This window comes from Nycticebus coucang, chromosome 21, assembly GCF_027406575.1.
Source record: "Nycticebus coucang isolate mNycCou1 chromosome 21, mNycCou1.pri, whole genome shotgun sequence".
Taxonomy (NCBI): Eukaryota; Metazoa; Chordata; class Mammalia; order Primates; family Lorisidae; genus Nycticebus; species Nycticebus coucang.
Window position 1 is genome coordinate 52058595 of NC_069800.1, and position 57655 is coordinate 52116249.

At 43.3% G+C, this 57655-nt stretch overlaps 4 protein-coding genes, 1 non-coding gene and 1 pseudogene across 10 annotated transcripts; 3 read left to right on the forward strand and 3 right to left on the reverse strand.

Moving 5' to 3' along the window:
• The first annotated feature begins 7926 nt into the window (after positions 1-7926).
• Positions 7927-9728, forward strand: WFDC11 (WAP four-disulfide core domain 11). The gene is made up of 3 exons (XM_053573764.1): positions 7927-8056; positions 9036-9178; positions 9699-9728. Exons 1-3 carry the CDS (start codon positions 7960-7962, stop codon positions 9726-9728), a joined length of 270 nt encoding a protein of 89 aa, XP_053429739.1. The 5' UTR covers positions 7927-7959.
• A 3233-nt stretch (positions 9729-12961) lies between these two features.
• Positions 12962-24470, reverse strand: LOC128573656 (protein WFDC10B-like). 3 transcript variants are annotated; one of them, XM_053574000.1, is made up of 4 exons: positions 24259-24470; positions 20660-20752; positions 13895-14054; positions 12962-13246 (listed from the first exon to the last, which is right to left on the reverse strand). In XM_053574000.1, exons 1-4 carry the CDS (start codon positions 24355-24357, stop codon positions 13116-13118), a joined length of 483 nt encoding a protein of 160 aa, XP_053429975.1. In that variant the 5' UTR covers positions 24358-24470; the 3' UTR covers positions 12962-13115. The 3 variants fall into 3 exon arrangements, with proteins under 3 accessions (XP_053429975.1, XP_053429976.1, XP_053429977.1); XM_053574001.1 differs by lacking the exon at positions 20660-20752; XM_053574002.1 differs by lacking the exons at positions 20660-20752; positions 24259-24470 and adding an exon at positions 19613-19781.
• On the forward strand, positions 23345-28228 carry WFDC13 (WAP four-disulfide core domain 13). 4 transcript variants are annotated; one of them, XM_053574006.1, is made up of 4 exons: positions 23345-23464; positions 24791-24941; positions 26861-26925; positions 27026-28228. In XM_053574006.1, exons 1-3 carry the CDS (start codon positions 23386-23388, stop codon positions 26901-26903), a joined length of 273 nt encoding a protein of 90 aa, XP_053429981.1. In that variant the 5' UTR covers positions 23345-23385; the 3' UTR covers positions 26904-26925; positions 27026-28228. The 4 variants fall into 4 exon arrangements, with proteins under 4 accessions (XP_053429981.1, XP_053429982.1, XP_053429980.1 ...); XM_053574007.1 differs by having other exon boundaries at positions 27307-28228; XM_053574005.1 differs by having other exon boundaries at positions 26861-28228.
• Positions 28229-29409: 1181 nt separating this feature from the next.
• On the reverse strand, positions 29410-29516 carry LOC128574304 (U6 spliceosomal RNA). Its single transcript, XR_008376681.1, has one exon. It is a non-coding gene; the product is annotated as a U6 spliceosomal RNA (small nuclear RNA).
• A 10165-nt stretch (positions 29517-39681) lies between these two features.
• On the forward strand, positions 39682-41306 carry SPINT4 (serine peptidase inhibitor, Kunitz type 4). Its single transcript, XM_053573765.1, has 2 exons — positions 39682-39796; positions 41125-41306. The coding sequence occupies exons 1-2, from the start codon at positions 39682-39684 to the stop codon at positions 41304-41306; spliced, it is 297 nt and encodes a 98-aa protein (XP_053429740.1).
• A 15566-nt stretch (positions 41307-56872) lies between these two features.
• Positions 56873-57338, reverse strand: LOC128573537 (non-histone chromosomal protein HMG-14-like; annotated as a pseudogene).
• Positions 57339-57655: the final 317 nt, after the last annotated feature.

Below are 57655 nucleotides of genomic sequence, written 5' to 3' on the forward strand. Positions count from 1 at the left end.
AGGGTGACAAGATTAACAGTGATTTTTAATTTAGTTGTCATTTTCATACATTTATAAGATTTATGCACTAAGCATGGATTGCTCTTTTATTAGTGCAAAAGAAAAAATAAGATTTTGGAAAGAAACCACTTTTTTCCCACAGAGAGAAGTAAATGAGATGCAGTGACGAGGGACCTCACGTAAAGGTCAAGGTCAAGGATATATTACAAGATGGGAAGAAGCAAGGAAACAGAGCTAGAAAAGAGAACAATAGGGCAGTCCATAGGCTTTGCTTCTCTTCCCCTCTCCGTCTTTCTCATTCCAGCCAAGCAACTCTGGGAATACTCCCAGCCCCAGTCAAGACTGACCCAGAGTCATGCACATTCAGTTTGGCCCCTGACTTCTCTCTTTGGCTAGTATCATAAAGAGACTTGGGAGAGAGTGGCCTTGGTGATGGGAAGGGCCTCATCGTCTGGCATCCCTGCTCTGGACTCACTTCCTTTCAAATCTTGTAGATTCAAGGGACATGGCTGTGTGGCCTCAGGCGAATTGCTTAACTCCTCACTTTCTGCTTCTGTAAAATAATTACAGCAGCACGAAACTTACAGGGTATTGTGAGTATTAGTGAATACATGTTAAACATTTGACACATAGAGAATTTTGTGTTAAACTGCGTGATTCTGGATACTTCAGTGAGGATTTCATTGGTTTATTTAACAAGCCTTCCATAGCATAGCCTATATGCCAGACCTTGACTCTCAGTTCTTGACACATAATAACTCATGGAATTCACACAACAGCTCTACTAAGAGAGTGTTATTATTAATCCTATTTTACAATTGAGGGAATTTTACAAGTCATAGAGAGGATTAGTGACTTGCCCAAAGTAAATGGGAAGTAGGATTCAAATTGAGCTTATGTTTTATTTTTATTTATTTATTTATTTATTTTAGAGTTTTAACAGACTTTTAATTTTAACTCTATAGTGTTATTGAGCTTTAAATCTTCATGTGATATGACTTCCTTCTCTTGGAAGAGATCTTATTTTCATTACAAAAGCCACAAGGGATTGGTGATGAGGTAGTGTTAGGCTGAAGCTAGCAATAGCGAAATTAATAAATGGATAAATTATAAATAATATAAGTAGTAATAAATTAGTTGATAGGGCTTTGCAAAGGTCCTCATGTAATGTTAGAAAAAAAATAGATGCATAGATCATCTCTCCACTTCTATAATCACCCAGACTTCTCTGTGTGCGTGTGTCTTGGAGGAGGGAAGGCTTTTGCAGGTCCACAGTGTTCTATCTCTGCCTCTGTTGCCTGCAGCAAAAAGAAAAAGAAAGCAATAAAATAAGGAATTCCGGGGAAATGTTCTGTGTGTACCCAACTTTGGAACAGTACTCACAGATCTGCTATCACCAGAAGCATAATTAAAATCAGAGTCATTGAAATTGTTTCCACCCACCATTTACCCACTGTGTAGGGGCTTCACAGTTCTAGAGGGGAGGAAGAAAAGTCACCAGCCAAACAGTTATCAGCATTTCCACACAGGAATCTTCAGAGGTAGGTAGAGTTCAGGACCCTGGGACTGGGGTTGCTTAGATGGGTTCCCTGTCCAAATCATGCCCCCAAGATCATGCTAGCCCTGTCCTTCTATAGAATAAATGTTTATCCTTGTTCAAATGGAGAAACTGAGGCAGAGAACACTAATATGGATGGGCATTGTGTGCTTCTGTATGTGATATCCTAAGAAGGGCACAACATCACCTGCATAGTATTTCCATGGAGAATGGATAACTTGAATCTAATCATGAAGGAATCTCATATCCAAATGAGGTATGTTCAATTAAAAGAAAACGTTGGATGTATTCTTCAAATAGTTTAATGCAATAAAAGGCCGAGGATGTTACTGGGTGAATGCTATGAAATACTCAGAGTAGAATAGCTAAAGCATATTTTATCAAGGTTAATTTTAAGGAAGTTGATAATGAAGTAGTATGATCTTGTAAGATAATTTCCCAATTAAGAAATTCTCGAGGGAAGGAGGGAGGGGGGCGGGGCCTTGGTGCGTGCCACACCTTCTCTGGGCAAGACATGATTGCAAGAGGGACTTTACCTAACAAATGCAATCAGTGTAACCTGGCTTATTGTACCCTCAATGAATCCCCAACAATAAAAAAAAAAAACAGAAAAGAAATTCTCACTGAAATATTTAGAAGTGAGGGCCAGGATAAATAACTCTCAAATTGTTTAAAACATTGGGAGGCGGGGGAAGAGAGAAAAGTATGAGGGAATTAGGAGAGATTTTTAAAACAAGTAAACCTGGATAAATGGTATACAGATGATCTTTACATTCTTCTTCCTCCGGTGACTTAGAAAGTATTTCCAAATAATGTATACATATATATATATTTTTTTTTTTTTTTTGAGACAGTCTCACTCTCTCACCCTGGGTAGAGTGCCATGGTGTCATAGCTCAGAAATAGAAATTCTAATTCTTGGGCGGCGCCTGTAGCTCAGTGAGTAGGGTGCTGACCCCGTATTCCGAGGATGGCAAGTTTGAACCCGGCCCCGGCCAAACTACAACAACAACAAAATAGCCGGGCATTGAGGCAGGCACCTATAGTCCCAGCTACTCCGGAGGCTGAGGCAAGAGAATTGCCTAAGCCCAAGAGCTGGAGGTTGCTGTGAGCTGTGATGTCACAGCACTCTATAGAGAGCAACAAAGTGAGACTCTGTCTCTAAAATAAAAAAAAAAATTCCAATTTCTTAAAACTCCTGGGCTTAAGCAATCTTCTTTCCTCCGCCTCCCAAGTAAGTGGAACTACAGGTGCCCGCCACCATACCCAGATAGTTTTTCTATTTTTAGAAGAGATGGGTGGGGTCTTGATCTTGCTCAGGCTGGTCTTGAACTCCTGAGCTCAAGCAATCCATCTTCCTTGTCCTCCCAGAGTGCTAGGATTATAGGCATGAGCCACCAACCACCCCCTGCCTCAAATAATATTTTAAAATGAATTAACACAGCTATGATTTAATAAATAAAAAAAAAGTAAGTTAAAGGCAGCCCATCTTATTAGTCTGTGTGCCTAAACCTTTATTGTTCTATTTTATAGTTTTTCAAATATTCCAAGGGGAGAATAAGTTTAATCCTTCTCGAAAGTTTTATATCTTTTAAAATGTAGATATTATTCATGCTTTTGAGCATATGAAGGAATTTCAAACAGCACATGTAGGTTTTCTTCTGCTTGGTGAAAAATACAGAAGCAAAAATAAGGACTTTCAGGAAAAACTGGTTACTCACAGGGAAACGGACCTTAATTCTACAATGACTATGTAATTTGTAGTATCCAGACTTCTCCTTTGTATTTGCTTTTTAATTAATCAATGAACTTATTTATTTTGCTATTTCTTGTCACATTAACCCTTTTTTTTAAAATTTCAGGTTAATGTGAGGGTACAAACAACCAAATCACAATATTTGAATTTGTCAGGTAGAGTCCCTCTTGTAGCTATGTCCTGTACCCAAAAGGTGGGCCATACACCCCTACATTGTGACCATTTGTTTTTGCTTTTTTCTGTTGAGATTCAGGAGCTTGAAGGAGCAGGCTTGGAGTGAGTGTGGAAAGGACCGGTAACATTTTCTGAACAGTATTTAGCCTCCTCTTTCCACGTCCCACCTCCTACACACCAGTGCGCTGTGTAACCAACAGCGAGCACCTATTTTACATTCCTTTTGTTCCAGGTCTAAACCCTTTCTTCATTAACCTTATTCACCTTTACACCATCTCCATATAACATATTATGTATTTCTATTATATAGCTTATTCATTGCCTGTCCCCTCTACAAGACTCTGAGCTTTATGGAGGCAGGGATTTTTGTTATCTTTTCTCACTACTTTATTCTCAGTGCTTATAATAATGCCTGGGTTCTAGCTGTTACTTACTACAAATATTTGTGGGGTGAATGAATTTTGAACAGATGAATGAAGGCTAGAACGTCATCCAATCACCAGAATTAATTCCAAGTAGGTTAAATAGTTGAAATTTTTAGAAAGATCACAATCCAGCCAATTAAGTAACTTTCACCCTTCCAGAGGAGGTAACAGAGTTCGATGATGATGATGATGATGATAGCCAACATTTATTTTATATATTGTGTGCCAGGCCCTATGCTGAGTGCTTCATATATTCAGCATTTGCAATGTGGATACTAATATAATTCTCATACTATTGGTGGGGAAACCAAGGCTCTAAAAAGTTACGGATTGTCTGAACTTATAAGTTATATTAAGCTAAATGTGTTAGAATTGGGATCCATTCAAGCCCAGCTCTCTCTGGTGCTGGAGTTGGTGTTTTGTTTTCTGTCCAATACTACATCACTAATCCTCAGTGCTGATAAATGGAGATGAGCTGTGTATCCTGTTGGTAGAATAAGCCAATGCTAATGGAAAAAAAAGTAGAAACAACTATTTATGGCATAAAATAGACAGTATCTTTCAATCAGGATCTATAAATTTCTAGAACGACAGATTTGTCCTCTTAAGCTAATAATAGATTTAACAGAATTTTAGCCACAAGAATTTTATCAATGACATGTTTTTCTAAGGAGGAGAAATTACAAATATTCAGATGTCTTATGATGAATGGGAAAATATTAATGACACGTATGACTAGTATGTTAGAAAATGCTCATGGAAAGTGTTTTGGAAATATGTTCAAAGGCTTCTCGTTTGGCCCTTTAAAATTTATTCAGAGAGGCTAGATCTTTGCTCTGTATGAGTGCTTTGGGTATAGAATTGGACTTTCTAATCATTCACAAGACTCTACTAAATTTAGACTATATAAAGTCTAAGCTCATGTAACAGTCAAAATGCTATGCTTAAATTGAAATTGTGGCCTCTCCCATAGCTAGAAACTTGCCAATGGGGGAGAGAGAGGTCAGTTTTCTCTCTCTTTTCTGCCACAGCTCCTCCCATAGCCAGTTAAGTGCCATTTTGGAGGTTGAGGAGGAAGAAAAGAGAAAGGGTTCAGGGCAGTTCTTTTTGACAAGTATTCATGTACATTTGGGTTTCTGGGCTTAGCAATGCTTAAAGTGGACACTGTCACGGATGCTTTCATGGGTTCTTTGAGTCTCTCCCTATCCCAATTGGTGGAAATTTCTTACCCATAATTCTCTTGATATGGCTGAATCCATCTCCTTTCTGGCTGGTCTATTGTGACTCCTTCTCTAGATTCTTGCCACCTCACCACCTACTTTTTGCTTCCTTCTGCCGAGATCCCAGGACCTTTCCAGGTCATCTGTGTAGATTAAATCTAGTACAAACCCACACTTGCTTTCTTGAATCCCTTGTCCTATCGAATTCCATAGTGCAAGCTGCATCCTCTTCCTTGTTTTCATAGGTCATCTCAGCCAGTCCCCCGATCTTTTGCCTGATACAGACCCTTGTTATTGTGTCTCCACAAATCCTGAGAGCACATGTACAGATCTGTGAAAAGTATAATTAAAGCCTCTCTAGTCATTTGGGCTTAAGAGAGTTGGAATTAAGAGAGCATAGCTCTCTTCAAAGAAACTACGCTAAAAACGCCTCCAAAAAATACCATGTTTGTGATCATTTTCTACTTTAAAAATGAGTGTTGTGAGAGACCCTTAACCACATTTTCTAACATCAGGAACTCTTATATACTGTTATGGGTACATAAATTGGCGTGACCACTATGGAAAATAGTATGGAGGTTTCTCAAAAAATTAAAAATAGACCTACCTTGTATGATCTGGCAATCCCACTTCTCATTATATCCAAAGAAACTGAAATCAGGATCTTGAAGAAATATCTATACCCCCATGTGCAATGCAGCAGTATTCACAAAGCTAAGACATGGAAACGAGCTAAATGTCCATTCATGGATGAATAGATAAAGACAACATAGTATGCACATACAACAGAATTATTCAGCTTTCAAAAAGGAGGAAATCTGGGCAGCACCTGGGCTCAAGGAGTAGGGCACCACCTCGTATACCGGAGGTGGCAGGCCAAAAAAAAAAAAAAAAAAAGGACGAAATCTTGCTGTTTGCAACCACATGGATTAACCTGGAGGACATTATGCCTAGTGAAATAAGCCAGATGCAGAAAGACAAATACCACATGATCTTATTTAAATGTGGACTCTATACTAAAATATGCAAATGCAGGCTCAGTGCCTATAGTTTGTTGGCTTGGGCGCCAGCCACATACACCAGAAGTGGTGGGTTCGAATCCAGCCCGGCCCCACCAAAGAACAATGACAACTACAACCAAAAAATAGCCGGGTGTTGTAGCGGGCACCTGTAGTCCCAGCTACTTGGGAGACTGAGGCAAGAACATGGCTTAAGCCCAAGAGTTTGAGGTTGCTGTGAGCTGTGACACCACAGTACTCTACCCAGGGCCACGTAGTGAGACTCTGTCTCAAAATAAATAAATAAATAAATAAATAAATAAATAAATAAAATAAAATATTCAAATGCATTGATGCAGAGACTAGAATGCTACCAGCATCTTGGGAAGGATAATATGGGAAGGCATTAGTCAAAAGGTATAAAGTGTTATTATACTTTATTATTATTAATACATTATTATTATTAATTGTTATTTATTGTTATTGTTATTATGATTGCTGTTAATTGTTATAATTATTATTATTTATTATTATTGTTATTATTAATACATAATTATTGTTATTATTAATACATCTGAGAGATCTGTTTCATAGCATAGTGCCCATAGCTAGCAATAGTGTATTTGCTAAGAGGGTATATCTTGTATCATACATTACGTGGGGTTTTTTTGTTTGTTTGTTTGTTTGTTTTGAAACAGAGCCTCAAGCTGTCGCCCTGGGTAGAGTACTGTGGCATCACAGCTCACAACAACCTCCAACTCCTGGGCTTAAGCAATGTTCTTGCCTCTGCCTCCCAAGTAGCTGGGACTACAGGCGCCCGCCACAACACCCAGCTATTTTTTTGGTTGCAGCTGTCATTGTTGTTTGGCGGACCTGGGCTGGATTCAAACCCGCCAGCTCAGGTATATGTGGCTGGCGCCTTAGCCACTTGAGCCACAGGTGCCGAGCCGCATTAAGTGTTTTTTATCCCACACTCCCCAAATAATAACTAAAGAGGGCTGGTGGAAACTTTTGGAGGTGATAAATATCTTTATGGCCAAGACTATGATGATGGCTACATGACTATACACTTCTCTTCAAAGTCGTATTGTATACATTAAATATGTATAGCTTTTTGTATGTCTATTATATCTTAATAAAACAGTTTTGTTGTTGTTGTTGCAGTTTTTGGCCGGGGCTGGGTTTGAACCCACCACCTCCAGTATATGGGGCCGGTGCCCTACTCCTTGAGCCACAGGCGCTGCCCAATAAAACAGTTTTTTGATGAAAGTCTTTGTATAACAACAGGCCTGCTATGATTTCAGTTTTATAAAAACAATTCTTTTTCATATCCATGTACACATGAGAGAGAGACTAGCATGCTCCAATATAGTGGAATTACTAGAAATATTTCATTTTCTTCCTTGTGCCTTTTTGTGTTTTAAGAATTTTACACGCTGAGGGCGGCGCCTGTGGCTCAAGGAGTAGGGCGCAGGTCCCATATGCCAGAGGTGGCGGGTTCAAACCTAGCCCCAGCCAAAAACCAAGAATTTTACACACTGAATTTGAATTATCCTTTAATCAAGGGAAGGCAACACATTTAAATATTTTTTCAGCGAGAGGAAAACTTGACGTGGGAGATGGAGAGACACTTTTTGACAGAGTCAATGCTCAGCTTAGGTGTGTGTCTGTTGTTGGCTGGGCAGTGGGCCACAGCCAGGAGATAAATGATGAAGAAATTCCATAAGCACTTCCTCTTGCTACACACCTTCATTTCATTTTACGTCTCTTGACCTCTACCAGAAACTAGGAAGGAAAAAAATCTCCCTGACAACAGATACTCTGAGAGATGGTCAACATCATGAAGCTATGGATACCTCTGCTCATGACATTCTTCTGTGTGGTGCCACTGTTCGTGCTGGGAGGCGTGAAGAGACACTATAAATGTAGGTGGTGATGTTGGAGTAGGGCCCAAGGGAGAGGGGCTGTGTTTTTTCCTGGACATGGAAGGCCGTATCATGTATCCCAGAGATGACTCAGACTCACCTTCCCAGGCAGGATCACCCACTGGAGAGTCAGCCAACTTTGTATGCACAGAGATCCAAGAAATTCTCATGCTGAGGTTCTTTCATGCTTCTTCGTCTTCTACCCTGAAAATAGCAATAAGTATCTGCCAACATTCATATATATTTTATAAACTGTGAAGGTGGGATGTCAATATGGAGCTATCCTACTTTTCCATCCTTCCAGAAATTCTGTTCTCTAGCTGTGCTTTCTTTGATGAACACCAAATGGGTATTTCTTAATACATGTAGATGCTTAGTTTTAGTGGCAGGATCTTTCAGAATGTGAGATGATAGAAAAGAGGCATGAAATGGGTTCTTGGTAGGGCAAAGATGGAGGTCATGTGGTCAGAAAATAGAATCAATGGATGGGCTAAGAGAGCTAAGTGAGAGAGTTAAGAATTTGGAGAGAGGATGAGTTATTAAAGACAGGGTCAGCAGATAGGGGGAGAAAGGGTAGAGGATCTGCTCCTTACTTTCCCTGGCCTAGCTTCCCACACTATGAAATAGGCTTTGTAATGAGGCTGGAGGCTATCTCGGGCTCTAAGAGCTCCTGTTATACAAGTGTAGATTTTGTAGGAGGGCACATGAACGCCGGCAGTAGACTGAGTCTTAACTTTGGAATGTTTAGAAAGGGCCCAGAGACCTTCGACACTACTAAAACCTGTGGGAGCCAAGAAGGCAATGACAACAGTCAAGGTGCAATAGGATCAATGTCATGAAGGAGGCCCAGAAAGGGAATTTTCTTATAAGGCAAATAGATACCTTTGTGGGGCCTAAAGGCTTGAATTCTTCATTAAACTTAGGAAGAGCTTCTCTTCCCATGTGTGTCCTCCTTCCTCCCATATCATCTCAATTTCAGGGGGTGAACTACTAATTGAAGAGTGCTGGGGACAGCCAAAGGTGGAGGAATGTACCAAGAAGTGTTCTAGAACCTTTAAGTGCAAAGAACAAAATCACACGTGCTGTTGGACCTACTGTGGAAACATTTGCTGGGAAAATGAAGTGAGTTTGGTGGCATCTGCTTAGACGTGTATCTTCACTGATCCTCATTCTCTTCTCAGAGGTTGTTTGTCCCAAACAGAAGACTGAGGTACTTCAAATCCTAGGCATGAAAATAGCTAAAGACAATGTCCCCCATGGCTGGATAACAATCCACTGGCAAATAAGCCAAGACACCAAATTGGACCCCATTTCTTCTGTCATGATATAACCAATATCTTTGCCATCCTCTTTATCTTACTCAATGGTTTGCTAGTTTCCTAAGTCCAGATTTTTGACCACTGCTTCCCTAATCAGACCTTTCCATGGGCTATTTGGGTCAGCCAAGTCCAAAGCCTCTACCTTTCTCTGTTCAATGGACCAACAACCTGCCTACTTGGAAGTGGGCAACTCCTGTTGTTACATTAAAATATTTTACTCCCATTGTCTGGTGCATATGAGTATTATTAAGCTTCGGGATGAATGCTTGTTTTTCAGAGCATTTTTCCTAGCCTCTCAACATCTAACCTTTTTTCTCTTACAGATAACCTTAGAAAGACAGCTTACACCCTAACTCCCCACTGGCCCCAACACCTGTGCAGGCTGGAAGACATTTAAAAGGCCTTGGAAACGTCCTGTGTAGCTACTTTTAGAAAAGCCCAAAGGAGCAAACCTTTGCCAAATAAACTCACTGACCAAGAGGTCTTAGCTTTTCCTTTTTTTGCCCCTCTCTATCCCACTTGCCTTGATTACCTTTATGACAACCCCCAATATTGTTCTCATTCTGCAATGGACACAAGCTTCTGACTTTTGCTGTCCTGCGTGGTAACCTTAAACCTGATAGACAGATCTCATGGGCTTCACAGAACAGAAAGTTTTTCTCACTTGTCTTATTAATGTGGGGAATTGGAAAGCAGCCCTTTCATTCAGTTGTGCAGACAGCTGTTTCCTAGTAGATTTGTTTCTCACAGAGGTATGGGCAAACCATTCTAAAATTAGTTTTCATATATATTATATGAGATTAAACAAATAAGTGAATAACTGGTAGATGATTGGAATCGGGTTTCTAATAGACAGAAAAAAGAAAGTACAAATAAGCTGATGTCCCCAGATCCGGGTGCCAGGCCTGCCTTCAGTCTGCTCCAGCGTTGAGACAACTCCAGAGACCCCAGGTTCTAAACAGGCCCCTGTACCAGACAAGCCCCAATATCCCTGGGTGCCAGCATCCCCGGTTTCAGGCTCATGCCAGGCCAGCCCCAAGGCCCCCACAGAATCAGGATCTAGACCCATCCCAGGGCTGGGCCAGCATCAAGGGCCTGAGCTCTGGACTTTCCCTGGCACCAGGCTGGCCTTGATGGACTCAGGCTTACTTTAATTATATTTAGGCTGATAGACTTTGAGTGGTAGATATTACACTCAGCATCTAAACCCAACCCTTGCATTTCAGATAACTTCCTGTAGTTCACGAACTAGGCATCCCAGGTTTGTTGTGATGAATAGAGGTTGGGATGGGACGCATGTTGCTGGTGCAAGTATCAGTATGGATCCACCTGTGAGCGTCAGATGTGCCCAAAGTATGGAAATGAGACAGGCATACAAGGAGGGAAGTGTGTCTCAACCAGGGACTTTCAACTGGTGTGCCATCAAAATTTTTAAAGATCATTAATTAAATTCTTTTTTAAAGCAGTTTGAAGCACAGCAAGTATGATATATTTTTCTTTTTTTTATTATTTTTAAAATTCTCCCAAAATGCATTCTCAGGCAAATTCTTATTTAAAACTCTTTTTCTTGATCAACATAATTGAAGTGCTCGTGGAAGTTGAACTAGTGGTTCAAGTGTGCTGTGAGATAAAAAAAAAAAAAAAGGTTGAAAAACACTGGTCCCAACTAAAGCCTTCCCATCTATATTCCCACCAAAGAGCAGGTCTGCACCATAGGAAGAGAAGAAATCTCCGAAAGCAGAGACAACCATTAGGCTATGCATTCGGTCCTAAACAGATGAGACCTGCCCTGATTCTCTGCAAGCTAGGACTTGAGATTTGGGAGATCTTGGGAGAATTTGCATTTGCTTCATGCTCTAACAGAAGATTCAAGATCTCCTAAGGGTCCCCCTTCCCTGCTCTACATAATATGGAGGCCACACAGATGTCAGTTTCCATAGAAAGCAGAGCACAGAGTCATAACCAAATGGGCACTTGTTCCAGCCACAGTATTCTGGGTCCAGCCTCTGAGTTTCCTGGGGAAGGGTGGGGGTGTCCAGAGAGCTCTCTGGAACAGGGGTCAGCGTAGTAGTTATTAGGAAAGAGCAGAGCAACTGTTTCCAGTAAAATTCATGGTCCATGGCACTTGTGCCATTTAGAAGGATGAGGTCCACCTGGCCCGCCATGGTGTGTCCATGTGGTAGAGAGTACTGGACACGGACATGGGAGGTTATTTTCAATGTGGCCCCTGGCAGGGAAATTTCCTCTCTCTTAATAACAGCTACTAGGAGTTCTTAGGCATAGCCTGGGAAGATGCTTGGCAAATGAGGCCATCTGAGGAAGTACCAAATTAGATTTCTCTGAGACCATGCCCTTACCACCCACCTACCTCTGATGAAGTCTGTGTTGGTGGTTGATCATGACCTCTCTTTTCTAAAGCCCCCTTGTCCAAGGGCAGCTCTTGGAAGAGGTGGAGATGACCCTGAGATACCCAGAGCTTCTAAGGTAGAGGCTCTGGTCTGATGAAGGACCTTTCCTCCTCTGATGTCTCCTTCCCTAAATGGTCCAGCAAGAAGCACTAGACCACAGCATAACACCACTCGCTTGCCTCTGGGCATGGCCTGCCTGCCTGAACCCTCTTCCCATTTGACTCCCTGTCCCAATTGGCCACATGTGACCCAACCTGGATTTATCCCAGGATCATTTCAGAGGAGTTGTGATTTCACAGAGGAGGAGTCTGTACCCTGGTAATTAATTTCTACCAATTCACAACAGGACTGGGAACAAGACCCAAAGCCACCCTCTGCCAACTCATCCCTAGCAACACCAGCATAAACCCCTATTTCCCCATCCCTTGTCATTCCCTAGATCTAAATGAAAGAGAATGAGTCCATAAAGAAGAGTGTTTGGGGGAAAGGGAGGGATCATTCAGTTCATGGAAGGTGCTGGCATCAATTCAGGTCCCATCTCAGGAGTGGTCATCTTACTGGGTAGTGGACAGGAGGAGGTTGGGGGGTCAATACCTCTGGTCTCAGGTAAATGGAGAGAAGTGAGAAAAAACAAAGTTGAAAGGAAACACCCTCTTCTAGCCACATCAGATCCTCTCACTTTCTTGTGGCCTGGGGCATGTCACCTGACTTCCCTGGGGCTCATTCTCCTCAGTGTAGAGACTTAGTAATGTGAACCTCACAAAGAGATTGGGGGTCACGGCATGAGGGTGCACCAAGCCTAAGGAGAGGACAGCAGTGTCTCCCTTGGGGGCGACCCACTCTGCACCCCAGGTTCCAACCTCCACCTCACTCCTGCGGAACAAGTCCTCCTGGCTCCAGGGTGAGCAGTGCTCTCCTTAGCACTGGGAAATGCTGCGCTTGGCCAGTTTCTCCCTGGGGCCCCTGGTTCAGAGAGTGGAGGAACAAGGGGGCTGGGCCTCTGGAGGCTGCAGGGCTGTGTGGGCCAAAGAGAGACAGAGGAGAGAAGCAAAACCAGGGAGAGAGATCAGGGGCCAGCGCCCGAGAAGGATGGGGCATCTGTGGGGGCTGCACTGGGTTCTGCGTGATCACAAGCAGTGGCAATAAAGGAGCCAGAGCCCCTGGGCATTTGTTCTGGTTTATTTGACAGGGACAAGGAATTCAAACTGTGGGGAGGCGGCGTTCCTGTGGATGTCTTTGTGCCTGTGATTTGAGGTCCTCCTGCTTGAGACGTGGGCACAGTCTCTAACGGAGGGGTGTGGGGCAGGAGGCACCGCCCAGCTGCTCCTCCATTCACAGAACGCTCATGCAAATGTTCCCACAGAAAGTGGAGCAGCATGTGTTATTTGCTTGACACTTTTGGAAATATGAACAGTGGTGGTTGCATTGATCTATACTGGGCCACTGGTCGCAGATCCTCGTTCCTGAAAAGGTACAGAAGAAGAGTTAATGGGACCATCCACCCTTCTCCAGCTTAGAGCTCCTCCCAGATCCCAGGGCAAAAGCCCCCCTCATGACACTCTGGACTTTTCAGAGCACCACCTCCTGTCCATCTCCAAATCCTAGTATCTTAAATCCTGTTTCCCCATGCCCTCTCCTTATCAACACCACGCTCCTGGTCCTTCTCCTGATAACTTTAACTTTTCCTCTACGCCCCAAATTTTGCCTGCTCTGTGTGCCATTTCTACACCTCCACACACCCCATACCCATCTCTGGGCGTCACTCCTCACAAATGAGCATCCATTAAAGAACAATTGTCTTGTTTTCCCATCACGTTCTCAGCCCTGATGCACCTTTCACTAGGGTGTGTACCCTGGGTCTCTGGATGTTTCAAGTGGCCAACAAAAGATGTAGGTGTCCCCTTCACTCCCATTACTATTCCCAGAGCTGGGTAAAGGGGCGTGAGGTCCCGAGACATCCTCGAGTCTTCACAGTGCAGTGGGCAGCGCTGGATGTGCAGACAGGTACCAACTCCCGGGTCTTGCTCAAAGTGGGCACAAGCCTCTCCTTTGCCCCTTCCTAGGTCCTCTTCCCCAGCCCTTCATCCCCACCCTGCAAGCCTGTCACATACCAGGCACAGTCTGCATCCTCTTCCGGGTACGATGTCCTCCCTGGGCCTGCAGCAGCAGCACACAGAGAAACAGGATGGGCAGCAGAGCCTGGGGTGACATGACGGTGACCAGAGCATGAGCCCTAACTCTGGCCAGGACACCACAGACTTCCCTGCAGAGCTGTGATGGAAAGAGCAGGAAGGAAAGAGCATGATCCTCAGCTCCTCACTGCCTCCACTGGCCAAGCCGGGGCAGTGCAAGACAGTCCTTGCTTCCTCCCCTTGACCTGTCCCCTACCTGTCCTCCCTTAGGTGGGTTAAGGCTTCTGCAAGAATAAACTGTGGTATATGTACACCATGGAATATTATGCAGCCTTAAAGAAAGATGGAGACTTTACCTCTTTCATGTTTACATGGATGGAGCTGGAACATATTCTTCTTAGTAAAGTATCTCAAGAATGAAAGAAAAAGTACCCAATGTACTCAGCCCTACTATGAAACTAATTTATGGCTTTTGTATGAAAGCTATAACCCAGTTACAGCCTAAGAATATGGGGAAAGGGGAGAGGGAAGGGAGGGAGGAGGGAGGATGGGCAGAGGGAGGGTGATTGGTGGGATTACACCTGCAGTGCATCTTACAAGGGTACATGTGAAACTTAGTAAATGTAGAATATAAATGTCTTAACACAATAACTAAGAAAATGCCAGGAAGGCTTTGTCAACCAGTGTGATGAAAATGTGTCAAACTGTGTATAAAACCAGTGTATGGTGCCCCACGATCGCATTAATGTACACAGCTATGATTTAATGATAAAAAAAAAAGAATGACACTTCCTTTCACGTAACTAGCCCTCTCTTCTTGCTGACAGCCTTTTTCTTCTCTGAAAGATATCGCTTATTTCTGGTTTCTACAATGTTTTATAGAAAAGAGAAAAGAAAAAATATGAGTTTTTGAAAAAAGAAGTGCTTAGAATGAACCTGTTTCATTATATTATCTTTTAGTTTCTCCGTATATGTAATATAAACAATCCTTTGTTTTCTTACATTTTGAATCATCCGTCTTTCATTATGTATCCTCTGGTGCTCTTATTTCATCATGTAAATACATATATTGTCATTATTTCTCAAAAAGAAACCACGTTATTTATCATAATTATGCAGCTCCCCCGTGACCTCTTGTTAACTGTTTGGGATGAACCAATTATTGATATCCTAACCAGGGGTCCTCAAACTGCAGCCCTTCAGGCTGCAGGAGGCGGTGTAATTGTATTTGTTCCCGTTTTGTTTTTTTACTTCAAAATAAGGTATGTGCAGTGTGCATAGGAATTTGTTCATAGTTCTTTTTTTTAAACTATAGTCCAGCCCTCCAACGGTCTGAGGGACAGTGAACTGGCCCCCTGTTTAAAAAGTTTGAGGACCCCTGTTGATAAACAATGCTATTTTTGGCCAGGTGAACTGGCTCACGCCTATAACCTCAGCACTCTGGGAGGCTGAGGCAGGTGGACTGCTTGAGCTCAGGAGCTTGAGATCAGCCTGAGCAAAAGCAAGACCCCATCTCTAAAAAGAGCCAGGCATTGTTACAGGTGCCTGTAATCCCAGCTACTTGGAAGGCTGAGGCAAGAGGATCGCCTGAGCCCAAGAGTTTGAGCTACCACAGCACTCTACCAAGGGTGACAAAGTGAGACTCTGTCTCAAAAAGAAAACAAAGGAAACAAAGAAAAGAAAATGAAATAAGACTAGTGTTACTTTAAAAAAAAAACGCTATTTTGAATATTTTTGCTCATAATCCTTCTGGGCTTCAGTAGCAGAAGTTGAATTAGTGGATCAAAGAATAATCCTGTATACATTGTATATGGAGAGAGGGAAAAAAAAGAAACTCAGAGAAAACCAATTAATTTTTTTTTTTTTGAGATAGAGTCACTTTGTCACCCTCAGTAGAATGCCGTGGCATCATAGCTCACAGCAACCTCAAACTCTTGGGCAATCCTCTTGTCTCAGTCTCCCAAATAGCTAGCACTACAGGCATCCACCACAACGCCCAGCTAGTTTTAGAAATGGGAAGTCACTCTGGCTCAGGCTGGTCTCGAACTCCTGAGGTCAAGCAATCCCCCTGCCTCAGCCTCCCAGTGTTAGGATTACAGGCATGAGCCATCACACGTGGTTCTAGAATCAATTAATTTTTTGAACCAAATAAACTACTTGGTTTTGTGTTTGTGTGTGCGTTTTTTTGTTTGTTTGAGATAGAGTCCCACTTTGTCACCCTTGGTAAAGTGCCATGGCGTCATAGCCCACAGAAACCTCAAACTCCTGGGCTAGAGCAATCTTCTTGCCTCAGCCTCCCAAGTAGCTGGGCCTATAGGCACCTGCCACAGCGCCCAGTTATTTTTTTTTTAGAGGCTGGGTCTCACTCTGACTCAGGCTGGCAAATGAACTATTTGATTGAACAGAAGATGAGTGTCTATTTCCTCAAATCCTGTAAGACACCATAATGCAAATGAGGATCTACTGGGAAGGAATTAGCCCCTATTGTCTCATTTGAATAGCAGAAAAGTGTTCACAGGTTTAGTCCTCAGACAGACATGGAATTAAATCCTGACTCCAATGTTCACCAGTTTGGTAACACTGGGAAAGTCTTGTCATCTCTACAGACTCAGTTTGCCCATATATATATATTTTGTGTGTGTGTGTGTGTGTGTGTATGCCTCAACCGTGAGAACGAGACAGATGACATGCTCCCACCTTCACGTCACTGGTGTGAAGGGGCTCAGTGTAATACATGTGTCTTCTCCTCAACCTTGTCTCCCACGCATAAGCCCCAGCCTTCAGGACAGCTCTTTTATCTTCTGGTGTATTACAGCAAGTCCTTAAGACCCAGCCAGAGGGGTCAGGAGACTTCTCTGCTTATCCCAGTGAATCCCCAGGCTCTGTATGAATTAGGTGCAGTTCGGGGAGTAGAAATCAGAACCCAAAACAGCCAGTTCAAACATGGGGGGCAACTAGCTCTACTCTCTGAAAGGACAGAAAACCTTGTTTCAGGTTTATAGGGTGAGGAAGTGAGTTCTTCTCCCATTTTATAAGGTTGAGCGTCAATTATTGAGCATCAACTACTCTAACTCATCCTTCCGTTGAGATTATTTCTTCCGGTCAACAGGCTCTCCAACCTACTCACTGTGTGACCCTTCCTTTCTTACCTGCCTCCTGCTATCTTCACCGTCCATCCCCCTGACGCTGCTAAGACCTCTACATGCTGTATTCTATGCCCATGTGAACAATGTTACCCGAAGACATAGGATCCTCACTAGAATAAAAGAGGTAAGTGTAGAGGCTGCCTATCTAAATAGTCTCCCTCAGTGATTCCTGAGTTTCCATCATTGTTCACTCTTCCTTTAAAGAATAAATCCATTTATAAATGCAATAGCGGTAGAATAAGTCACTAGGACTCACGGAGACTTCAGGAAAGGAGACTATGAATGCAGACGTTGAAACGTAAATTTAGGCTCTGTGCCCGTAGCTCAGTGAGTAGGGTGCCGGCCACATATACTGAGGCTGGTGGGTTCGAGCACAGCCCGGGTCTGTTAAACAACAATGACGGCTGCAACCAAAAAATAGCTGGGCATTGTGGCGGGTGCCTGTAGTCCTAACAACTTGGGAGACTGAAGCAAGAGAATCGCTTAAGCCTAAGAGTTTGAGGTTGCTGTGAGCTGTGACACCATGGTGCTCTACCTAGGGTGACATAGTGAGACTGTGTCTCAAAAAAAAAAAAAAAAAAGAAAAGACACATTTACAGCCTTACAAGAAAGATCATGGCCTCTTTGTGGAATTTTTAAAATGTTAAGATAGATATAAATGTGTGTGTTAGATATAATTTATACACTAGAGAAGGGCATGGGAAGAAAGGGCTAAGAGGAGTGCATGATCAATGTCTCAGAGCTCAGATAAACGGGAAGGGACGATCAGCCAAGGGCTGAGGACAGAAGTAGACCTGGAACATTACAGAAGAAATGAACACTCAGAAGTGAAGACGTTAATCTACCCTCACAGGAGAAAGAGGGGGGACACAAGAGTGCTGGACTCTCAATAAGCAGAGAAGCTGGAAAGAAGATGGTGGTCAAGAGTTGAGCCTCATCTGATATCCTGAACTCCTAATAATGTCTCCTTCAGGTGTCATTTATGTTCAAAATCTCTGATACTCATACCTATAGTTTATAGAGTGTTTCTGTACCTTTCCCAAATCTGGTCTTTTAGTCACTTGTAAAAGATAACAACACGTGACCCTATTGAAGAAGGGCTATGAATGGGAAACAGAAGCTCAACCAAGAGCTCCATTTTCCTGTCCAATTCCCTCTGAAGCTAGTGTAGCAATGTAAATATTTGGACTAATAGATTGAAGGCAAAAGTTAATTGTCATTCTGGCTCAAGCCCTTAAGAAAATAGCAAGTCTACTTCACACTCTCTTTCCTCTCCACCGGCTCAGTCTTAATGACCAGAAGGCTCTAGAGCAGTGGTTCCCAACCTTCCTAATGCCACCACCCTTTAATACAGTGCCTCATGTTGTGGTAACCCCCAACCATAAAATTAGTTTCGCTGCTACTTCATAACTGTAATTTTGCTACTGTTATGAATCGTAATGTAAATATCTGATATGCAGGATGTATTTAGGCAACCCCTGTGAAAGGGTCGTTCGACCCCCCAAAGGGGTCGGGACCCACAGGTTGAGAGCCGTTGCTCTAGAGCATGGTGACACCACCAAATAGAAGGAGCCTGGGTCCTCGACTCATCATATGGAAGAAGGGTCGCCCATTGTTATACAATACCCACTCTGAATTATTATGTGAACAAGAAGTAAAAACTTCATCACATTTTAGGATCATATGATGGAGGCTTTCTGTTTAAGCAGTTTAGTCTATCCTAGCTAATAACACACATTTTAGGCAGAACCACACTTCTCCTTGGCAACACCCCTGTGTTGAATCCACTGATCCATTATGCTGAAGACCCAGTTCAGGAAGTTCCTGTTCCTTGCCTAGCCATTATCACTTGCCTCCGAGTCTGAATTTATGGGACCTTTATTGATGCAATCTAGTAGGAACTGCTTCATCTCTCTAATGAATTGCCGTTTCATCTCTCTAATGAACTTCTGTGGCCTTAGGCATGTGCTGTTTCTGTGTGATTCACAAGAGGAATGGAAGGCTTGAATGAGAACTTTCCTTGAATTACTGTGTTTGGATTCCTGTGTGCAGGACAGCACACTCACTGCTAGGTGCTGTAGCATAAGTCAGACACTGTTCCTGCGTCTATGGGATTCAGAATCTGGCAGGCAAAACAGAAAATTGAGTAAGTACAACGCAATGTGACAAGGGCTACAGAGGGAGAGGATAAAGTACTATAGAAGCCCAGCAAATGATCTACTGACTCCAACTAGTAAGAGTAAATGAAGGCTTCTCAGAAGAATGGTCCTTTAAAATAAAGCCTTTTTTTCTTTTTCTTTTTCATTTGTAGTTATTATAGGTACACAACAGTTGTGTATCATTATAGGGTACACGTCATGTTTTGATACAGGTATACAATGTGAATTAATCAAATCAGGTAAGGGGGGTACCCATCACCTCTGGCATTTATCACTTTTTTTGTGTGTTAGAAACATTCCAATTCCACCCTTTTAGTTATTTTAAAGTATCCCCTAAGTTATTTCTTGTGGCTCTATGATACTCCGTTGTATCTGAATATATGTAAACCTACCACGATTTCTTTATCCATTCATCCACTGATGGACACTCACGTCGATTCCAATAAATACGGTAATGCAGATATCTTTTCAATATACTGAATTCCCTCCTTTGGATATATACCCAGGAGTGAGATTGCTGGGTCAGTTGGTAGTTCTATTTTCAGTTTTCTGAGGACCCTCCGTCCTATTTCCCCAGTGGCTGTGTTAATTCCCACCAACAGTGTCCAGGGCTCCTCTTTCTCCATAGCCTCACCAGCAATCATCATAACCTGTCTTTTTGACAAAAAGCATTTTAACCAGGGTGAGAGGACATCTCATTGCAGTTTTGATTCACATTTCTCTGATGACTAATGGTGGTGAGCCTTTTTCCGTGTGACTGTTGGCCCCTTGTCTGTCATCTTTTGCAAAATGCCCATTCAGATCCTTTGCCCATTTTGAAATCGGATTTTTTTTCCTATTGAGCCGGTGGAGCTCCTTATATTTTCTAGTTATGGTCCCTTGTCAGGTCGTTTGCAAATATGTTCTCCCATTTCGTGGGTTAGCTCTTCTTTTGTTGATTGTTTCCTTTACTGTACAGAAACTTTTTAGCTTCATATGATCTCCTGTTCCCACTTTTGCTAATATGAGATCTTTTTTTTTTTTTGTGGTTTTTGGCCGGGGCTGGGTTTGACCCCGCCACCTCCGGCATATGGGACCAGCGCCCTACTCCTTGAGCTACAGGCGCCGCCCCTAATATGAGATCTTAAAGGGGGATAGAAGTTAACCTTCGCCTATCAGCTAATTGTGGAAATGAAGTGAATGTCCAACACACATTAATTATTTTATCATTAATCTTGGCAAAGCCAAAAGAAAACTAGACATCATTAATAAAGTAGATGGCTGGGCCCAGTGGTTCTTGCCTATGATCCTAGCACTTGGGAGGCTAAGGTGGGAGAATTGCTTCAGGCCAGGAATTCAAGACCAACCTGGGTAACATAGTGAGACACCCAGCTCTATAAGAAACTGAAATGCGTGAGTCCAGACCCAAGGAACTATGTAAGTGGCCATACGTCCATTACCGCCAGGAATTCATGCTTCCAATCCTGTAACATTCTCTGCTTCAGTGTGCTCTGGTTCTGAAGAGGATGCTTTCTCTTTGCTAGAAAGCAGCTCTGACAAAGAGAAAATCACTCGAGTCATTTTCAGAGTATACTGGTAAATGAAAACAACAAAAGAGCACATTTGTTCAAGAAAAACAGAGTTAAGAATCCAAGTAACTAGTTATCTTTTTTATTATTTGTTTTAATTAATTTTTTTTTTTAGAGACAAGAGTCTCACCTTGTCACCCTTGGTAGGGTGCCGTGGCATCACAGCTGACAGCAACCTCCAATCCTGGGCTTAGGCCATTCTCCCGAGTGGCTGGGACTACAGGCACCTGCCACAAGGCCTGGCTATTTTTTTGTTGCAGTTTGGCCAGGGGTTAGGTTCCAACTCACCGCCCCTAGTATATGGGGCTGGCGCCCTACTCACTGAGCCACAGGTGCTGCCCATAACTACTTATCTTTATCTTACACAAAACTTTCCAGAGATTTGACAAAGAAGGACCATTGCTTTGCACATTCTTTTAAGTCAGTATAAACTTAGCACAAAGCTAGACGAAGACAACATGAGAAAGCAAAGTCACAGGCCCAGTTGATTTATACAAATCAATGTAAAATACCTTAAAAGAGTAAACTGAACCAAACAATATGAAAATGATAATGCAGGCTTGGTGCCTTTAGCCTAGCGGCTAGGGCACTGGCCACATACACCCAGAGGTGGCAGGTTCGAACCCAGCCCAGGCCTACCAAACAACAACGACAATTACAACCAAAAAAAAAAATAGCTGGGCATTGTGGAGGGCACCTGCAGTCCCCGCTACTTGGGAGGCTGAGGCAAGAGAATTGCTTAAGCCCAAGAGTTAGAGGTTACTGTGAGCTGTGATGCCACGGAACTCTACTGAGGGTGACAGTGAGACTCTTGTCTCAAAAAAAAAAAGAAAAACAATGACAATGCACCATGATCACTTTAGATTAACATAAAAAAACAAGACTGGCTTAATAGTAGAAAATCTGAAGTGTAATTCACTACATTAACAGGGTAAAGCATTAAAGGAGAAAATAATGTTATCAACTCGATATACATAGAAAAAAAGCAATAGATATAATCTGAACTAAATTAAGGAAAAATATCTTGTTATATTAGGAATGAAAGAGAACTTTCTAAACCTGAGAAGGGATGCATGGCATAGGAGAAACCTAAAACAAAGACTATCCTGAAAGGAGACATTTAAGAAGTTTTTGTTTTATTTTATTTTGTTTCATGTTATTTTTTGAGACAGAGTCTCACTTTATCACCCTTGGTAGAGTACCATGGCGTCCTAGCTCACAGCAACCTCAAACTCTGGGCTGACCCCATCCTCTTGCCTCAGCCTCCTGAGTAGTTAGGACTACAGGCACCCACCACAATGCCTGATGAGATCTCCCTCTTGCTCAGGCTGGTATCAACCTCCTGAGCTCAAGCCAGCCACCTGCCTTGGCCTCCCAGAGTTCTAGGATTACAGGCATGAGCCACACACCTGGCCTAAGAATCTTTCATTTTAAATCGGGTAGCAAACAAGAAGACGCACCATCATCACTTCTATACAATGTACTCAAGGGCCTGACCAGCACAATGAGGCATTCAAAATGGCATAAAGTTTGAAGAAGCAAAGTACACCCGCAGATGTACAGACGGGCAGATGATCAATATTGATAAGAATACACCAAGAGGCTCAGCGCCTATGGCTCAAGCGGCTAAGGCGCCAACCACATACACCTGAGCTGGAAGGTTCGAATCCAGCCTGGCCCGCCAAACAACAATGACAGCTGCAACCAAAAAATAGTCGGGCGTTGTGGCAGACACCTGCAGTCCCAGCTACTTGGGAGGCAGAGGCAAGAGAATTGCTTGAGCCCAGGAGTTGGAGGTTGCTGTGAGCTGTGATGCCATAGCACTTACCCAGGGTGACAGCTTGAGGCTCTGTTTCAAAAAAAAAGAGAATACACCAAGAAATTGTGATTAAAAAAAATGAGAGAAATTAGCAAACTAACTAGATATAGACCAATATACAAAAGCTATTTTTCCACATTAGCACAAACCAAAAGGGATTACCCAAAAAGTTACAATATGCACAATTTCATTTTTTAAATTCCAGCCTCTGGGAATAAATAAAACAAAGATATGCAAGATCTCCACAGAGAAAGATTATGATCTAGGTAGATGAAAGACATAACAAAAAATTAGGGGGAATGGGCGGCACCTGTGGCTCAGTGTGTAGGGCGCCGGCCCCATATACCGAGGGTGGCGGGTTCAAACCCAGCCCCGGCCAAAACAACAAAAAATAGCCAGGCATTGTGGGGGGTGCCTGTAGTCCCAGCTGCTCGGGAGACTGAGGCAAGAGAATCACCTAAGCCCAGTAGTTGGAGGTTCTGGGAGATGTGTGATGCCACAGCACTCTACCAAGGGCAGTAAAGTAAGACTCTGTCTCTACTAAAAAAAATAAAAAAATTAGGAGGAGTAAGGAGTGCAGCTATGAAAACACTACCTGGCCCTGCAGTGGGCTGGGAGGTGCTTGGATTTGGGCCAGGCCCTCCCTGATTGGAACACACAGTGAAAGGCCAGTGGCGGGTGCCTCCACTGTGGTTTTGTCCTCTGTCCCTCTCTTTTCACAGCAGAGCCTGGTCCAACCCAGCAGGCTTCGGCCTCAGCTGCCCATCCTGCTGGCACCATGAAGCCTGTGCAGTTGCTGCTGGTGGTGAGCCTAGTACTGCAGTTGGTGCCTGGGAGTCCCAAGCCTCGCTTTCTGAGTAGGTGCTAGGTCTGGGCCCAGGAGGGAAGCAAAATCTATGGAGAAGTGAGGAGTGATTTAAGGGCTAACAGTCTGGCACACCTTGTAGAAAAATTGTGTCATGTGCAAGAGTCCAAGCTTTATTGGCTGGAATTCCTGCTCTGCAGCTTACTGTGTCACCTTGGGCAAAGCATTCGGGCCTCAGATTTTGTCCTTACAAAGCATATGACATCAGGATAGCTGGGAGGAGAAGCAGATGCTGTGTGTAGACTCAGAGCACTCTTACTAGACCATGGTAAAGGCTCAATGGATATTAACTGCTGCAGATATTACAGTCCCCCCTCATTCCTCACTCCTTCCTTTCAAATCATCATCATAATCTACAGGCTCCCTTCTAGATGCAAATTAATAAACCAAAAGGTGGGAAATAGAATGCCCCACCTTTGACTTTTACCCCCTAAAAGGGCAAGTTACAAGGCAGAAAATTGGAGCCTGGCAGGACTTGAGGAAAGAGGTTAACAGGCCTGTCCCTAGAGCTCAAGAACAGAGAAGAGACTTTGGGTTGGGGCCTTAAGACATCTTAGCTTTCAACTGAAATACTTGGGGGAAGGATACTTGGGGTGTCATCATGAAGATGCTTATTCTTTTCTAATAGTAGAGAGTGGGGGCATTCTGGAGCTCTCTCCTTCTCCTTACCAAGGACGATTTTTATAACAGTCCTTGGCGAGACACCAAGGAAGGAGAAGCTGCATCTTAGAGTCCCATTCTGAAATCCCCGCCCTTCTCAGGAAAGAATTCATTTCCAGAACTTACCTGGAACTGGGTCTTCACTTTCTGATCCAGTACCTTTGGTTTAACTGTGTCTTCATCCTTTACCAAAACTTGCCTTCCACACATTCTTCCCACCCACATACAGCCTCTTTAGGCTGGTCCTAGGGTAAACCACATAGTTAGTGAGGGGCTGCACAGCTTGCTCAAGACCCCACAGTGAGTCAGTGCAGAGAATGCGCAAACCTCTTTCTTGCTCACCACATATACCACTCATATCCCTGAAACAGATCCAACACAGTGAGTCAGCACACAGAGAATGCGCTGGCCTGCAAGGTAAATGACCCGTGGGGTGCAGGGTTCTGCCGAACTCCGTCCTTGGTCAAACATCCAAGCCCTGGTTCCCTGCTCAGAACTCAGAAGAAGTCAGCAGCTAAGGACAAAGCCTGATTCCACCTCTCTGGGACCATGCAAGGGAGATGAGAGTGGCAGGTCTCCCAGCAGCTCCCCAGACTGAGTTCCAGATGGTACTCCAGGCTGGTGTTCAGGCCCTTCTCTTACCCATTCTGTGTTCCAGAGTATATCTTGGAACCTCCACCCTGCAGATCGGACCCTGAAAACTGCACCCAGTTTTGTACCCTGCAGGAAGATTGCCAGAAAGGACTTCAGTGCTGTTCTGCCTTCTGCGGGATAATCTGTTCAACGAATCAAATGCCAAAGCGCCACAAGTAAGGGGTTTCTCAGGCCCAGTCCTGATCCTAGAGGTAGTGATAGAAGCCCCGGAGAAAAGTCTCTGACCAGCACTATGGTAGATCAATATCTCTCTCTCTCTCCACGTTGACAATACTCTTCTTTTCCTTACCAAGACAATTTTTGTAACAGTCCTAATTATAAGCACGCTCCTCCAATTCTAAACTAGACAGCCTTTGTCTCCCCATCACCACATCCATGAATCTCTGACTGACACTGCCTCTCTGAAAAGACCCACAAATGCCTCCATCAACAGACCTTCCCCTGTCCCAGAATCCACCTTTATCCCAGGGCCTGGGACACTATATCTGGGGCTGCAAGTGTAACCTAAATTCCAAAGCAAAATATGCTCTGTTTTTGCCTCCTTTCACCAGATGCCATCCTTGGCCCCCAGTGTTCTTGGGCTCTGGAGATGGGGCCCAAGAGAAGCTTTAGTTAACTGCCCAGGCATTAGCACTGAGCCCCATCTGCTGAATGGAGAGCACTCCCACCATAAAGAGGGGGTACGAAGATGCTGATGACTCCGGGAGGCCGAGGCGGGCGGATTGCCTGAGCTCACAGGTTCGAGACCAGCCCAAGCAAGAGTGAGACCCCACCTCTAAAAGTAGCCGGGCATGGGGTGGCACCTGTGGCTCAAAGAGTAAGGCGCCGGCCCCATATACCGGAGGTAGTGGGTTCAAACCCAGCCCCGACCAAAAACTGAAAAAAAAAAAAAAATAGCTGGGCATTGTGGTGGGTGCCTTAGTCCCAGCTACTCAGAAGGCTGAGGCAAGAGAATTGCTTGAACCCAAGAGTTTGAGGTTGCTGTGAGCTGTGACGCCAAGGCCCTCTACCGAAGGTGACAAGTGAAACTCTGTCTCAAAAAGAAAAAAAAAAAAGATGCTGATGAGACACATGGTTTTTCATTGCCTTTTCCAACTATGTCTTTCTATGACCTTGAGTAAAACAATTCCCCTCTTTTTTACTTTCTTTTTCTCATGAGTAATACAGGGACTCTTTTATCCTGCTTTATAAGTCCCAAATAAAGTCTCAAAAGCAGGAGACTCAACCCATGGGCTTCTTGGCGGAAGCCTGGCAGTCTTGTTCCCTGCTGTATTCCCTAATTTGAGACTACCCAACATCTGAGATAAGGGGTTGAGTGGTTAAGTATGGGCCCAGAACCAAATACCTGGGTTCAAATCCTGGTTCTACCACTTCTTAGCTGACTGACCTCGGACAAGTTAATTCACCTCTCTCTGAGTATCAGCTTTCTCATTTTTAAGACTACAGCAAAAGGCCAGGTGTGGTGGTTCACACCTATAATTCTAGCACTCTGGAAGGCCAAGGCAGGTGGATCAGATGAGCTCAGGAGTTAGAGACCAGCCTGAGCAAGATCAAGACCCCATCTCTACTAAAAATGGAAAAATTAGCCGGGTGTTGTGGGGGGTGCCTGTAGTCCCAGCTACTTGGGAGGCTGAGGCAAGAGGATTGTTCTAACCCAGGAGTTTGAGGTTGAGCTATGATGCCACAGCCCTCTACCCAGGGTGACAGAGTAAGATTCTGTCTCAAAAAAAAAAAAAAAACTAGAGCGATAATCATGAGATTTAATCAAACAATCCACGTAAGCTTTAAAACACTGCTTGCCATATCATAACAGTTTGGTAAATTTCAGGATTTAGACAGCCAGTTCTTGCTCAAGAGACTGCTCCTGACAATTAAATTCTGCCTCTTTCAAAGCTCAATGTTGAAATGCAGAAACATCAATATGACTTTTTGTTGTCATTGAGTTTTTTGACAGGGCAGGAGAACTCAGCTTCAGGGTCTAGTTTTAGCAGTGGGATTGATGGAAAGTAAAAATTATATCTCTTTAAAAAAAAAACTTCACTGGATAGTATTTGAAAATATTTTTCTTCTGCAGGAAGAAACAGAAACACTTGGAAATCACCACACGTAACAACTGAGACATGTTCCCCAGAGCATTTTGTAAGTGTGGGGGTTTGGCCTCCCAGTGCGCTATCTCCAGCCCCCCCCTCCCGTCCAACATCCCCACAAGGTCAGACAGAATAACTTTCTTGTCGTCCAGATGCCACCTCCTCCTCCATCAATCTCCAAGGGCTTTCTTTGCACTCCGTGGGGCCGGTGCAGTCCAGCTTGAGTTCAGGAACACGGAGCAGCCTGAAGAGGCAGAGCTGTGGCCCAAGGGGGACTCGCAGCACTCCGATCTGAGGCTTTGCCAGGAATAGGCTCTTCCAGCCTTCACGTTGGCAGTGCTCTGGGAGGGGATTCAAGCTAAGCCCTTCCGGCTCTGTGTGACTTGATCAGGTCACTGTACCTCTCTGAGACGATCAACTCCCTCATGTGAAGGAAGAAGACTACACCTATGTCCTGGAATATCGTAAGGATAACACGAGGCCATGTGGGAGGAAGACCAGGGTCACAGCAAAGACTCTGCAAAAGTTAGATGCTTCCAGCCACTCATTTACAATGGCACTCTTTCTGGGTTCCAGGGTTTTTTTTTCTCTCTTAAAAAAAAGTGGGAGGAAAAAAAAAAAAAAAGTGGGAGGGACTGTCTTTGTCATCTTGTTGATGTTACAAGAATGGTGAGCAAAATGGAGTCCCCTGTAACTTCATCACCAAAACAAAAGATAGTATTCATCATGTGCTGGATTTTTGTCCAGAGTGTTTGGAAAAGAAAAAAAATTAGGAGCTTAGAGTTTTGTAACAGTCCTTTTGACATTACCAGAGTTTCCAAATTAAAGTGGTGGTATTTCAGTTCAGAGTCCTTTTATTACCCCCAGATAAAGGAGTGTGATAGGTGGCGGCAGGTGGATGCTGGTGGAGCACATTAGGTGCATGAGGCCAGTCCCAGCCTTGCTCAGGCCCTGGAGAGCCCACCAGGATCCCTCCTGCAGCACCTTGGATATAACCGATTGCTCCTGACACATACCAGCTGTCAATGGAGGCATCAGCACTGTTAGACGATCTGGGGCCTGTGCATCAGAAAGACACTGAGAACATGGTAAGAACCCTAGCATTAGAGCCTGCTTGAAGCTAATTAAAAGCAGCTGATACAACTATATTTTTATTGCAGTGTCAGGATTAATCGATCTTCCTAACCCTCACCCCAGTGTTTTGCCCAGACAGTCAGGACTTCACCCTGGACAGGCAAAAAAACACTGTCCTACACCATTGAAGTATCTTCTGGGGGAAAGCCTTTCTTCTGGTAGGCTTGATAGAGACCGCACCATCCATGGAGCACAGTAACTGTGATGTCTGTCAGATCCACGTGCCAGAGTGTTTGTTCCCTCAGAGCACCCCGTCCTCTGCAGACTGGCTCCCCTGAACTGACCCCTAGTGTTGGCTGGGAGGGTCAGGTGAGGTAGGAGATGGACCTGCTGGGGAGGGCCTGAGAAAATGCTGAACTTATTCCTAGGAAATCCAGCACTGAACTCGCCGTGACCTCCTGGAGAACAGAATGGGCCAGGCAGGCCTTGTCGATCTTTCATCTAAATCCTGGGCCCTGCAGGGTGTGGTCAAGTGTGGGGGTTTGGTGCAGTGATTTCCAAACTTTTTAATGAGAACTAACATTTTTCGGTTCTGACAAACGTCGTCTTGTTTAATCTTCGCAGCAACTATAATACCAGTTCACAGACAAGGAACCTGAGGGTCAGGGAATTGAGAAATAGGCTCAATACAGCCAGTTGATAAGTGATGGAGCTGGAATCCAACCCAAGCCTTGGCTGCCTGAGAGGTTTTCTTCTTCCCGAGGGAACCTCCACTTGGGCACCTCCACTTACTTCTCCTGAATGGGGTTTCACCCTTCCCTGTTTCCACAGAATTTTTCCACTGATGCACTGCCCCCTGCTTACAACTCAGGCTTCATAGCTCCTCATCCCCTCTCATACTTAGAAACCAGCCCTACTAAACTGGGTCTCTCTTCAAGGCCCCGCACACCCTCTCCCCTCTACACTTGAACCCTTCTCTTCTTTCTGTCCTCAGTGACTTTCCCCACATTTCTTTCTTTTTATTGTTGTTTCAGGTTCATTTGAGGGTACAAAGAATTAGGTTACAATGTTTGCATTTGTTAGGTAGAGTCCCTCTTATAATTGTGTCCTCCCCCAAGAGACATGCCATACACCCTAACATTGTGCCCATTAAGTTGGGAACAAACCCATTCCCCTCCCACCTCCCCTCTCTCCACTCCCTGTTCCCCATCTGGAATTGCTTGGAGTTTTTCTTTTATGTGGGCGTGTATTAGATCATCTACTGGCTTCATATTAGTATTGAGTACACTGGATTCTTGCTTCTCCATTCGTGTGATACTTTACTAAAGAAGAATGTGTTTCAACTCCATCCAGGTTGATATGAAAGATGTAAAGTCTCCATCTTTTTTAATGGCTGATTAGTAGTCCATGCTTTAAATATACCATAGCTTGTAATCCATTCTTGGATTGGTGGGCATTTAGGAAAAATAAGGACTACTTCACAAATTCGCGTGTCATCCTTGTGCAGGGGCTGTGCTAATCTTCTTCGTATTGTTGGAATTGTAATATATGTGCTGCCGAAGTGAGCACTTTCCCCACATTGCTGATGTGCTCCTGCCCATGCTTCCGGGTTCCTCTTAAATGACAAACCATTTCACTCCAGATAGAACTGGTCACTCTCTTTGTCTACCCATGGTGCCCTCCCTTCCCCTGCCGTAACCCTCACAACTCCGTCCTGTTATGTTCAAGTTTGTACTTTCCCTGCCTAGAGTATGACTCCCATAAAAGCAGGAGCTGTGTCTGGTTTCTTTGCTGGAAAACACTAGCACCTACTGGCAGGCTGTAAGGACACAACTTTTCAGACTTCTCAAACAGACAAGAAGAGGCTGGCAAGGAGTTGATTAATCTAACATTTGATGAGTTGTTTCACAAAGAAAAGAAAATCTTCACTGAACAGTTCAGGGTCACTCATACGTCAGCTGTCTATTTCACTTTTACTGGCTGGAGTCGGCTTCATTTTAAAAATTTTTTAAAAACTAGTTTGCTTATGAAAATGTACAATGGATCGAGAAACAAACCACAAAAGGGAGCTTTATGGTATGTGTTTGTGTGGGGTATTAGCACTGAGGAAGGCTAAGGTCCTGGGTACTCAGAACTCAGTCCAGCTCTACCCCTCTGGCCCAGTGGTGCTGGGCATCTCCTAAGTCCCCAGAGTCCATCTGTCCCTCTGTAAAACAGAGATGAAGAACATCTAATCCTCAGGTGTGTCGTGGAGACAAAATGAGATAACACAGGCAAAGCACAGACAAGGTTGCCGGCAGAAAGTCTAAGAAGGATATTATTATTGGTTCAGCACCTGTCGCACAGTGGTTATGTCAGCTACATGCACCGAAGCTGGAGGGTTCGAACCTGGCCCAGGCCAGCTAAACAACACAATGACAACTGCAACAACACAAAAGAAAATAGCTGGGTGTTGTGGCAGGCGCCTGTAGTCCCAGCTACTTGGGAGGCTGAGACAAGAGAATCCCTTAAGCCCAAGAGTTTGAGGTTGCCGTGAGCTGTGACGCCATGGCACTCCACCGAGGGTGACATGGTAAGACTGTGTCTCAAAAAAAAAAAAAGAAGGATATTATTATTATCCATGGGTTTTGCCAATCCTTTCCTTATTCAAAATCCCTGTCTTATAAAGGGACCACAGTATATATTCTATCTTAACCTCTGGTCGGCTGCTTGGTGGGTGGGTGAGTGGGCAGGTTTCATATAAATTAACTCAAGTTACTTGAGACAAGCACAGTGTTTTGTGATCTTTAAAATCTCTTCTTGGGCGGTGCCTGTGGCTCAGTCGGTAAGGCGCCAGCCCCATATACTAAGGGTGGCGGGTTCAAACCCGGCCCCGGCTGAACTGCAATCAAAAAAATAGCCGGGCGTTGTGGTGGGCGCCTGTAGTCCCAGCTACTCGGGAGGCTGAGGCAAGAGAATTGCTTCAGCCCAGGAGTTGGAGGTTGCTGTGAGCTGTGTGAGGCCACGGCACTCTACCAAGGGCCATAAAGTGAGACTCTGTCTCTACAAAAAAATAAATAAATAAAAAAATAAAATCTCTTCTTAAGAGGCAACAAGGCATTGTTATGAAAAGTACTATATCCAGGTGGCGCCTGTGGCTCAGTGAGTAGGGCACTAGCCCCATATGCCGAGGGTGGCGGATTCAAACCCAGCCCCGGCCAAACTGCAACAAAAAAATAGCCGGGCGTTGTGGTGGGCGCCTGTAGTCCCAGCTGCTCTGGAGGCTGAGGCAGGAGAATTGCCTAAGCCCAGGAGTTGGAAGTTGCTGTGAGCCGTGTGACGCCACGGCACTCTACCTGAGGGCGGTACAGTGAGACTCTGTCTCTACAAAAAAAAAAAAAAAAAAAAACAAAGAAGACATAAGAAAGTGACTTAGAGACTTGGGCGGCACCTGTGGCTCAAGGAGTAGGGCGCTGGTCCCATATGCCGGAGGTGGTGGGTTCAAACCCAGCCCCGGACCAAAAAAAAAAAAAATAATAAAAATAAAAGTACTATATCCTTGAGAAGTAGCATATTCCTCAACTAACTGGCCTTCAGCTTCCTTGTCTATGAATCTCATCCTTGACTAAACATCATGATGAGGGATCAGTTAACAGAGATCTCAGTTTAACAGAGATCTCAGTTCCTCTACAAAACCTCTAGCAAGTATGGAAGGCTTTGCCTCCCTCTGCAAATCCCATGTGAATGTGACCAACTTGGAAATTTGTGGCAACCTAGTCCCACAAGTCTACTTTTCTCCCAATTGCACCCCCACTAAATGAACCTCCCCCATGATGGATTTGTCACAAGTCCGTATCTTGTGCCTCTTTTCTGTAACGCTTTTCTAACTGGGCAGACTCCCTGATAACCGCTGACCCAGAGCAGGAAGTACAGTTCAGAAAAATCTGCAGGCTCCTTTTCCACCAGAAACTGATCAGATGTGGCTCGAGCTGATCGGAATGAAGCAGATCTCTCACATACGGGTTGGTCCATTCAAACTCCAGCTATGTATCAGCATTTTTATAATCTGAGTATGATCTGCCCAGTACTGAAGGTACTGGTCACAAGAGGCTATTTAACTGTAACTGGATATTAATTATAATAAGATAAAATATTCAATCAGTTATTTGATCTTATTAGGCATTTCAAGTGTTTGATAAACTCATGTGGCTAGTAGATACCATATTATACCCCGTAGACATAGAACATTTCCATCATCATGGAAAGTTCGATTAGCAGACACTGCTTTCATCTATATAAAGCTTTTGTCTAATGACTGATGGCTAATTAAAGATCATGATGACAGAGAACACCTTCTGTGACAACTTCATGTTAGACTCCAGGAAGAGTTTCATGGGGCCATTTCTTTAAAGGGTCACTAGACAGAGGCTGCCAGCACACAGTTCAGTGGCAGTGGTTCTCTGGATCCAACATGACGTAATCCATGGATATGTTTAAAGAATCCAGAGGAAGAAATAGACTCATTATCCACATACACCGAGGCTGGCAGGTTCAAACCCGGGCTGACCAAAAAAAAACAATGACAACTGAAACAAAAAACATGGCCAGGTGTTGTGGCGGGCACCTGTGATCTCAGCTACTTGGGAGGCTGAGGCAAAAAAATCGCTTAAACCCAAGAGTTTGAGGTTGCTGCGAGCTGTGACATCACGACACTCTACCGGGGGAAACAGCTTGAGACTCTGTCTCAAAAATAAATATATAAAATATATGCATATTTTTTTCTTTAGAAAGGTAATGAAAGCAAGAAATTTGAGACCACTGTCTCCAAGATCTGACTTGCAGTTTTTGAGCTTGGCTGCAAAGGACAATTTACCATGAAATTCGTGAAGCTTAACCTTCAGGCCATCACTTACGAGAGCCCCTTCCAAAGCTCAGCACCGGATGAAGAGAGGAAGCAGCAATCCCATCTGGGCATAGAGGCAGGCGGTGCTGTCCCAGCCTGGGGATGCAGGCCCTGATGGTGGTCTTTAAGATCTACTATATTCACATCTGGGCAACCCCCACTTATTACCTGTCCTTGGTTGCACTCATCTGGCAAATTGAACGCATATGATCTCAAGAAAATATGTCAACCAGATGCTGCACTGCAACCTGCTTCATGGCCATATTATGAACCCAGGACAGGCACAGTGGGGGTGGTAAGGTAGAGCTACCGGGTTGCAATAAGGTGCCAGGAGATCAACGTCAAAGAGCTAGAACTCTCCAAGGTCTTGCCCCCGCGTGCAGCACCACCTGAGCTAGAAGTGACGAAGTTACAGAAGTGGCATTATCGATAAGTTAAGAAACTAGAAATATCTTTCATAAGCTACCACTAATACATGTAAATTTGTTGTTGTTGTTGTTGTTTTAGTTGTCATTGTTGTTTAGCAGGCCCAGGCTGGGTTCGATCCTGCCAGCCCCTGTGTATGTGGCCAGCGCCCTAACCACTGAACTACGGGTGCCTAACCAATACATTTAAATTTGTGATCAGCCATGCTAGAGCAAAGATTGAATTATTGATATCTTTCTGTTTTCTCTTAGAAATAAGATACAAAAATCATTGTCATAAGAAGACCAGTGAAAGAATAATCAACCACCAAATTTGGAGGGAAAGCATTATAAATGTGTTTAAAATTATAATAACAAAATGTATTATTTTTCTGGTATTCATGATATTTCATGTATTTGTAAGCATTTGTAAGTTTGTAATTTGTTGCAATTCTCGTCTTACTCCAAATAAATATTCACTTAAGTACCTAATTTTATACTGATAGTTTTGCATTCTTTTCCTAAAATAAAGTTCCTAAAATTACGTGAGCTGCAAGCCCCACAAAACCTAAGCCTTTCTCTGCTTAGCTCCATCACTTCCAGCCCTGTCCCTGTGAGTCTTGTGTTCCTTTTCAGGAAAATGCCTCGGCAATCCTGTTCTTCACCTTCATGGGATTATGCCAAAAGAAAGATCAAATAAAAAATACATTGTACACTCCCAACTGGGGCAGAAATATGAGTTTTATGATTAGCATTATTATTAACATTTTACGGGTTTACTGAAAAGGTTGGTATATAAGGAATAAGGAACGGCATTAAGGATGAAGGAAGAAAAATACAGGCTGGTTCAATGGCTCAGGCCTGTAACCCTAACACTCTGGGGGCTGAGGCAGCTGCATCGCCTGAGCTCAAGAGTTCAAGACCAGCAGGAGCAAAGCGAGAGTCTGTACTAAAGATGGATAAACTATCCTGGTGTTATGGCAAGCACCTGTAGTCCCAGTGACTCAGGAGGCTGACAAGAGGATTACTTGGGCCCAAGAGTTTGAGGTTGCTGTGAGCTATGATGCCACAGCACTCAACCCCAGGGCAACTGAGTGAGACCCTGTCTCAAAAAGAAAAATGGATTATCACCTGTTGCTCAGTGAATATACTTTATACACCATGACTTTTTACTTAACCATAGTTGTGCTACTTAGGCATGCCACCATCTAAATTCTTCAAATTATAAATTCAATTTTTCCTTATATAGTATTGGTGGTGCCTGTGGCTCAGTGAGCAGGGCGCCGGCCCCATATACCAATGGTGGTGGGTTCAAACCCAGCCCCAGGCAAACTGCAACAAAAAAAAATAGCCGGGCATTGTGGCAGGCGCCTGTAGTCCCAGCTACTGGGGAGGCTGAAGCAAGAGAATCGCCTAAACCCAGGAGTTGGAGGTTGCTGTGAGCTGTGATGTCATGGCACTCTACCAAGGGTGATAAAGTGAGACTCTGTCTCTAAAAAAAAAAAAAAGGAAAAAATAAATAAATAAATAAATTCAATGTTTCCTATTTGAAATAGAAATAACACCACTTCCCTTACATAACCTATGATAACAAGTTCTTATATAGAATCTAGGGCAGGTGTCCTCAAACTTTTTAAACAGGGGGCCAATTCACTGTCCCTCAGAGTGTTGGAGGGCTGGACTATAGTTTTTAAAAAAAAAAAAAACTGTGGACAAATTCCTATGCACACTGCACATATCTTATTTTGAAGTAAAAAAACAAAACGGGAACAAATACAATCACACCGCCTCATGTGGCCAGTGGGCCGCAGTTTGAGGACCCCTGGTCTAGGGGTTTAGAGGTTTGGTTGAGGAACCAGTAACCCAGCAGTAACAACTTGCTTTGAAAGGTGCATGGCTGGACTGGAAAGCACCTGGCCTGTGTACCATTCTGGACAGACCGACCCTCCAGATGGAATCTTGAAGAGACACTTCCCCAAGCCTGAGCTTATTTAGTTCATTAAGTCATAATTGTCAGGCATGGGGAATCCTGGAGAAGGTGCTCTAATAGGTAGGCTTAACTCTACCCCAAGGGAGGTAATAAACGTTGGAAGCCTGGAGAATAAGGATGTGCAACGATGATGGCCAGAATAAAACTGGCCAAGAAAGACAACATTGCTTTTGGATGTCTTACAGATTATTGCTGGGAATCTTCTTCCCAGTCCTTCCCAGCAGAGTAGTGAGAGAGCAACAGACCTTCAGTTCAGTGGGGGCTGTACCAAGTCAAAAAAGAGACTTATGAGACAGAATGAAAGAAGGGTCATTTTTTCTTGCTGTCACCCAGAAAGGGAAGATGAATATGAATATGAATAATATGAAGACTATGACTCTCTGGAGAGCAGTCTTGTCACGCTGTCATGGTCTTTCCTATAAGTCAGTGATTCTCAACCTTCCTAATGCTGCAACCCTTTAATACAGTTCCTGGGGGTTGCTACCCACAGGTTGAGAACCACTGTTGTAAGTGCTCCATCACCAGTGGAATATACTTTCAGGTGTGCCAGGAAACATGGGGTTGGCTATACTAGAATGAAATTCATAAATTTGAAAGAGAGTTTTTTTGTTCATGTTCAGAGCCATGACTCATATGCAAGTCTTAAGAGGATAAATTTATTTAATTCATCTCTGTACACCCCATGCTGAGAATAGTTACTGATATATGGTAGGAGCTCAGTAAATGGGTGTCTTTGAACAAAGGGAGAAAGGATAAAAATTCTGAAATATCGTCTAAGAAAGGTTATATAATTTTTAGAAGGGATGGTACCCTTGATGGAAAGTGAGAGAGATTTTTTGTAAGTTGTCAGAGATACAAGAAGTACAAAATTAGTGTAATTAAACACTAAAATTTTACAGCAGGGGTTGATAAACTTTTTCTGTAAAAGGCCACATAGTATATATTTTAGTATTATGGGCCATGTGGTCTTTGTCATAACTCTTCAACTCTGCCATCATAGTACAAAAGCAGCCATAGGTAGTGCATATATGAATGAGTGTAACTGTTATTGTAAATAAAGTTCCAATAAAACTTTATTTATAATATCCAGTGACAGGCAGGTTTAGCCTGCCAGTCATCATTTTTCAAGACCTGCCTCGGAAGTATTTGCCTATCAAGAAAAGAGAAGCTAAAAGTGGAGAGATTAAGCAATACTTTTGACTGACTCTTAAGAATAAGAAGACAAGTACAACCTTTCTGGAAGGAAGTATGGAGAAACCTCAGAGCACTCAACCTAGACCTCCCATTCGATCCTGCAATCCCATTACTGGGCATCTACCCAGAAGGAAAGAAATCCTTTTATCATAAGGACACTTGTACTAGACTGTTTATTGCAGCTCAATTTACAATCGCCAAAATGTGGAAACAGCCTAAATGCCCACCAACCCAGGAATGGATTAACAAGCTGTGGTATATGTATACCATGGAATACTATTCAGCCATTAAAAAAAACGGAGACTTTACATCCTTCATATTAACCTGGATGGAAGTGGAAGACATTATTCTTAGTAAAGCATCACAAGAATGGAGAAGCATGAATCCTATGTACTCAATCTTGATATGAGGACAATTAATGACAATTAAGGTTATGGGGGGGGAAGCAGAAAGAGGGATGGAGGGAGGGGGGTGGGGCCTTAGTGTGTGTCACACTTTATGGGGGCAAGACATGATTGCAAGAGGGACTTTACCTAACAATTGTAATCAGTGTAACTGGCTTATTGTACCCTCAATGAATCCCCAACAATAAAAAAAAAAAGAATAAGAAGACAAAACTGAAGTTCAGGGTTTGCCAGGAGGTGGGGGAGGATTAAACGAATACCAGTGTGTTCAGAATGGTGAAGCAGAAACAGATGATCTTATACAAAGAATGTAAGCCAAGTTTGAGCTATCACTATCACTCACAGATGAAGTGCGTCTAACCTGGTGGTTTTCAATCAGGGATACTTTTCCTTATGGAGAACATTTGACAATGTCTAGAGAAATTTCTAGTTGTCACAATTATGGAGGGTGACTCCTACTAAAAGTAGTAGCCAGAGATGATAATAAACACCTATGATGCATAAATAAGCCTTCAACGAAACATTACCCAGCCCAAAACACAAACAGCACCAGGGCTGAGATACCCTATTCTAGTCTACTACTGGCCAGGGCAATGTAAATCAAAAGCCCCAAACTACCTCTATAGTCTTTCATAAAACATGCTCCATATGTGATTTTTAAATTACCACGTATTCGAAAGACAAGGACACATGACCAAAAACAGAACAAGAAACAGGCTATAGAAACAGACTCACAAGTGATCTGATAATGGAGTTTTCAGATATAGACATAACAGAACTATGCTACGCATATCAAAGAAGATAGAAACTTATGGAAGTTCTAGAATTCATAGTACTGTAATTAAAATTCAGTGCTAAATGTTTAAGAGCAAATTAGATAAATAAGGAGAAAATTGGTTAAGCAAAAATCAGATCAGAATAAGACATTCAGAACAAAGCACAGAGAGAAAAATATGGATAGAAATTGAGAAAATAATATTAGAAACAAGGAAAGTAGAGTGAAATAGTCTAATGTAGGTATAATTGGAGCCTTACCAAAAAAAATAGAAAATAGAGCAGAAGACAAATTTTGAAAAGATAATGGATGAGAATTTTCCAACAATAGTAAAAAATTAAACCATCAAAAATTAAATTTGGGGCCAGGTATGGTGGCTCATGCCTGTAATTCTACCACTCTGGGAGGCCAAAGTGGGTGGATTGCTTGAGCTCACAAGTTCGAGACCAGCCTGAGCAAGAGACCCCTGTCTCCAACAAACTAGCAGGGCATTGTGGTGGGTGCCTGTAATCCCAGCTACTCAGGAGGCTGAGGCAATAGGATCACTTGAGCCCAGGAGTTTGAGGTTGCTGTGAGCTAAGCCACCAAAGCACTCTACTGAGGACAACAAAGTAAGACTGTCTCAAAAAAAAGATGAAACATTATTAAGAGCAACAATAAAGTCTATCCATGAGATGAAAATTCAATTGTAAATCTCCCCCAAATAAAGGTGACAATTCAATGTAATCCATCATAATTAAGCAGTATTTTTGTTTAAAAAATGGCCTGATAATTCTAAAATATATTTAGAAAATCAAGAGGGTCAAGAATGTCCAAGATAGTCTTAAAAAAGAACAACCTAACTACCAAATAGCAAGATTCATCATAAAGCTACAGTTAACTAAGAGGCTTTGAGAGACAAAGTGTCCCCATGGTCATAGATAATATAATATAGTGTAAGAACATAAACTCTAGGGCGGCACCTGTGGCTCAGTCGGTAAGGCGCCGGCCCCATATACCGAGGGTGGTGGGTTCAAACCCAGCCCCGGCGGAACTGCAACAAAAAAATAGCCGGGCATCGTGGCGGGCGCCTGTAGTCCCAGCTACTCGGGAGGCTGAGGCAAGAGAATCGCTTAAGCCCAGGAGTTGGAGGTTGCTGTGAGCTGTGTGATGCCATGGCACTCTACCCAAGGGCATAAAGTGAAACTTTGTCTCTATAAAAAAAAAAAAAAAGAACATAAACTCTGAAGTCAAGTTCACATTTTGTCTCTACCACATAATAAATGAGTGACCTTAAACATAAAACTTAACCTCCAGGGCGGCGCCTGTGGCTCAGTGAGTAGGGCGCCAGCCCCATATGCCGAGGGTGGCAGGTTCAAACCCAGCCCCGGCCAAACTGCAACCAAAAAATAGCGGGGCGTTGTGGCAGGCGCCTGTAGTCCCAGCTGCTCGGGAGGCTGAGGCAAGAGAATCGCGTAAGCCCAAGAGTTAAGAGGTTGCTGTGAGCCGTGTGACGCCACGGCACTCTACCTGAGGGCGGTACAGTGAGACTCTGTCTCTACAAAAAAAAAAAAAACAAAAACTTAACCTCCGCCTCAGTTTCTTCATCTGTGAATGAAGATGATAGTTGTACCTCCTTCATAAAGTGCATGTGATCATTAAATGATTTATCATATTCAAATTACTTACAATTGAACCTGGAATGAAATGAGCAAGGGTTTAACTAACCCTGTTACTATTATAATTGTGCTTATTACATTCTTTCTAGTGTGCCAAGATCAGTTCTTCTCTGCTGTCAAAGGTCAAAGAGGAAAAGGAGGGTATCCTTTTTTAATTCTTTGCTCTGATGGTTCTACCCTCCATGGTTAAACACATGCTGAAGCTCTGATCCTTGAGTTTCTATGGTTTCTAAATGAACATGGGACTCACTATCAGGGGTCTAATCAGTTTGGGGCCTTCAGTTTCATGGCTGGGCACTCAAGCACTTACTGTTCAACGCAACATCTTGTAATGCCCAGTCCTGGCCCTTGGGGTAGGTGGGCTCAGTCTTCTCAAGTATCAAGCACAGAATATACTAAGGCCATCCTGCTTGCTACTTCCTGCACCATGAAGACACCTGAGCTGGGCTTTCTTCTAGCACTCTTCATCTTCTGCTCGCTGACAACCCCATTATTGGGTGGTGTTAAGAAAGTTGCTGAGATGATATGCGGAGATACCAAAGGTATGAAGTTAAGACAGAAAATAAATCCAATGATCAATTTTGAATGAGGGAGAAGATGTTAGAAAATAACATGCTATCTAGGTGGGCCAGGAAAGTTCTCCTTTGTCCCTTGACTCAGGGCATTGCTTAAACCAAGGGCCCTGTGGATATTTGATAAAAAAAAAAACAGGATACAAATATGTCCTTTCTAGATGGAGATCTCTATTGTAGGAGGTCCAAAACACTGGAAGCATTCTCAATTTGGGGTTTTGTGACAAATTTCAAAGATCCAAGACTATTCAAAAGTATGTATTGAGATGAGTGTGAAAGGGGGTTGGAGACTGAGCAAACTGAAGTATCTTTAATACCTGGGCTCTGGCACATAGTGAACACTTGGACACGTGATTCCTGTGTGGAGGAGCTCACACGTAAATGTGAAAGGCAGAGAGATGTTCTTCCATAGATAGTGTGTAGAGGTGCAGCACCCAGAAAATGAGAAAGTGATACAGTGGACACCAGGAGCCAGATACTCCAGATTCTAGCCTGTTGTTTAGCAGATGTGTGCCCTTGGACAGCCACTCATCATTTGCTTAGTCTCAGTTTCTTCAAGTGTCAAATGAAGGTCAGAAAAGTACCTGCTACTAAGGGCGTTTGTGAATATGAAATGTTAAGACTATACATGTCACTTTGCCTACATAGTTTTTACCGGAAAGTCAATACCAGACTGGCTGCTTGAGAAAGGTGGGTGAGAACTGCTGGGTTGCCAATGAAATCATCACCGTAACTTTCCACCACTTACTACCCAGCTCTTGGTGATAATAACAGAGGGGGCTGCCACTGGGAAGGCAAGAGGGGAAAAGAGGATAGGACATGAGGATGAACTAGCATTACTCCCGTCATGGTGAGTTGGTGTGCTTCCTGTTTTGAGAACAACAGTTACCTGAATTTTGAAGTGTAAATAGTATAGTGGTTGTATGAAAACGAGGGCATGAGCATTTTGAATCGGAAATCCTAAGTGGGCAACTAAAAGGAAAGGAAGAAGGGGGTGTGAAGAAGCTGTGAAATGTAGGAAACTCACCCTGTGGTCACCGAACCACCCTTTTCACTGCTCACTGCTTCCCCGAGACACTGCTTGGGCCCACAACCCGGAGCTGCAATCAGTTTGCTTTGTCCAAGGGCAACCTTGCCAAGTGGCTCTGATTTCAAGAGAAAACCAGATGTGTTTCAGTGACCTTGACTATGGGAATGATTCCAGGCTAAAGTGAGGAATTTTGAACACTCCATAGAGATAAGCCCTCTTGATGACTCCTAATCAAGTTCTCCTAACTCAATGGGAAACTCTCACACAGATCCCTGCCTTATGGACATGGATTCTGGCAGCTGCTTTGAAATTCACTTCAGATTTTTCTACAACAAAACCTCCAAAAAGTGTGAAAGTTTTTACTACAGTGGCTGCGATGGCAATCTTAACAACTACAAACTTCAAATAGAATGTGAAGTAAACTGTGTTAAAGAATTCAAAGAACGGTAAGGAATCTATTCCTGTCCTTGGTCCTTTGGGGGAGGAAAAGAAGAGGCTCTGGGAGGCTCAAGGAGTAGGGCACCGGCCCCATATGCCAGAGGTGGCAGGTTCAAACCCATCCCCAGCCAAAAACCCAGCCCCAGCAAAAAAAAAAAAAAGAAGAGGCTCTGAGATCCCAGGATAGAGAAAATTGATTAGGGGCTAACTCTAGTTGGGGTGGGAAGAGGGGGCATTGTCCTGATTAAATGTTTTAACAGTTGGCTTGGCTCTCAGGCGTGGCTCTCATTCACTCATTTTGCATTTAGGAAATCAGAAGTCCAGGAAGAAAATAATAACCACCATCTATTGAACAATTACCAAATACCAAGCACTGCACTAAGCAATTAACAAATATTGATATCATTTTAAATTAAAATCACCCCAAGGTAGATGTGTGTCAATATTTTCATGGGGTAGATGAGGAAAACAAGCACAGCAGAGGTCACTAGCCACCCTGAGGTCACGTTATTAAAGGGCATAGCAAGGTTTCCAACCGGATCTGACAGTCACCCAGGTCTTGACCAGCTTATATGCACATGATCACCTAAACCAAATCCTCGCACTCCTAGGCCTTCAAACTCTCCATAGCAATGTGCTGTTGTATACTACTAAGCACCCATCCCACACTGGGCCATTTCCCAGTTATTGAAACTAGAAGGTCGTTGGAGCCTAACGATATTGTGGTTTGGCCAATGCCCACAAGAGTGAGATGGAGAATGGCCTGGGGAGTAACTCAAAAGCAGAACTTTTGTTTTGCTGATTTTAGATTCCCAGTGAATCTCTGCAGTGCCTGGCATGTACAAGGTGATGACTAAGTTTTAGGTAAATGAAGGAGTGAGAGATTGATTGATGGAACAGGGGAAATATTGAAAAAGAAGGCATCCTCTAGGCTTTCCCTGAGATAAGTAGGAATGAGCAAACAAACCCAGGTACTCGCTATGAACTTGGAACTAAGTGATGATCACACGTGCGCACAGAGGGAAGTAAAACTCACCAGAAAGCCAAAGAGGGTGACGGGGAAGGAGAAAATGGGCAAAACCCTACCTACCAAGTCCAACCAACACCATTTGGATAATGGGTACACGCATAGTCCTGACTCAAGCATTACACAAAAGTGATCCATGTAACCAAAACCCTTTGTACCCAAGTAAAAATATTTTGAAATAATAATAAAAAAAAAATCACTTGGTAGACTCAAAAAAAACTTACATTCATCCAGAGAGATTTTCCAAAACTTGTAACTTTTTTTTCTTTTCTTCCAGGCAAAACACATGAGAGGATGTACACTCAAGGAACTGCTTGATGAATTTTTTGAAATAAAGATATAAAAATTCAGAGCAATTTTTTTATGATCAATTAATTTTCTTTTTTTTAATTTCAGATTAATATGAGGGTACAAACAAGTAGGTTCCACGTTGTATCCCCATCCAGGATATGCGCCATGTGCCCTTACATCGTGCCCGTGAGGGGAGAGCACACCAATCAATTCGACCAATTTTGAGGACTTTGTGATTATTTCCATATTTATGCCGGGGCCGGGTTTGAACCCACCACCTCCGGTATATGGGGCCAGCACCCTACTCCTTTGAGCCACAGGTGCCGCCCTTTCCATAATGTTTTTTTTCTCAGAGTCTTGCTTTGTTGCCTGTTGTGGTAGAATGCCATGGCATCATAGCTCACAGCAACCTCAAACTCTAGGGCTCACATGTTCCTGTTGCCTCAGCCTCCCAAGTAGCTGGGACTACAGGCGCCCACCACATGCCCAGCTATTTTTTAGAGAGGGGAGGGAGTCTTGTCTTGCTTAGGCTGGTCTTGAACTCCTGAGCTCAGGCGATCCACCCTCCTCAGCCTCCCAGAGTGCTAGGATTATAGGCATGAGCTACCACACTTGAACTTGCTTTTATTATTTTCATGGGGAATAAAGATTGAAAACAGGCCAGGCACGGTGGCTCACACCTGTAATCCCAGCACTTCAGGAGACTGGGTAGGAGGATCGCTGTGGCCAGGAATGGGAGACCTGCCTAAGCACTTCTGCACTCCAACCTTGGCAACAGAGAGAGACCAGGTCAAGGAAGAAAGGAAAGAAGGAAAGAAGGGAGGGAGGTTAACAGTAAGGGAGAATAATGATGAAGACAGAAAGTTAACAGTAGGATTTTTTTAATGAAAAGAAAATACGGCCGATCAAACTAAAAGCTCATATTTTGAAAAGCTTAACGAAAAGATAAACCATTGGTAACCCAATGAAGACAAAAGAGAAATGTCCATTAAGAGGAGAAAAAATTAATTATGTATATCCACCAAAAAAAACGATGATGTCGTAAACCAGAACTGCACACAGAAAGACAGATAATTTTTAGAAACATGATGGTGAGGGCAAAACAGCAGGTATCCAGAAATAGGTTTCAGCAAACTGATCTATGAAAGGCAAGATAGTAACTATTTTAGACTTTGTGGACCAGGAGGCAAAATCAAGGATATTATATAGGTACTTATATAAGAAGATACAAAGCAAATTTCCACAACGTTTTTATTCGCAAGCCCTGAATATATAACAACGACAGAAAATAAATTGTTATAAAACAGGTATAATCGAGAGTAGACTGGAACTCAGGGTTTTCGTGAGGGAGTAACATTTTGCTTTATTAAGGTTCAAAGTTAGGGTTCATCAAAATGGACTTCAAATGTTCATCTGTGAATGCTGATCTAAAATGAGATTTTATGTATCTTTTCTTTGAAAGGGTCTTTTCACAAAGATGGTTACCACCAAGTATTGATTTCAACCACAAGCATATTCATCACTTTAAAGGCATTTATAGAATTCAATTAGATTCTTTTTTTTTCACATGCACCAGTAGTCCCTTTACATCTATGAGATTCTTGATGCTTGCCTTTATAAAGTCATACTATAGTAGATTAATCACTTCTAATCAAAGGTTAGATGGAGCAAATATCTTGCTTCTGGCAACATACACATTAACTTCTTTCTCACTAACAAAACTTTGTCCTGGGATCTGACGTCATGGAAACACATACAACCTACTGAAACGTGGTATCATGTAAACCAAACTTGAATTCAATCTCCCTCTTGAAAAGACATTCAGAACTATAAAGATTCTAGTTCAGCAAAGTCCTTTTAACAAAGTACTATCTGGAGACAGACTCAGAGACAAAGATTACACAAAGTCCATTCTAGCCGAGGCTCTCAGATTCCTCCTGGGATCCTGAGCTGGTGCTCAAATTTCTTTCTCATTCAATTCTAAGTTGCCACTGAGAAAAAGGCACATGTACGCCCTCTGTGGTACTGAAGGAAATTTTTCATACATGTTCCTAAAGCTTGTAAAAAAGCACAGACCATTGAACACATACAGGTCTTAAAACAGAAACACATACACACCTTAATACAGAACATATATCTACATGAAACCCCAAAAGATTTCACATTAAATTCAGGTAAGTCTTTTGGAGGAATCAGCTACTCACAGAAGGGACACTCAGATGACAACCTAAAACGAGGCTAGCGATTCAGCCATAAAAAAAGACGGAGACTTTACCTGGGTAAAGTTCGGGAATATTCTCTTTAGTGAAGTATCACAAGAATGGGAAAGCAAGTGTTCTATATACTCAATACTAATATGAAGCCAGTAGATGAATTAATACCCGCCCACACAAGAAAAAAACTCAATGTAATTCAAGCTGGGAGAGAGGGGAAGGGAGGAGGATTGGTGTGCTCCCACTTAAAGGGCACATGGAAGAGCATATGGCACACCTCCTGGGTGGGGGACACAACTCCGACAGGGACCTTACCTAACACATGCGAACCTAATCGTTTGCACCCTCATATTAATCTGAAATTTTTTAAACAGGCTAGCCATAAAACAAAGCCATATGAAAACAGCTGAGAGCAGATGTCAAAAAGAGAATGGACAAAGAAACAGATGGTGGTTTAAGAACTATTATGTTTCCCAGCAGAGCTCCTGATAAAAAGGATAAATAGGGTCAGGGTCACAGAACATTGCTGGTGTCACTCAAGAGAGACAGCACCTCTGCTTGGCTTTGTTCTTTACACAGGTGCTAACCAGACCTTTGTTCCAAAGATACGCATATTCCTGGGGGACGACTTGGGCCTTATCATCTTTTAGGGTGTCATGATCTTTAGCTTCCAGCAACATTTCTCATTTTTAACTGGTTTTATTTTATTAGAAATGACTAGGGCGGCGCCTGTGGCTCAAGGAGTAGGGCACCAGTCCCATATGCCAGAGGTGACGGGTTCAAACCCAGCCCAAGCCAAAAAAAAAAAAAAAAGAAATGACTACTTATGAGCCAGTATCCAGCTTTTTCATCCTTACTCTGCTGGTCACTGGGAACTCCCAGTGAGGACGTAAGTGTGGGTTGCAGGACCTGAGACAGGATGACAAAGGCATAACCTGCTCGCTAATTGGGACACTTAGAATCATTTTCACCTGATCTGCTAGAAACTCCTTCCTTGTTATGATAGGCTGTTGCAAGGTTCATCGAGTTACCAACCTCCTTTCCTTTGTAATTGTTTTTTATTTCAAAACATTAATGTGATGGCTCACACCTATAATCCTAGCACTTCAGGAGGCCAAGGCAGGAGGACTACTTGAGGCCAGGAGTTTGAGATCAACTTGAGCAGGAACGAAGCCCCTGCCTCTACAAAACATGGAAAAATTAGCTGGGCAAGGTGGTATGCATCTGTAGTCCCAGTTACTTGGGAGGCTGAGACAGGAGGATTGCGTGAGCCCAGGAATTTGAGGTTGCAGTGAGCTATGATAGCACTGCACTCTAGTCCATGACAGAGTGAAACCCTGTCCAAAAAATAAAATAAATTAAGAAGGTCCAAATGTTTTTGTTACATGGATATCTTGTATAAGGCTTAAGTCTAGGCTGTTGGTGTGCCCATCACCAGAATAGTGTTCACTGTACCCAAAGGATAAGTTTTTACCCCTGCCTTCCTCTCCCTTTCCAAAGTCCTATACATCTCCTGGTGCCCATGTGTGTCCATCATTTAGCTCCCAATTATTTTTTTTTTTTTTTAAACAGAGCCTCAAGCTGTCACCCTGGGTAGAGTGCCGTGACATCACAGCTCATAGCAACCTCCAACTCCTGGGCTTAAGCGATTCTCTTGCCTCAGCCTCCCAAGTAGCTGGGACTACAGGCACCCACCACAATGCCTGGCTATTTTTTGGTTGTAGTTGTCATTGTTGTTTGTCAAGCCCAGGCTGGATTCGAACTCACCAGCTCTGGTGTATGTGGCTGGCGCCTTAGCCGCTTGAGCCACAGGTGCTGAGCCGTAGCTCCCAATGATTAAAAAGTATATATGGTGTTTCTTTTTTCCATTCTTGAGATACTTTGCTGCAGATAATGGTCTCCAATTCCATCCAAGTTACTGCAAAAGACATTATTTCATTCCTTTTTATAGCTGAATAGTACTCCATGGTGTGTGTGTGTGTGTGTATGTGTGTGTGTGTGTGCGTGTGCATGCCACATTTTCTTTATCCGCTCATGAACTGATGGGCACTTAGCTTGATTCCACACCTTTGCAATTATAAATTGTGCTACAATAAACATTCGAGTGCAGGAGTCTTTGAGAAAATGACTTCTTTTCCTTTGGGTAGATACCAGACTGCTGAGTGGAATGGTCACTAACCTGCAGTCCCACCAACAGTGTATAAGCCTTCCTACCTCTCTGAAGCCACATAAGCATCTACTGTGTTTTGACTTTTTAATAATGGCCATTCTGACAGAGATAAAGTGGTACGGCATTGTGGTTTTAATTTGCATTTCCCTGATGATTAGTGCTGTTGAGCCACTGCAGAAGGCCGCAGAACTGACATAGGGAACTATCTGGAGACTGTGCAGAGACATTGATCCAGATAGAGGGCACAGTGGTGACCTACCAGCCAACAAACCCTGGTCACTGAGGCTAGCACCATTTTAAAACACTAGACCCAGGGGGCGGCGCCTGTGGCTCAGTGAGTAGGGCACCGGCCATATATACCGAGGGTGGCAAGTTCAAACTCAGCCCCGGCCAAACTGCAATTAAAACACACACACACAAACACACACACAATAGACCCAGAGTGCTACCTCTACCCACAGGTCAGACCTGTTACTGCTCTCTCCATCGCCCCTGCTTGTCCCAGGAAAGGGTTGGGAAAGAGGAGGCCAGGCACACTCATGTATCCTGTGGGCAGGTGCTGCCGCTTCCACTGCAACTAGGGTACCTTGGAGGACTACCGTCGAGCCGCCTGTCCACAAGGGTGGGGCTTGGCTCAAACCTCACTGGCCAACAAACACTGCAGCCAGAGAATCCCAGCCTACTTTCTGAAGCATCTCCCTTTAAGAGTTCTCTCTCATGGGCAGCACCTGTGGCTCAGTGGGTAGGGTCCCAGCCCCATATTCCAAGGGTGGCAAGTTCGAAACCAGCCCCAGCCAAACTGCAACAACAAAAAAAAATAGCCAGGTGTTGTGGCAGGCACCTGTAGTCCCAGCTACTTGGGAGGCTGAGGCAAGAGCATTGCTTAAGCCCAAGGTTGGAGGTTGCTGTGAGGGCAATAACAGTAAGACTCTATTTCAAAAAAAAAAAAAAGAGTTCTCTCCCAGGCCAAGCACAGTGGCTCACGCCTGCAATCCTAGCACTCTGGGAGGCCAAGGTGGGAGGATGACTTGAGGTCAAGAGTTTGAGACCAGCCTAAGCAAGAGTGAGACCCCCTCAGGAGTTGGAGACCAGCCTGAGCAAAAACGAGACCCCATCTCTACTAAAAGTAGAAAAACTATCTCTACTGAAAATAGAAAAACTAGCTGGGCGTTGTGGTAGGCACCTGTAATCCCAGCTACTTAGGAGGCTGAGGTAAGAGGATCTCTTGAGCCTACGAGCTTGAGTTTGCTGTGAGCTGTGATGCCATAGCACTCTACCCAGGGTGACAGAGTGAGACTCTGCCTCAAAACAAACAAAAAGAATTCTCTTCCAAAGTAAAGAGAACCTCCCCCAAAACTGCATTAACTGAAGTGAAGATGTTAGAGGCACTAAGTGACTCTGTATTATAAGCAGCTAAGAGATGAGGCGGGGCGAATGAATAAAATAGGCTGAATTTGGGACAACTGAGAATTGAGAGTGGGAGCAACAAATCCGAGGACAGCTGCCACGCTAATGATCCTCTCTGTTTTCCACTTCACATACCTTTCATCCTAAGTCTCACAGCTCACATATGCCCTGAAATGGAACATCATACCTTCTCTTGTGCACACAAAGATCAGAACATTTGCTCCCTTATTTTCACATGACCAAGGAACCACTAAAGAAACGAAAGATTAAAATTCATGTCCTTAGTGTAGAACAAAAGCCCTGGTAAATTATTTATCCAAACCCTCTCAGCCTGCCCCTTCTTCCACCCAGTCTTGTCATTGGGACCTTAGTGGCAACACAGGGATGTTAGCTCTTTGGGGGCCAAAGGCTTCCACACTTTCTCAAATTCTGACCCTGACATTCTAGCCCCCAGTGTGGAATACAAATGCCTTTACTCTATGGAAAACAAGGCCTAGTATTTATATACATATTCTATACCTAGTCTCAATTTTTCTTACAATCTCTGTTTTCGCACTAAAGCAAATAGTCTGAATGAAAAATGTTTCAGACAAATTCAAAGATCTGCATTACTGCTTAAACGTATTTACTTTTGCATTAAGTATTCTCTCAGAGTTTGGGCCTCTTCCATTACTTTTTTTTTTTTCCTGCCCCTCATTTTGGTGTAAGCATTACTTTTTTTTTTTTTAGAGACAGAGTCTCACTTTATCACCCTCGGTAGAGTACTGTAGCATCACAGCTCACAGCAACCTCCAACTCTTGGGCTTAGGCAATTCTCTTGCCTCAGTCTCCCGAATAGCTGGGACTACAGGTGCCCGCCACAACACCCGGCTATTTTTGTTGCAGTTTGGCCGGGGCTGGGTTTGAACCCGCCACCCTCGGTATATAGGGCCAGTGCCCTACCCACTGAGCCACAGGCACCACCCAAGCATTACTTGTTTTAACTTTGTAAATTTTGTTAAGCATTGCCTTGAATCCGTAGATCACTTTGGTTAGTAAAGAAATTGTAGGGCATCGCCCGTAGCTCAGTGGGTAGGGCACAGTCACAGCTCAGTGAGTGGGGTGCCAGCCACATTCACCGAGGCTGGCGGGTTCAAACCCGGCCGGGGCCTGCTAAACAATAACAACTACAACAAAAAAATAGCCGAGAGTTGTGAGTGCCTGTGGTCCCAGCTACTTGGGAGGCTGAGGCAAGAGAATCACTTAAGCTCACAAGTTTGAGGTTGCTGTGAGCTGTAACGCCACAGCTCTCTACCCAGGGCGACAGCTTGAGACTCTGTCTCAAAAAAAAAAAAAAAAAGAAAAGAAATTGTAATGATATCAATTCATCCAATCCATGTACATGGATATTATTCCATTTACTTATATCTTCTTTAAATTCATTCATTAACATTTTATCGTGTTTGGCATACAGGTTGTTCACCTCCCTGATTAAATTTATTCTGAAATATTTTATTCTTTTGTACCTATTATAAATAGGGTTATTCTCTTGAATTCTTTTTCTGATAGTTTGTTGCTAGTATATAAAAATGCTACTGATTGGGCGGCGCCTATGGCTCAGTCGGTAAGGCGCCGGCCCCATATACCGAGGGTGGCGGGTTCAAACCCAGCCCCGGCCAAACTGCAACCAAAAAATAGCCGGGCGTTGTGGCGGGCGCCTGTAGTCCCAGCTACTCGGGAGGCTGAGGCAGGAGAATCACTTAAGCCCAGGAGTTGGAGGTTGCTGTGAGCTGTGTGAGGCCACGGCACTCTATCGAAGGCCATAAAGTGAGACTCTTGTCTCTACAAAAAAAAAAAAAAGAAAAAAATGCTACTGATTTTTGTGTGCTGATTTTGTATCCAGAACTTTACCATATTTATTTATTAATTCTAACAGTTTTTTGGTAGAATTTTTAGGCTTTTCCATATATAAGATCGTGTCATAAGAAACATCTACAGTTTTACTTCTTTTTTTTTATATATATAATACATTCCAGAATAGCATAATGATTAACATCTTTTTTTTTCTTTTTTTTAGTTTTACTTCTTTCTTATGTGGATGCCTTTTTTTCCTTTTCTCCGGCTACTCATTATAACCCCTCACAGCATTCCCCTTCCATTGTAAGTTTCCTATTCTTCTGCATTTAGCCAACACTACAAATAATTCGAGTCTTAGCCTAACTTCATTCCTGTGGAAATCAGCTTCTGGTAGAACTACCAGGTCAGGCTTTACATTTTTCCATCTTTCAGACATCGATGGCTCCCATTACACATTTCAGCTGAAATCAGTTACAATTGTGTGCGCACATTTTTCACTGTAGCTAAGGTGAAAATTAACCCTATTTTATCTTCATGGACTATTTCGATCATTGCAGGTAAACTGTAGCATTCCTCTTTTTGGCCAATCTTCCTAGTCTCCCGAGGAGACTAAAGTGGTCAGCGATAAATCTCAGTTCTCCTTTGAATAGTTGATTTCTTAATTGCTTTATGGAGGCATTCTCCATTTAGATACAAAAGCTATTAAACCAGTGTGGCTCATGATCAAAGGAATGGGAAGCAAAATCCACCTACACCAGCATTCCTTGGTCCCCAAAGCGATGTGTTTTGGGCTACGTTAGAACATGGCATATGTTGCATACTGTGAGACAAAACTCGTCTTGAAACATAGTTGCATCTGCAATTTTATAAGACAAGATGCCTCTAAAGATGGGAATACATAAGGTAAGTTGACACAGAGGCATTAATATATTTCCTTACATCTTGTGCTGGGAAGCTGGATTTTTAAAAATCCTTTCTCATTAACAAGGAAACAAGGACCCTTTCTGGGAGGCTGTGGATCAATAACCAATGAGCACCCAGAACAAAATTTATGAGTCACAATCCAAAGAACAAATTCGTACAAATTTCTTTCCTGCCAATCCAAATTTAGGAAAAAAAAAAATAAGAAGGGACGAAGAAAAAAATTAACCTTCCTCTGTCAACCAGGCATTACCAGTAGAGACCCAGGAGCTGTGACATTGGGAAGGATTTTTATCCTCTGCTGGCTTTTGTCAGGTCTCTCTGGATCCCAGCTGCAGTCTCCAAAGTGAGAAGGATATACCAGCCTTTGGAGTTTTGTCTGTGTCCGAGAATTAAATAAATATAAAGTAGTTTACAGGAAAAAAAAAAAAAAAATCCTTTCTCATTGATAGTGTCCAAATTCAAAATAATAATGTATTTCCTTAGTAAAAACAATATTCTGATACACAGAAGACGAGAGTAGAAATAAGATTTGCCCAATACGAACAAACTCTCTGAAGGTAAAAAACCAGAGTTGCTCCATCTTACCCAAAGATTCACAGCTCCCAATCCTCCCATTTGTGGTTTGAACCTGCCCACACTTATGGGAAAGACAAGTCAGTGTCTTGAGAGCCCAGTGCATGGAGGAGTAGTTATACAAAGAAAAATTGGGATGCTATTACCAGATGGAAGAGATCAGGCTGAGAAGACAAACCCAAAAATATTCGCTATAGCCCGCCCCTGGACTCGTTAACTCAGATGCACCACTTTTCAAGCATAAAGCTTTATAAAATCTCTGATTAACATAGCTAAGAGCATATACCCACAGCCCCAAAAGAGACAAGTAACAGACCCACTTAACTACTTCAACTAGCTTTGGGTCCAGGGTGTCACAGATCAAGCCCCTTCTCTTTGAGCACTGTCCAAATCCTACAAGGAAATTCTACAGGGTTATCAAATCTATACCAACCATTCTATCCTAAATGAAACGCAGGTAAAATTGAAAAGAAGGAATTTCATTTAATAAGGAAAATAGGTAGCGCATTTGTGCTATAAGGTTGTAGCTGGTTTTAATACCATCTCTCCTTCAATGTAAATTCCATATTCCGCCCCCCCAGATAGCATATGTGGCCCAGTGGATAGGGCGGTGGGCCCATATACCAAGGGTGGCGGGTTCGAACCTGACCCTGATCAAACTGCAACAAAAAATAGCAGGGCATTGTGGCGGGCACCTGTAGTCCCAGCTACTCAGGAGGCTGAGGCAAGAGAATCACCTAAGTCCAGGAACTGGAGGTTGCTGTGAACTGTGACGCCACAGCACTCTACCGAGGGCAATAAAGTGAGACTCTGTCTCTAAAAAGAAAAAAAAAAATTCCATATTCCCCCATCTTAGGCCAGAACCTCCACTGAGTTGAGTTCTTTACACACTGAGAAATGAAACTGACATTCTAGCCAGAAGAAATAGGAACTCAGAGTGGGACTTCCTGAGTAGTTTTATAGCATTTCCATCGTTCGGGTTTTTATGGTTTCTAATTTCTGTGACATTTTACCACCAGAAGATGATTCACATATCCTAGGTCTTTGGAGTTCCTTCAGTGAAGCATTATCATATACCCCTTTATAGACAGGCTCATTCATTTAAGATTGAAAAAAAATCTTCTTTCCCTGTTTTACTGAGTGCATAAGAATTCTCTTTCAAGCCATAAGTACCAGTGAAGGAATCTGTGGTAACACAGCAAAACGCAGCAGCATAACTAGAAATACGGTCCAATCCAGACCCCTTCTTCTCTCTAATGGAATACACTGGGTACACACGTGCCTCAGGCATTTCTCCAGAACCTTCAATTATTGATTTTCTGCCAGACAGACCAGAAAATGCAATGGCAAAAATATAAATAAATAAAGGAAAGTTAGTGACCCTCATTGTTTCTGCCTCACATCTCTCTCGTCTAAAGTTTTTCATTCTGTCCCTTCCACTGAAATGGAACATCTCACTTTCTCCCCTGAGAGGCACGAAGTTCAGGACATTCATTTCCATATTTACACATGACCACACAGAGAGACACTTCATGCAAAACGCCGAGGTATCTGATATTCAGAGATGCATGTAATTCAACTCACCACAGCCTAGGCCACCTCCTACTCAGTTCTTGCCTCACCCAAACTTCTCTTCATTTCTTTTTCATTATTGATACTTTAGAAATGGGGCTCTCTGCTGCACAGCCTGGATTCAAGGGACCCTTCCATCTCAGTCTTCTAAGTAACTGGGACAACAGGTGCACTTCACCCCGCCCAGCTCCAGTCTCATCTTTATCGGAAGCTGGGCTGGTTAGCAGGAGAGAGAAATGTTGAGTCTGTTAGAACCACGGAGCACAGCACTTCCAGATTCCTTCCTAACTTGTTGAACAATACCCCTCAAAGAGAAATAAACATCAAGAAGTTAATGGGTTTTTTGGTTTGTTTGTTTAAGACAAGAGTCTCACTTTATCGCCCTCAGTAGAGTGCTGTGAAATCATAACTTACAGCAACCCCAAACTCTTGGGCTCAAGCAATCCTCAGCTTCCTAAGTGGCTGGGACTACAGGTGCCCACCACAACACCCAGCTATTTTTAGAGACAGGGTCTAGCTCTTGCTCAGGCTGGTCTGGAACTCCTAAGCTCAAGCAATCCACCCACCTTGGCCTCCCAGAGTGCTAGGGTTACAGGCGTGAGCCACCTCACCTGGTCAAGAATTTGGACTGGACTCTTTATCTCTTGGATCAGGTTTAAACACCTGTACATAAATTCACCATGAAAGACGTAAAAGCACAAACCATATCCTATTGAATTTTCTGTACTCAGACCTCAGTTTGAAGGATGGCACGGAGGTATGTCTGGTAACTGTGTATTGACAGTATCCGAACTAAAACCCAGATATGATAAAAAATCTAACTTCATTTTCCCATAACTGAACTATGCTCTACTTTTGTAGCCAAGATCCTTGAGATTTTAGTACCCCAACATTTTTTTTTTTGTTTTGAGACAGAGTCTCAAGCTGTCACCCTGGGTAGAGTGCCGTGGTTTCAGCTCACAGCAACCTCCAACTTCCGGGCTTAAGCAATTCTTTTGCCTCAGCCTCCCAAGTAGCTGGGGCTACAGGTGACTGCCACAACGCCCAGCTATTATTTGGTTGTAGTTGTCATTGTGGTTTGGCGGGCCGGGCTGGATTCAAACCTGCCACCTCCGGTGTACATGGCTAACGCCTTAGCCACTTGAGCTACAGGCGCCAAGCCCCAACATTTTTTGTTTCTTAAGGCATATTCATTTGTCCTAATAAGAGAAGGTTAACAGTTGCATCATTAATCTTTTCAAAACAGCACTTTGAAAATCTTTGGCGACCTTCAGGAAACCTATTGCTTCTTTGCACTTTACAATCTCATCACCCAACATTTTTTAATGACTGAAATAATGTACAATTTGACGAGGCTCTTGTTTACCTCCACAGGTCAATCACTTACTTCCTGCCCAGCACCCCTTGTTCTCACAACCATCAACTGCTGGACTGTTTCTTTGTCAAGCAGGAGCAGATCACACCAGAGTCATAAGGAAAATCTCTTGTTTGTTTTACAGAAGGAAGGAAATGCCCTTGAGAAAGTTGCAACTAGCGCTGGTTAGTCCAGGTGTTATCCGAGATTGAAACCAACACAGACACCTGAAATTTCCCCTCCCTGATCCTCCTGCAATTTTATAACACAACAAGCAGGGAAATTCAGGCAGCTTTATTTGTGCCACGCAGGATAAGGGTGCAGTAGGTGTTTATACCTTCCCTCTTTCATTACATACTATAGTTCCCCACCTTTGACCAGCACCTCAGATAATCTGGGGTTCTTGCCCTGGAATGAATTAAACCTTCATTCCTGAGACTAAGAGACCGACCTCCCTAATCATTTCACATTTCTGTATTTCCGGTGCTCTGTCTTCCACGAAACTTTACTACTGAATGTAGTACAACTGGGTGTTCCAGGAACCCCATTTGTGTCTTTCCGGTCCCTACTGTGACACAGTAGCTCTGTCTTCCCTGTAGGCAATGCTGCAACCCTTTCTAGTTTTCCTAGCCACATAAGCAGGCAACTCTGAGGTCCAAATTCAATGGAACGATGTTTGCGCTGTTTGTTGGAAGTATTCCTAAATTGTATACAAAAACCACTGAAATAATACTGACCGATGTTTCCAACGTGGATCTTTCATGGTTTTGATGATAATACTAATTTCTGGAGTTTCCCAGGAATGTAATGTTACTTTGGGTTTCTAATTTTGGCATAGAATAAGGATGAGGAGAGGCACTGTGGACAGCCTCACCTGGACTTTCACACCCCCTTACTATCCTTATTTCTAATGTCAAAGGTCAATGTCAAGAATTCTACCAGGTTTGGCACACGTAGCTCAAGCGGCTAAGGTGTCAGCCACATACACCAGAACCAGAGGGTTTGTTGCCTGCCAAACAGCAATGACAACTGCAACCAAAAAATAGCTGAGCATTGTGGTGGGCACCTGTAGTCCCAGCTACTTGGGAGGCTGAGGCAAGAGTTGGAGGTTGCTGTGAACTATGATGCCACGGCACTCTACTGAGGGCAACAGCTTGAGGCTCTGTCTCAAAAAAAAAGAAAAGAATTCTACCAATGGCCTACTAATGCACGTAGCTGTGGATATTATGAGTTTGAGGACTGGTTGGGCCTACATAAGATCATTTTGACCCAGAACCACATTTATTTTCTGCCCTGCTTAATCTCTCACCCTAAACTGTGCAGCAAAGTTGTGATAGAGTTTCTAGAAATTTACATTGCCTCAGCCCCTTATTCCATAGTACATGATCAATTTCAGTATTTATTTTTTGTAGTTGAGATTTTATTGGTTGTGTTGAGCATCAGTACAGACATTTCAATTTGTATACACAATTCTTAACATATGTACACAAAATCTAAAAAGCCATTTATTGTAAATCTTTTTTAAACAGTTATTCCAGTGACTTTCCAGAATAAAATTTGGAGGCAAATTTTCCTTAAGAGGATACCAAGTACCAATATCTTCAAATGCTGATAAGCTGTTAGGTAAGTCCCACCAATTCACACTTCATTACCATATGCTACATGCTCAGATTTTCAGTCCTTCACGGCACAGCAACAAAGTTATTAGGAAAACAGGAGCACCACAACCAGTGATGTTACAGAGTGTATGCAGTTCTGACACTGACAGCCATGATCACGGGAGTGGTTTTCTTTAGGAAACAATTCTAGCACAAAACAACATGGGAATAGAAGTAATTTAAAATGTTCACACATTAAATGCAGGACTGGGACTCCACACTGCCATTTACTATGCTTTGTATTACAGCATTTAAAAACTAACCCCCATCTATGGAATGTTAAGCTCACACCCAAGACAGTCAAAGCCTCCCATTAATTCAACATCCCACACTATTTTCTGGTTGTACCAAAAACTAAACAGCCAGCAAATGATTTCACCTCTTAAAAAAAAGCAATTTACACTTAAAAAATGGGATGAGGTGGGATTCCCTCCTTCTTAAAAATGTTTCTAGAGCTACTAAAAAACCTGCATTTACAAAATAGTTGATAAAAATATTCCTCTGGATTGTACAAGAAGGGAGGCAGGGACCCCTGATAAGACGTGGTGTGTGATATTAATCAGACTTGGCTTCTTTCTCTCCTGCTTCGTCTGCGGCTGGATCCTCCTCAGTTTTCGTTTCTCTGTTTTCTGCTGGTAAATCTTCTTTAGTTTCTTGGTTAGCCACTTGGGCCTGCTTTCCCTTTGCTCCTCTTTTCCCTTTCGGTTGCACTTTTTTGTCTGAAGATTTATCCCTTGCTGCTGCCTTTTTTGGCTTCATTTCCACTTTCGCTGGAGCGGGTTTAGCTGACACACGCGCCGACCTCCTCTTGGGCTCTTCCTTCCCGCTCCTTCTGCAGACCTGACCTTGCTCGTCGGCACCTTGGCGGCGGGCAGGGCGTGTGCCGGGTGCCTGGGGGCCATGAGACCCTTGGCGAAGCTGCGCGGCTGCCGCTCCTCCCGCCAGAGCTGCTGAGACCCGCCCAATTTCAGTATTTCTTTTCCCCAGTAAGTATTTTCCAAGGAAAATGAGATCTTCATTTACAAGACATTTAGAAAATGCATAGCACCCCATGCATCGTGGTGTGGCAGATATTTCTCTCAAGCCCTTTAGAAGAAAGATTGCATGATCAAAACAAGTTCTGCTGTAAGAATCAAGATGATCTTCAGATCCTGGTTTCTAAATATCATTCTCCACTAAAAAGAGCAACGCTCCAATCAAAAGGAAGAGATTGGCAGATGGAGTTTGTTTTTTTTTTAATGATCCATATATATAGGCTCGGCGCCTGTGGCTCAAGCAACTTAGGCACCAGCCACATACACCTGAGTTGACAGGTTCGAATCCAGCCCAGACCTGC

Coding starts and splice junctions, on each gene's coding strand:
- WFDC11 (XM_053573764.1), top strand. CDS start 7,960: ATGGTCAACATCATGAAGCTATGGATACCTCTGCTCATGACATTCTTC. Junction 8,057..9,035: donor CGTGAAGAGACACTATAAAT/GTAGGTGGTGAT, acceptor TCTCAATTTCAG/GGGGTGAACTACTAATTGAA. Junction 9,179..9,698: donor ACATTTGCTGGGAAAATGAA/GTGAGTTTGGTG, acceptor TTTCTCTTACAG/ATAACCTTAGAAAGACAGCT.
- WFDC13 (XM_053574003.1), top strand. CDS start 23,386: ATGAAGCCTGTGCAGTTGCTGCTGGTGGTGAGCCTAGTACTGCAGTTG. Junction 23,465..24,790: donor TCCCAAGCCTCGCTTTCTGA/GTAGGTGCTAGG, acceptor TCTGTGTTCCAG/AGTATATCTTGGAACCTCCA. Junction 24,942..25,337: donor CAAATGCCAAAGCGCCACAA/GTAAGGGGTTTC, acceptor TCCTTTCACCAG/ATGCCATCCTTGGCCCCCAG.
- LOC128573656 (XM_053574000.1), bottom strand. CDS start 24,357: ATGTGGGTGGGAAGAATGTGTGGAAGGCAAGTTTTGGTAAAGGATGAA. Junction 14,055..20,659: donor GGAAGCATGAATTCCTGGCG/GTAATGGACGTA, acceptor TTTCCATCACAG/CTCTGCAGGGAAGTCTGTGG. Junction 13,247..13,894: donor GAGGATGCAGACTGTGCCTG/GTATGTGACAGG, acceptor GTACCTTTTCAG/GAACGAGGATCTGCGACCAG.
- SPINT4 (XM_053573765.1), top strand. CDS start 39,682: ATGAAGACACCTGAGCTGGGCTTTCTTCTAGCACTCTTCATCTTCTGC. Junction 39,797..41,124: donor GATATGCGGAGATACCAAAG/GTATGAAGTTAA, acceptor ACTCTCACACAG/ATCCCTGCCTTATGGACATG.